Genomic DNA, 70,709 nt, shown 5'->3' on the forward strand with positions numbered 1-70,709 from the left:
GCTTTGGCTTTGGCTTTGGCTTTGGCTTTGGCTTGGAGATCGGGGTTTGATTGTAACTTAGCAACCACCTACTTCACTGCTTCTAGAAGATCCGGATCCAATGCAAATCTCTAGTTGTACTGATACCTAGGGTTTAAATAGTATACTGAAATGTGACAAAACATATTATTGTCAATATGAACATTAATGCATTTTTATATCACATAAAAGAATGTCTTCAGCTTTGCTTACCAGCCTTATGCAAAGGATGAGAAAGCTGGCGCTCCCAACGGTCTTCTATTATTTCCACAAATTTTCTACTTCCACATGGGTTGGTAGCATAGACATTTTCCTTCATCATTGTAATAGCAGCCCACAGGCTTGGCAAGGTGGGTTTGAAAGCAGAATCCCCCAACTTCAACACGCCAACAATTGGTGTCAAGATTTTAACCACTTTACCCAATTGTCTCCAAAACTCCTTTGATGAAATGGTTGCCTGTGCCTCCCTACCACCAGCTGATCCTGCTTCCCTCCAACCAAACCACTCCTTAGATGCGAACATGGATCGAAGACAAACTTTCTTAGATTCAAAACTTTGGAGTGCAATATAGTTGGTAGCAAATCTTGTGAGACCGGGCCTAACCAAGTCACCCCTGCACTTCTCCCTCAATAGGTTCAATGAAAACTCATGATCATAGACAAATGTGCTCACTTGCCTAGCCCTTTCAACCACCGTATGCACAATTTTAAGTTTCCCCATATCCTTCAACATTAGATCAATGCAATGTGCTGCACAAGGATTCCAAAAGAGTTGGAATCTAGGGTTGTTCATCATTTTAATTCTGGCTTTCTTGTAGTTACTTCCATTGTCAGTCACAATCTGAACAACATTTTGTATTCCAACTTCTTCCACAACATCCTTCAAAAGCTTGTAAATATATTTTACATCATTTCTTTCCTTGGATGCATCACTAGACGTCAAGAAAATGGTTCTACCATCACAATAAACCATAAAATTGATGATGGACTTTCTCGTGGGCCCTGTCCAACCATCACACATTATGGTTACCCTATAGCTCTTCCACGTAACTTTTAACTCATCAATATATGCTTTCAAGTCAGCCTTCTCCTTAGGCAAATATACATTCATCACCTCATATGTAGTCGGCCCCTTTATCCCTGGACCGGCCTCAGCCATAGCATCAAGCATCGGCTGGTGATAGGGACCTGTGGTGGCGTTTGTTGGGATGCTATGAAATAACATCCACTTAGACACTGCCTCCCCAACATAAGCCTTCATGTCTTCCCACATCTCTTTTATCTTGAGTTGCTTACTACCCTTTTTCCTGTACGCATGGGGATCCTGTTGTAGCACGGGGTTCACACGAGGTGGAACCACTGGAGGTGAAGGTGGAGTTGGGGCTGCCCTTGTACTATGTGATCTCCTAAAGGGCAAAGGGTTCTGTGAAGATCCACTACCTCCAGCTTTAGATGGACCAGCTCCTCCATGTCTACGCCTTTCCGTCTCCTTATGAAGACTCTGTTGGCTCAATGCTTGCACCTGCCGCCATTGCCTAGCCTCTTGCTCAGTTTCTATGTCATCAGGCACATACACCGGGTCATCACTGTCATCATCACTATCATCATTATATCGATGCACGGGAGCATGTAGTGCCTCCTCAAACTCTATCCTCATCTTCTCTTTTGCCGCTTTTCTCTTATTCCCCCCTTCATGTCTTCAACTATGGCCTTGGCAATATGATTAGGCACTTCTCTGCATCTAGCCACATCTAAGGAATTTCCAACAAGATGTTGCTTAAGTCTTGTGGTCCCACCACCCATAAACCTCTTATGACAGTAGTTGCATTTTGTATGCCTCTTATCGCCATCAATCGACTCTCTATGTTTCCTTGCAATCTCTCCACTATCACGACTACTATCATGTCTCCCACCTCTCCCTCTTCTTCTGCCTTCTTTATTGCCTCCTCTAGCCATTTTATGTCACCCTGATGCTAATGCATAGAAAAAAGAATGTCATTATTAACTTATATTTTATTTTTACATAAAATCATTTTTTAATCAATTTAGAAAATATTTTAATGGCATAATACAACAAAATCAAAGATGTTATAACCATGGTTTAAAGTATCTCCGATACCGATATAATACCCTCCGATACGTATCTTAAATTTAGCCGACCGATACGATACACACCGATACGATATATTAAAATTTTAAAATCCTTTCGTATCGATATATATCCTACAATATATACAGATATGCATCAATACAGCACCGATACACATCGATATGATACGATATGCATCGATACGACTCTTTGGAAAATATAAAATCGAGGTGAAATGTACGTTTCGGTAACGATACAGTGCACTACGGTCATATAATGGCCAAGATGGGTAATTTTTCAGAACACGATATTTTGAGGAGTTTTTGTTCCAAAATTGCTGCCAGTCATATTTCTCTCTAACTAAAGTGGAAATCAAGGTTGAGAACAAGGATTTTACATTTATGAGACAACTACAAACCTTGAATTCTTAGTGTGATACCCTCAATTTAATGTTTATGCATAATACATGTTATCAATAGCTTTCTTTAACAAATTCTTTATGCAAAAGTGTTTAAAAAAATGTTTTCTATCCATTTATGTGTGTATCTTTAGCGTATCTTAGCGTATCTCTGATATGATACGATACCCTCTGATATTTATCTTAATTTTGGCCGATCGATACGGCTACCGATACCGATACTTTAATCCTTGGTTATAACATAACAAGAATATAGTACGCTCTAAATCACTCCAATATTAATCTCCAAATTTTTTTTTTTTAAATCAAAATAGAAAATTTTCCCTATTTTTAAAATTAATTTTCAATTATTAATCTATTTTTCATATTTTTCAAAAATTAAAATAAATAAATAACAACTGGAAAAAATTTTCACTCCGATGGAGTCGTAGAACAGCCATTGGTGACTAACATATATATAGTTGACAACCATCAAAGTAATATTTAGCATAAAAAGTAACAATTTATGTTAATGGAAAATGAATTTTTAAACCAGAAAAATAAAAAAATATTTATGTACCAAAATTTTTTTTTGATTCTGTGAGGTCATAGATCGGCCTCTAATGTCTAACATATAAAAAATCTACAAGCATCCAACAAGAATTTATGTACTATTTAAAAAAAAAAAAAAGGTTTCAGAGAAAACTTTATCTTCCTTAAGCTTTGAATGTATAGATCTTCTTGTAGGAATTCAATGGAAGTCAAAGAGTGTGATGATGTGACTAATTAGAGGATGGAAGGAGTATTTTCCCTTCAAAATAGGCTCCTTGAACCGAAATCACCGAGATAGTCGAGACAGATGGAGTATTTATAACATGTGGGTTGTACCATTTCGGCTAGATACCGAAATTTTGACCAAAATGTTGTACAACCCTTAATTTTTAGGTAATTTCATGTCGGTAAAAAAAAATCCATTGAAATTCCAAAATTTTGGCGACATTTGGAACCATGCTCGTGGCCAAGGTTTAAGGTTTCGACCCTTGGGGAGACCGAAATTTCGGTCGAAACTTGGGAAATTTCGAGGAAACTAGGGAATTTTTCCCGATTGAGTGGAAACTTTGGTTTCGATCCCCAAAATGTGTTTTTTTTGCCTGATTTTTTATGTACGACTTATTTTAGACATTTCTATCACATTCACATAATTAGTTTCATGGAAAAAACACTTAAAAGTCATACTTGTGGGGTGAACCACGTTTGGTAATGTACGTAGAGTCGTTACCTGAAAGTCTGAAACTATACTACATAAGTACATAGTCTACATTATATGTAGTCTACAATCTACATAAGTACATAATACATAGTGCAAAGGATCCAAAACAAATAATAATATTACATAATTGTGAGTTATCTCTTAACACTCAACACTTAAAAGTCAATTCCAAGTAGAGTGTCTTGGCAGTTCCAGTCCACGAGCTGCATATCATTGCAGATGTTGTAGCCACTCCTCTGAATGTACCACATATGAGTCCTATGACATGTTTTGGGCCGAATTGTTTTGGTAGTCCGTCACTGCCCATCTATAAGATGCATCATTAACATCAACTAGGTATCTCAGCCTAGGGAAGGGCTTAGTCACAGTGATAGGATGTGGATGTGGCACACAAGGTTGGTTGGATACACAAAGATACTGTCAACAAAAGATGATCCATTGCCTGAACTACCCTCCTGTCCAAATGAAGTAGAAGATCCACCATTCTGTCCATATCCACCACCATATCCAAATGAACCGGTGCTCTTGAAGGATGGCACACAAGATTTGGAGAAGATGGGATTTACCTTTTTTGTCCCAGCTCCCTTTCTTAGGTAGATTTGCCATGAATGTGTAAGATCTAAGCTTAAAATGAAGATTAGATGGCACAGGCAAAATTTGTAGTGTTTTCCCAAGTTTTTCACTTCATAGAGAAGACATAGGGGGAGAGGGTCGAAATTTTGAAATAAGAAAGCTTGGTTTCCCATTTAAGAAGGTTTCATAAAGGCTGACCCATTGGTCCACTCGAAATGTGGGAATTTTGGTCGATACTGGTCGAAACCAGTGACTTTTAAAAGTCACATGGTATTTGTTATCGGAGTCCTGGGATACTGTCGAAATGTGGGAAATTTCAACTGTATCGGTTGAAACCTTGAACCATGCTCTTGACTTGATTTGTCTCATCCTAGACGAATTCAAGTGGATGAATAGGTCCTTTGATTAACATGGTTGGATGTCTACCCCTAGGTCCATGGAATTGAATATAGAATCTTATTCTTGTTTTTGTTCATTTTGTAAGATGTCTTTTCACATCCTCTCTCTGTTTATTTTCAGAATATATTAATGGGATTCTTTTGTTCTCAGCTAGAGGAAAGACAAGAAAAGCATATGATCCCTCCGCCCCGCTCTTGCTTTCTCTCCTTTTATTTTTTTGTTGTCTGTGTGTGTGCAAGTGAATTTTGGTAATGTTAGACTAGAAGTCACCATAACTCCAATCTAGAAGTCATAGTCTCCAATTTCACATTTTCCATGAGACCATAGTTGTCACGGCGCCAAGGCGAACCAAGGCTGTGGAGGGTTGTCTAAGCGCTTAGGCGAGAAGGCGTCCGCCTTAAGGCGAACAAGTGTTATTTTTTATTTTTCCTATTTTCTAACATTATTTAGTAAGTTATATATACCTTGTATCATAAAAAATCAAGATTAAGCCACATCAAGTCATTAAAAATCAACATTTAACCACATCAAATCATAAAAAATTAACATTAAGTCATATTAAGTTATAAAAAATCAACATTTAGAGAAATGCTCTTATTCTATAATAAGTTTGACTGGTCAAATGATTTTATTTTTACATGAGACTTTTTGTATTAGTTATAATATAAAACCAGCTTTCTAACAAGTCTAAGATTACTTAAATCTGAGTTGCAATGACAAAGTTATGCTTCAGTCAAACTTATTTTTAAGTGCGCGAATACTGTTAAAATCGCCTGAATGAAAATAATTTTATGAATATCAAAACAAAATATTTTTTTACTGGACTTTTGGTTTTTAACAATGTTTTAACATGATAGAATTTATAAACTTTTCATAATTGAGAAAAACCCTACCATTTAAAAGTTGAAAATCGTCCTTATAACCAAAATCCAGTTTTTGTTCTTGGACTGGGGGGTTGACTTTTTATCCTTTTGAAATTTGATTTTTAAACTATTTTTATTAGATTCAAATAGGGGGTATTTGCTTATTTATGAATAATATCTTAAGTAAATGAAATAAAAAATATTAAAAACATTTACTTGAATGATGTTTGGCATAAATAAGTGCCGAAACACAAGGTGACATGCAGTCCAACAAGGCGGATGTCGCCTAGGCCCCAGGCAAACCGCCTGGATGCCTAGTCATCGCCTTGGCGACGCCTTGACAACAATGCATGAGACATTGGCTCTTAAAAAGCATTAAATGTATGTTTTGTTTGAGTAAATGTGATGTTACTTTTCAATTCAGAACAGCTTCTGTAGTGTCTCATGCATCCTTAACAATAGGTGAGAAGGTTTCGACAAAAAACTGCTTCTATTCACAATGATGTCTTATACACGCATTGAACAGTTAACTTTCTAAAGCATCAAGAAAGTAATTTCTATGATGTGTTCAAATTTAGCTAATTCTCTTTTCACTTTTACTTTCTATACTTCTGGTTACACCTATTTAAAATAATTATTTATTCTAAGAGTGAGCTGTTATCCTCCATGGTTTACCATCCCACTTTGAACCCACATTTTTTTTTTCTAAAATTTTTTAGATGTATAAGATTTGAAATTGTAATTTCTTAAAGTAAGAAAAATCTACGCATATAACGTTTAATTTTTTTAGAAACCTGAATGAAAACTCTCTTATAGCTTATCCTCTTACCTCTTGTCCTCTCGCACATCATTCCTTACTATACTCTCCCAGATCATTCTCATTAGTGAACCCCATCCTCTCTCTCTCTCTCTCTCTCTCTCTCTCATATTTCTGCCTCCCTTGTGTGTGTTGTGTTTGTGAACTCGTTTCTATTTGTTGTGCATCTGTGTTGCACACTTGCACATTCTTGCATCACACTGGTGCTAAATTACATCTTATTGGAATCACAGTTATTTGCTACTTTAACTTTATGGGAAAATGGTTTCTTCCGGGAGTGTAGCTCCTGTGGCAGCCCCATGTTTATGTCTCTCGCCTCCTTCCTGTAAAATTACCGCCCTGCCCTTCTATGGATTAAACCGAATGGAAGACGTTGATTGGGCCTCGCACAGGTGTGGGAGCTAAGCTCCTGGACAGAAAACTTCTTCCCTTAATTTTAATATGAGGATTATTATTTTTAGTAATAAGTTATTAAGATGTAACCTCGTATTTATCTTGATTACCTTGGTTGTATTTGCATGTCAAATAAGTGGCAAAGTTAACTTCTGCTTTAGTGCTTAACAGCTTACATTCTGTGACTACATTATCTTTTAGGTGGCTGCTGGAGGTACTCACTCTGTAGTGCTTACACGTGAAGGACATGTATGGACATGGGGTCAACCATGGCCTCCTGGAGATATGTATGCCCCTTAAGTTGCTGATTGTCTGAATAACTAAATCTATATTCGTTCACCGCCACATTGCTGATATGTGGAGTGCATTTTACATAACATGCATAGTGCATACTTATAGTGAGATTTTTTGTGATAGCAAACAGATATCAACTCCTGTACGAGTGCAAGGTCTTGAAAAGGTGAGGCTTATTGCAGTTGGTGCTTTCCACAATTTGGCACTAGTAGAGGAAGGGGTATTATGGGCGTGGGGTAATAATGAATATGGACAACTTGGAACCGGAGATACTCAGCCAAGATCTCAACCTATTCATGTTCAAGGGCTATATGGTCTCACTTTGGTATGTATATCATAGACTCTGATCCCTCATATTTATATATTTTTTTTTTAAGTTCTCTCATTTCTTTGTTCATTTTCAATGTCAGTTACTTTTGGAACTAATTTGTATCTGTTATGAGCTGTGAATTTCATTTAAGTACATGATTGTGAAAGACAGAATCCATAGAGATTATTTCGCAGAGGTTTCATTGTTTAATGCCTTCATTGAAGTACTGGATATGGATGGTATGAGAACCTCCCCTAATGGGAAAAAAACATCACCGGTCTTGTTAGAGGTAACTAGTATGGTAAGATGGACAGTTGCAAGAATAGTTCAAATGCTACTGAGCTTTCTTATCCAACGTAACACAACTCTCCTTAGGTTGACAATTTAGTATGATGGAAACCTTCACTGATTAATTAAGGGATAGGTGTAAAATGCTGACAAATAAATCTTTGTAATGTGCATCCATCAGGGGATAAAATCATTGCTATGAAAGTGAAAGAAAACGTTTTGACCAGAGTCAACTACTACTTTTATGACAATGGTTCTCTGTTTGGCTTTTCCATAATTTCTGTAAACCAAATTGATGTGCTTCTCCTTGTCGTCAAAGCACATTTGTTAAAATAATTTATCAGGGAAGGTTGAAAGAAATCTTGGGATCTGCCAAATCTAAGTTGCTGAGTGAGTTTTAGTGGTCGATGAATCTCTCTAAAAATTGTTTCGCAGAGGTTTCATTGTTTAATGCCTTCATTGAAGTACTGGATATGGATGGTATGACAACCTTCCCTAGTGGGAAAAAAACGTCACTGGTCTTGTTAGAGCTAACTAGTATGGTAAGATGGACAGTTGCTAGAATAGTTCAAATGCTACTGAGCTTTCTTATCCAACGTAACTCAACTCTCCTTAGGTTGACAATTTAGTATGATGGAAACCTTCACTGATTAGTTAAGGGATATGTGTAAGATGCTGACAAATAAATCTAATGAGATAAAAGACTTGTACCCATACATAGCTTGCTTGCCCGATATTTTGGTGAATTCACTGACCAACTGATCCTTAGATTTGATGGACCCTTTTCTTAAGATGTTACGTCATCCTTAACAAACTGAAAACAATGCTTGTTTCTTTCATGAATATTGTGTCAAAGAATATGATTTTCTACTTGATTGTTGGAATGTGCATCCACTAGGGGATAAAATCATTGCAATGAAAGTGACAGAAAATGTTTTGACCAGAGTCAACTCTTACATTTTATGGACAATGGTTCTCTGTTTGGATTTTCTATAATTTCTGTAAACCAAATTGATTTGCTTCTCCATGTCTTCAAAGCACATTTGTTAAAATAATTTGTCAGGAAAGTTGAAAGAAATCTTGGGATCTGCCAAAACTAAGTTGCTGAGTGAGTTTTAGTGGTCAATGAATCTCTCTGTGTCAAAGAGAGCTACCGTAGGAGGATTTCATGAAGAATGCAAAACTCTAACAATGACAAGTCCAAGGGCCTTAAGACTTACAGCTGCTGGCTTAAGACCTCCCATGATCTATTTCAGAGATCACTTAGTTTCCTAGTCCTTATAGCTTCTTGTGTCTAACATTATCATCATGAAAGCGTTAAGACGATTTGAAGATCTCAGAGCCAACCGGTTCAGGGCCACAAAATATTTTAGGGGCAGACTTAAGAAGGCCCACAAAAGCATTTAGGTCCATAGTACCCATTTCCTATAATATATCCACAGCCTCGACAGATTGTTCTAGTTTTTTCTTTTTCCCCCTATTTTCTCTTTGTACACAACACTGCAGGTGACAATGAGGAGTGACGTGTAAGCATTATATAGCCATTTTGCAGTTCATTAGGTGAGACACTCGTGGTCTTCTACAAATAGCATAGTTGTCATGGCGTCTAGGCGTTGGAAGGGGCCTGGACGCTAGGCTCGAGGTCCCTTAGGTGCCACCTTGACAACTATGACAGATAGAGGAGAAAACGTCAACTTTGAGAGGGATCAAAAAGTTGTTTGCTTTGCAAATTCTAGAGGTTACTCTTTCAGATTTATGCTGCTCTTAATGCATTAATTGAGTCCAGATTAGGTACTATTCATTAATGAAGTTACTTGGTGCTGCTGACTCATCAAACTTCTGTCTTCAAAGTAATGCTACTATGTATTCTCTCCTACTCATTTCTCTACCACCAAACACATAATAATTCGATGTACATAGAAATTGTTATAGAATATAGATTCTTCTATGTTGGTTTGGTTCATCTTGAAGTTGTCAACCTGCTGTAGTTCCACATCAGATACTTGTGTTTCAAGTATAAACAGTAACCGTGCCTATGTAAAACCCAAATGTGTATATTGTTTAGGTCTATTCTTTTTGCATGATTGATGGTGATGTAGTAAGGTTCAGGGTGTCCTGTGGTATGGGACTTGAAGGTTAAGGATTGGAAATCTGGAGTTACTGGGTCCAAGTTAAAGGATTGAATGCACCACTAAGGAGGAGTGGTATGATTCAGATTGGAGGAGCAGAGCAAGTGGTTTTCTAAAATGAGAGAAGTGGTGAGAAAAGACATGCATGGCTCTGGATAAAGTTTAATTGCATATGAACAATCACATTTGGTTAGGATAAAGTTGACTTTAACTGTGGTGAGTTCTTGGGTTTGGGTTAAGGATCAGTTAGTGTCCTCAATTTGTCCTAGAGTACAGGGAAATTTTAAGTTCTAAAGAAGAGCTCATCTGTTGAAACACATGAAGGAAACAAAATGAGATTTTTTTCTTTTACTTTCTATTATATTTTTTTGGGGAAGAGGGGGACTTTGATTTTCCAATTTGTGACATTTTAACGCTTACAGCTGAAAATTTCCACACAAAAATACAATTAGCATTAGTGAGACATTAATAGTGTCTTCAAAAGAACTTCCTTAAGATTTCTCATTGAAGATTTGATAACCTTGAAGTACACTCTTTCATTGTTGACAGCATGGAGGGAAAAAGTTTTGGTTTGCACCCAATTACGGTCTGAAATTTGCGTTGGTAGAATTCTGCTTAGTGCCCAACTCTATTTTAACGAATGATGGAAACCTAGACCTTTCAGAGTGTGGAAAGGTGTTTTTCCATACTTGGTCCAGTTAGAGGAGGCTAACGTTGTTCCATCCCTTATTATTCTCAGATTGAGGTGGAGGATTGTTGTTCTATGATTATCAATGTCTCTAGAAAGGTTCTTTGTGTCCTCCGATGGTTTATCATGCTTAGAGAAGCTAGATCTATTTCCTCTTCATCAAACATCTCATTCCTTTGGGCCTTTGGGGACACTGGTCAGTCTTTCTTGCAGATGATGTTAGATAAAATGAATGAGGTCAGACTTTTAGGTATTTGCATCTCTCCGTTGTAGTTATTTCCTGTTTAGGGGTGTGATCAATGTTCATATTCAAGGTTTCGACGAAGTTTCACGAAATATATATATATATATATATATTTTTTTTTTGCAAGATGTAAAAAACAATGCAATATATAAAAAAGTGCTAGGTTTTGGTCATTATTTCACTGTTTCAGAAAGATTTCGACGATATGTGTGGTTTTGATATCGTTTCGTTACAAACCTTTAAAATATGTAGTTTGAAATGAAAATGGGTCGAAATTTTGACCCATTTTGTTGGTTTCACTGGTTTCGACTCTATGGTTTGTGGAAACTTGGTTTCTTTGTGATTTTTGACCAAATCACTTCCACACAAGCATGAGACAAGTTGTTTAGCAGTAGTGGAATGCATCGAAATCGATGATTTGCTGCATTTGTGCAAATTTTGTGCAAGATTCAAAGTTGGAGGTATATCACTTCTCCCAACAATGTTTTTTTGTTCAAAAAAAAAAAAATAAGGAACACTTGGTGACTAGCCTTTATTTTTTTGTCACCATAGGCCAATCTACGACTTCACAGAGAATTACTTTTTTGCTTTAAAATATATATTTTATAAGTTACATTGTTAGCCATATTAGACAATGTATACAGTAGCTTACAGCATGTTGCAACCTGGTGGTCAAGCGGTTGAAACAACCTTTTGACATTCTCGGGGTAAGGCTGCATAGTTCTCATCCTCCCAGACCTCGCACATGTGAGAGCCTCGTGCACCGGGTTCGTCTTTTTTTTTTTTTTAATACAGTAGCTTACAACACATACTACCAACCTAGGGTCTAAAGTCACATTACCATTTTGGATGTGTTTTTTTGACAATCTAAGGGTTCCACTATATTTAGAGGGCCTAAAATAAGGTTTTCTAGAAGTTATTGGAACCTGATTTGGCCATTTGGGCCTCGAAACAATCCATTGAAACCATCCAATGAAACCTTCTAGGATTCAACCGAAATTTCATGGTTTTGTGAAATATTTCGCTTTTGAGCGGATCTGGGGCTTTCACAATAAAGCGATAGATGGAACTGCCATGAAACGACTTATTAGCAGATTAATAGATCACTTTGGAATGGCATATCGTCACACATCCGCGATCAAGTAAACTACATCCATTTCATTAGGAATTGATGATCTTTTAACAATATCTTCTAAGGGATGGCTAGTCCAAGATGCTGAACAACAAAGTTTGATTTTGGACAAACACCATCAATTATAGGTAATGTACACACGGTAAACAATTACGTCAATCCATTGAGATATGGTATGCTACAAATGAATATTTGCGACAAGAAAAGAATCCTAATTTTAGGATGACGGACTCGAAACCAGGCTCAAAACCGAAACTTGGAACCTTGGTGTGAATCAGTCTTTTTTTCCTTTTTTTGGGGTCATGGATCGCTATCTCTATTATCATTTTCTCTGGTGGATGTTTGTGGATCACATGAAATTTACATTCCAAAAATTTGGGGCAAATAGGGATTGAGTTCAGATTTTAGGTTTGAAAATTAGAAGAGGTTGAAGGCATCACTTGAAGAGAAATTAGGATTGGACCTGGGTGATTGATTTGGGTGATATGGGTTTACTAAGATGAAATTGTTAGGGAAGCTAGTGTGTCTGATGTTTCTGAAGAAGGGAACCAATTTAGTCAAGTAACTTTGCAGGCCGGAGTTGGAATATAGACATCTTTGGATGGAAGGTGATTTAAGTGGTAATAGACAGTATCTTGGTTAGAGTGTATGGAGCATGCAAAGAGTAGCAATGAAAGTATAAGACATTTGGTAATGTGGATTCTAAAGGTGAGGGCTAAGAAAGCAACTGAAAATTCCAGAATGACAAGATAAAAGGAACATACCAGAATTATGAGAAGTTAAATATGAGATGGTTAGCAAGTCTGATCTAGTCAAATTTCAGGTCAAGTGGTCTATTCGTCAGAGTGAATAACTTAACCAAATTGGAATGAGATCCAGTGGTCAGATTTCAAGTTATGGAGGTTTCCTATGAGAATTAGGAAACAGAAATCCCAGAATGAGAACAGAAATAGATAGGCAGAAGTTGGAGCTTCAAACCAGAATTTAATTATTGATCTAAAGTAAAGAATAAGCAGTGTGAACAGTACACAGATTCATTCTTACAAACTCAGGTTTACAGAAGTGAATGGCACAAGGACTTTTAAAATTCAATCTGTGTTTTAAAATCAAAACAAATTTGAATCTTAAGAGCTAAAACAGCAGATTGATGACAGTAACAACAGGAATTAAAGATGAATCAATGTGATTGCTGAATAACCAGAATTACTGAAGAATCGCGAGAGAAATAGATATGTGCAGGATTCAGAAAGATAATTATTTTTGACCTGAGTAATTAGAGGAGTGTTACAATACCAGAAAAAGATAACCAGCAATAACAACAGAGAACAAGAGAGGATGAGAAGTGGACATGAAAAAGAAGAGAAGAGACTGCTGCTAGAAGAGAGAAGAGACTACCACTAGTTGTCCACAAGACTACTCAGTAGTCACCCCCCCCCCCATTCTATATTATATATATATGTAAATATAGCATAATAGCAATCAATTACAATACCACAAGGATGGAAGTCCTTGCAGTGGTAAAGAACTAATAGGAAACAACTGTACTAACTAGAAACATAATGGAACTAAACTAATGACTACAGCAGGACTGACAATCATTACCCCTGCGGTATTACAAACATATAACTTAGCACTCCCTCTCACGCTGGAGCATATAAATCGCCCATGCCCAGTGTGGAACAGCTGATGCAGATCGATGGAGAATGAATAAGCTGCCCAAGCCTGTCCAAGTTTTCCCCATTGAGCCAGCACACTTGGGTCCATATATGGGTTTTCTGACCCATAGGTCCAGCCAGGATTCTGTCCCAGATAGCCATTGATTAGAAGTTTTTAAAGAATATATTTTACTGCCTAGCATGGGAGAGAGTTCTAGGAGATTAAGGAGATATTCTCTGGGCCCCATTGAGTCCTTGCGTAATTAGGGGAGATTTTTATACCTTGCGTGGAGTATCCTTTTGAGTATTACTTTCCAGAATTGAGTGGATATTGATTGGGAGGATATTTTGTGATCAAGTGGGCCCCACTGCCAGCTAGTGAATACCAATTGAAGACTCAATTGCCAATACGTGGAACACTCCTACAGCTGTTATAATTAGATAGGTTTCTATTGGGATTTGTTTAGAGGGTGGACCATGGTGCAATGATAAGTTTGCTCCATTGTGATTAAGTGGTCATGGGTTCAAGTGAGTAAACAGCCTCTCCGCGAAGCTGGGGTAAGGCTGTGTACATTATGACTCTTCCCAAACCCTACAGTGGTGAAAGCCTCATGCACTGAGTACGCCCTTTTTTCTATTGGGATTTGTTTCTGTTTTGGTTTGATTAGTTCACTTATATCTAATTTTGAAATTAGAGTAAAAAAGAAAAGGGAAAATTACTTGGACACCCCCAATACTATAGCCCAATTGCTTGACACCCCAAAAGTTTGAAAAGTTTACTTGGAACCACCCTTGCATTTTAAGATTTATTACAACTAGCCCCTGTCCATTAATCAGTCACCATTTAGTGATGACGTCATGGGTTGGGAAAATCCTAAATGCCCAAAATACTCTTTAAGGGTAGTGAATAGACTTGTAGACCCTTATACCCTTTCATTAAAACAATGGAAGATGCCTTCCCTTTCATTGTTGAACAACCCTCCACTCTATCTCTCTGCTACTGTTGTGATTTGTAGACACTGGAGAAGAACGAAGCCCCAACCCAAGATGTGATCTAACATCCTACCACCAGCCATAATAAAAGCCCCAACCAGCTCGCACCCCAGTGCCTTGCTCACCAGCATCTCTCGACGATCCTTGTAGCCTGCTGTCATTGCTTGCCGAACCAAGCAGCCTTTGGGGCCATGCATCTCATGCCCATCCGGCCAGCCACATGCCATATTCTCCCTCCGTGCCCCCCCTTGCCCTTCCTCTTGCCGCAGTCTGCTAGCTTTGGGGGCAGCCCGCAGCAGCAGGTTGTGGCTTATGGAAGCATGCCTTTTGGTGTTTTCCGGTGGTTTAACAAAGGGGGTTTTGATCGTCGAGAGGCTGCCATACTTCATCGGAAGGTTTGGAGCCGGCAGATTTTTCATTTAGCCGAGATTTAGAGAGTTTGAATCCGCTTTCAGAACCCCAGAGATCGCTTTTTTTGGATTTTTGTTCCCCTTTTTGGGTTCATTGGAGCCTCACCGTTGTTCATCGGAGGGCTGGCAGCCTTTGCTGGTTGCTGCGCTGATCGGTGATAGCCTGTGTCTACCTATACAATCGAGGCGGCAGTGAGCTGCTAGAACCCTTCTTCGATTAACATAGGAAGGGAATGGGGGACATAATGGGTATTTCCTTTTTTTTTTTCTTAAATCCGATTTTAGGAAGTTGAATAACTCATAAGGGCAAATTGGTATTTTCATTCAACCATTAACAATAAACTAACACCCTCAAGTTTTATGGGCTTCAAGTAATAGTTTCAAACTTTTGGCGTATCAAGCAATTTGGCCGTAGTACAAGGGGTGTCCAAGTAATTTTCCCAAAAGAAGAAGAAAGCTCAAGTTGGTTTCTGTGAGATGTAGTGGCTGTGAGAGACAGCTTGGGTGAGATGCCCTTGTGGCGATAGGTGGGATGCCTTCTCTACAGTAGGTGACATACCTACATATACCCTTCTTCCCTTGCTTCTATATTTCCTTGTTTTATTCTAAGTTTCTCTTTATCAAAACAGTCTCGACATTCTCGGGGTAAGNTCAAAACCAGGCTCAAAACCGAAACTTGGAACCTTGGTGTGAATCAGTCTTTTTTTGGGGTCATGGATCGCTTTCTCTATTATCCTTTTCTCTGGTGGATGTTTGTGGATCACACAAAATTTACATTCCAAAAATTTGGGGCAAATAGGGATTGAGTTCAGATTTTAGGTTTGAAAATTAGAAGAGGTTGAAGGCATCACTTGAAGAGAAATTAGGATTGGACCTGGGTGATTGATTTGGGTGATATGGGTTTACTAAGATGAAATTGTTAGGGAAGCTAGTGTGTCTGATGTTTCTGAAGAAGGGAACCAATTTAGTCAAGTCACTTTGCAAGCCGGAGTTGGAATATAGACATCTTTGGATAGAAGGTGATTTAAGTGGTAATAGACAGTATCTTGGTTAGAGTGTATGGAGCATGCAAAGAGTACCAAGGGAAGTATAGGACATTTGGTAATGTGGATTCTAAAGGTGAGGGCTAAGAAAGCAACTGAAAATTCCAGAATGACAAGATAAAAGGAACATACCAGAATTATGAGAAGTTAAATATGAGATGGTTAGCAAGTCTGATCTAGTTAAATTTCAGGTCAAGTGGTCTATTCGTCAGAGTGAATAACTTAACCAAATTGGAATGAGATCCAGTGGTCAGATTTCAAGTTATGGAGGTTTCCTATGAGAATTAGGAAACAGAAATCCCAGAATGAGAACAGAAATAGATAGGCAGAAGTTGGAGCTTCAAACCAGAATTTAATTATTGATCTATAGTAAAGAATAAGCAGTGTGAACAGTACACAGATTCATTCTTACAAACTCAGGTTTACAGAAGTGAATGGCACAAGGACTTTTAAAATTCAATTTGTGTTTTAAAATCAAAACAAATTTGAATCTTAAGAGCTAAAACAGCAGATTGATGACAGTAACAACAGGAATTAAAGATGAATCAATGTGATTGCTGAATAACCAGAATTACTGAAGAATCGCGAGAGAAATAGATATGTGCAGGATTCAGAAAGATAATTATTTTTGACCTGAGTAATTAGAGGAGTGTTACAATACCAGAAAAAGATAACCAGCAATAACAACAGAGAACAAGAGAGGATGAGAAGTGGACATGAAAAAGAAGAGAGAAGAGACTGCCACTAGTTGTCCATAAGACTACTCAGTAGTCCCCCCCCCCCCCCCCCAATTCTATATATATATATATATATATGTAAATATAGCATAATAGCAATCAATTACAATACCACAAGGATGGAAGTCCTTGCAGTGGTAAAGAACTAATAGGAAACAACTGTACTAACTAGAAACATAATGGAACTAAACTAATGACTTCAGCAGGACTGACAATCATTACCCCTACGGTATTACAAACATATAACTTAGCACTCCCCCTCACGCTGGAGCATATAAATCGCCCATGCCCAGTGTGGAACAGCTGATGTAGATCGATGGAGAATGAATAAGCTGCCCAAGCCTGTCCAAGTTTTCCCCATTGAGCCAGCACACTTAGGTCCATATATGGGTTTAGGGGTGTCAATTCGTGGCCCGAACCGACTAAACCGACCAGGACCGACCGTTTATAGACCGGCCCGGCCCGGCCCGGACCGTTTATTAAACGTGTCGGGCTTCAGCCCGGCCCGTTTATAAACGGTTGGTCTTGGTTTTGCTACTTGGACCGTCGGGCGCCCGACTGAGACTGACCATTTAACACCCGACCGAGACCGGCCTATTGTGCACCGGCCTATCCCGACCCTTTAATGATTGTAGAATACCTATTTTACCCCCCAAATTAAAAAGTAAAAACATGTTCACATTTTCAATAATGGTTATATTTGGTATCATTTATTGATTAATTGTCATTTTTTTTGGCTTGCATGAGTGGGCAGGAATATAAGAGCACATTTTAAAGAGGGCCCTTTTAAAAACCGGTTAAAGCCCGTTTAACATTAAACATGTCCGTAGCCCGATTAAGGCCCGACTAAAGCCCGATTAAGGTGGTCCGATTATAGCCCGAGGCCGACCGACCGAATATAAAGCGTACCATGCCCTCAATAACTAAGCCCGATTAGTTAAATGGGTGGACACGGTGTAGCCTTTGAAAGTCTTCAAGCCCGATTAAGCCCGATCGAAACCAAACCGGCCCGACCGGTTGACACCCCTATATGGGTTTTCTGACCCATAGGTCCAGCCAGGATTCTGTCCCAGATAGCCATTGATTAGAAGTTTTTAAAGAATATATTTTACTGCCTAGCATGGGAGAGAGTTCTAGGAGATTGAGGAGATATTCTCTGGGCCCCATTGAGTCCTTGCGTAATTAGGGGAGATTTTTATACCTTGCGTGGAGTATCCTTTTGAGTAGTACTTTCCAGAATTGAGTGGATATTGATTGGGAGGATATTTTGTGATCAAGTGGGCCCCACTGCCAGCTAGTGAATACCAATTGAAGACTCAATTGCCAATACGTGGAACACTCCTACAGCTGTTATAATTAGATAGGTTTCTATTGGGATTTGTTTAGAGGGTGGACCATGGTGCAATGATAAGTTTGCTCCATTGTGACTAAGTGGTCATGGGTTCAAGTGAGTAAACAGCCTCTCCGCGAAGCTGGGGTAAGGCTGTGTACATTATGACTCTTCCCAAACCCTACAGTGGTGGGAGCCTCATGCACTGAGTACGACCTTTTTTCTATTGGGATTTGTTTATGTTTTGGTTTGATTAGTTCACTTATATCTAATTTTGAAATTAGAGTAAAAAAGAAAAGGCAAAATTACTTGGACACCCCCAATACTATAGCCCAATTGCTTGACACCCCAAAAGTTTGAAAAGTTTACTTGGAACCACCCTTGCATTTTAAGATTTATTACAACTAGCCCCTGTCCATTTATCAGTCACCATTTAGTGATGACGTCATGGGTTGGGAAAATCCTAAATGCCCAAAATACTCTTTAAGGGTAGTGAATAGACTTGTAGACCCTTATACCCTTTCATTAAAACAATGGAAGATGCCTTCCCTTTCATTGTTGAACAACCCTCCACTCTATCTCTCTGCTGCTGTTGTGATTTGTAGACGCTGGAGAAGAACGAAGCCCCAACCCAAGATGTGATCTAACATCCTACCACCAGCCATAATAAAAGCCCCAACCAGCTCGCACCCCAGTGCCTCGCTCACCAGCATCTCTCGACGATCCTTGTAGCCTGCTGTCATTGCTTGCCGAACCAAGCAGCCTTTGGGGCCATGCATCTCATGCCCATCCGGCCAGCCACATGCCATCTTCTCCCTCCGTGCGCCCCCTTTCCCTTCCTCTTGCCGCAGTCTGCTAGCTTTGGGGGGCAGCCCACAGCAGAAGGCTGTGGCTTATGGAAGCATGGCCTTTTGGTGTTTTCCGGTGGTTTAACAAGGGGGGGTTTTGATCGTCGGGAGGCTGCCATACTTCATCGGAAGGTTTGGAGCTGGCAGATTTTTCATTTAGCCGAGATTTAGAGAGTTTGAATCCGCTTTCAAAACCCCAGAGATCGGTTTTTTTGGCTTTTTGTCCCCCTTTTTGGGTTTCATTGGAGCCTCACCGTTGTTTGTCGGAGGGTTGGCAGCCTTTGTTGGTTGCTGCGCTGATCGGTGACAGCCTGTGTCTACCTATACAATTGAGGCGGCAGTGAGCTGCTAGAACCCTTCTTCAATTAACATAGGAAGGGAATGGGGGATATAATGGGTGTTTCCTTTTTTTTTTCTTAAATCCGATTTTAGGAAGTTGAATAACTCATAAGGGCAAATTGGTATTTTCATTCAACCATTAACAACAAACTAACACCCTCAAGTTTTATGGGCTTCAAGTAATAGCTTCAAACTTTTGGCGTATCAAGCAATTTGGCCATAGTACAAGGGGTGTCCATGTAATTTTCCCAAAAGAAAAAGAAAGCTCATGTTGGTTTCTGTGAGATGTAGTGGCTGTGAGAGACAGCTTGGGTGAGATGCCCTTGTGGCGATAGGTGGGATGCCTTCTCTACAGTAGGTGACATACCTACATATACCCTTCTTCCCTTGCTTCTATATTTCCTTGTTTATTCTAAGTTTCTCTTTATCAAAACAATCTCGACATTCTCGGGGTAAGGCTACGTAGTTCTCACCCCTCAAACCTCGCACATGCAGGAGCCTCGTGCACCGGGTATGCCTTTTTTTTTCTTAGTTTCTCTTTATTATTTGTGTAATATCTATTATTTGAGAGACCTCTTTTGCTACTATTGTCTTCTTTGGCAATCAGATTCTATCCTTAGTGATCCTATTGTGGAATTAGTTTCTAGTTGGGGACTGGTTCTACATTAACAGCCCTTCCGAAAAGCAGGAATAAACATAGGCTTGGTAAACATTTCACTCAATTGATTTGCAAAAGAAACAAATGTAGTAAAAATCAAACTTCCTTATAATTGCATTCCTCACGCAATGATAGTTAACTTCAATGTATTTGGTCCTTTCATAAAATATCGTGTTATTGGCAATGTAGATAGCAACTTGATTGTCACAGAACATCTTCATAGGTTTAGTAATCAGAAATCTCAACCTTTGAAGCAGTGACTTCAACCTCATTAACTCAGCTGCAGTATGAGCCATAAGCCTATACTCTGCCTTAGCACTGGATCTAGCCACATTTGTTTGTTTCTTGCTTTTCCATGTGACAAGATTGCCATCAATAAACGTACAGTAATTTGTGGTAGCTCTCCTATTACCATTAGCACCAGCCTAGTCTACATCAGAATATCCGACCAACTAGATCAATATGCTAATTAGATCGATACATGAATTCCTTGCCTAGAGCTTCCTTCAAATACCTTAAGATTCGATATGTTGCTTACCAATATGTCATTTTTAGGTGACTCCATAAATTGACTAATAACTCCAACAGCAAAAGATATGCTAGGTCTAGTAACAACAAAGTAAATGAGTTTCCCTACAAATCTCCTATAATGGTGCTTGTCACCAAAATCATAGCCATCACTTGTCCCAAACTTCTGGTGTGGATCCATAAGAGTATCAACTGGTTTAGAAGCAAATGTACTAGTCTTAGACAAGAGGTCTAACACATTTTCTTTGTGATAGACTAGTCTCTTTTTTTACGAATAAAATACCTGAGGGCACCTAAGTTTTTCTTATGAAAATGCTGATTTAGATAAGATTTAAACTCTATAATCCCAGATGTATTATTCCTAGATATGATAATGTTAGAATAAGGATTAGTGTGCCGCAAGGGCACATTGGGGCATCCCCCCCCCCTCCACCAACCCTAATTAGATTGGGGTGGCTGGATGGGGGGCTATACTTGTAAATACTTTATATTTTCTGTTTTATACTCCTAAGATGACTCTATCATGACTCCTATTATGACTCTGCCATGATTTTATATTATAAATAGGGGACTTGTGTGATCAGTTAAAGACACACAAGCATTCTCCCATTCATCCTGTTAACATGGTATCAAAGCCTAATATCTGATCTAGGTTTTCAGTTTCCAGCACCTTCTCCTTAAAGAACCGCAAACCTTCATCTTCCCTTCCATTACCTTTGTTAGCCTCCATCTTATCCTACCTTTGTCCCATTAACCTACCATAGGGCAGCACTAATGAGGTGATTCCTATGAATCTAGTGGTTGTTCTATACCTTGCCTCATGAACTAAAACACTAAAAACCCTTGCAAGAAAATTTGGGTTCTTCACTCTCTGCAATTTTTTATTCTTCTATTTTATGGAATGTGGTTTCTTCCTCGTTAAGGAACACACCTCTACCCCTTGAAGATCAAATACAACTACTTGGAAGGACTCGTCATTATCCGCGAGATCAAGATCTACACAAATCGATTTTGTGCAAAAAAAAAAAAAAGGGTTTTCCTCCTAAAACCTGACAAAATCGATCAAGCCTAATATTATTTGGAGTACCTCACTACCCTTACTGGGCAATTCGATCCAACTATTGACTGTTGATTTTGAAAATCTGGTATTTCTCTCTCTCATTGTCGATTTTTTACTAGTTCAATCATGTTTGAAATAACTACTGTGACCTCTGGGTTTGATGGACAAAGTTGCAATGACTACATGCCTCTCCGACTATCTCCGTTAAATTAGAGGGAGCTAATTACTTCGTCTGGCCCAGATCTGCATATCTTACCATTGCTAGTAGTGGTCTCACTGGACACATTATAGGGAAATTGAAGAAACACTCTGATGAGGGTACCCTTCAGGATAAATGGGTCACTAATGACTGCTTGGTAATGTCTTACTTGATTAGTTCTATTCATCAATCTATTTCCTGGGGATTTTTGCTATTAGATACTGCTTCTTGGATTTGGGCTACTGCCAAGGAAACTTATGGGCAACTAGGGAATGATGCTCATGTATTTGATATTTGCAAGAAGGTTCGTACCACTACCCAGCAAGAACTCTCTGTGTCCAAATATTATGCAGAACTTCGGACTTTATGGTATGAACTGGACCACTTGGCAGATTATTATCCCAAAAAAGTTGAAGACAGTACTGCTTACACCAAACATGTGGACAAAATTGTAGTGTATGATTTCTTGGCAGGTTTGAATGTCGAGTATGATCAGATTCGTGTTCAGATACTTCGCAAATCTCCCTTCCTACTCTGATCCCCATAACTCTATGCTACATACTGCTACTACTGAAAAATCAGCCCTACAAACTGGATCCACTACTACCTCTGAGGGAGCAAATCGAATTGGTGATACTACCATAGTTGTCAAGGCGTCGCCTAGGCGGCGATTTGGCATCTCGGCTGTAAATCTACTGTAAGCCGGTACTACGATTAGTGTGGGTCACAAATGGCGGCCTCCATAATAGGATAAGCATCACCATGGCGGCGCCTTAGACACCATATCACGCCTAATACACAAGGCGGTCGATTTTGCAATGATTCCTTTTCTTAGATTTTCATTGGCAGGTGTATTGCTACAAGTAAAAGATAAGAATGAACAAAAGCCCTCGACCTCTCAAAGTCTCAACTGGTAAACCTAAAAACTGAAAACCCTCGACTGAATCCTCGATCCTTCTTCGTTGTTGGCTCTGACAGGTTGCATGATTGCATCTCCTTCTCTGGCAGCAAGGTAAGTTCTCCTGCTTCTGCTTCTGCTTCTCCTTCTCCTTCTCCTTCTCCTTCTCCTTCATCTTATTCTTCTTCTTCTTCTTCTCTGCATCTGCGACGACGACTCCTTCTCGTCCTTCTTCTTCTTCTTCTTCTTCTTCTTCTTCTATTTTTCTAATTATGCTTCTGTTTCTGCTTCTCTTTCTCCTTCTTCTCTGCATCTGCTTCTGCTGCACACCTGCACTTCTGTTTCTGTTTCCCTTTCTCCTCCTTTTCTGAATCTGCTTCAGCTGCTTCTGTTTCATAACAGCATAAATAGAGGAATTAATTATTTATTTTCAATTAATAGTTAACATACTCTGTTTTCTAGCTTGTTGTAGACTTGTAGGAGTTTATATTTCTCTGCAATGCTTGTGATTAGTTGCTGGTTAGAGAAACTATACAGTTGCTGGTTGGTTGTCCTTGGACACCCAATCAAGCACCTCATGAAGTCTCTAATAAACACTATCAAGCCGTAAAAATATTTCTCAGTTAATACTTGTGGTTAGTAACTTAGTTGCTGGTTAGAGAAGCTTTACAATGAAGTTAATCTGATAATATTTCTTTGCAATGCTGGTTCCTGGTTAAGTGGTTATGGCCTTATAGTTATGGAGTTATGTTGCTTAATGTTGGTTTTATATGTTATAGGGTATATATTTGTAGGCTTGTAGCATACTAAATAACTTTAGAAAATAATGGAAATAAAAAGTAGCATACTGAATAACTTTGGAAAGTAGGAAAATAAAAAATAACACATGGGCGATTTGACCGCCATGGCAACTCCATAACGGGCGATTCATCGCCGTATCGATTAGACACCCCTCCACCGCCTTGGATCGCCATGACACCTTGACAACTATGGATACTACCAAGGAAATTGTTAAATGTGAATACTGCCACAAACCATACAATACCAAGGCCAACTGTTGGAAGCTCCATGGAAAACCTGCTGATTTTGAGGCAAAGCGTGCTCAGGGTCGATCCAAAACTAAAGCCTATCAGGTTGAGACTGTAGACACTCCACCTGCAACTAATATAGCTTTAGGTGTTTCTTTTACTTGCTATTGCTGGAAACCGGTAAAACTTGTATTGTTGTTAGTGTTGGGAGGTCCTAATTTAGGTTAGGAGTTAGGACGTCATTGACCTAGCCCTACACCACTTTGTAGCTCCCTTTTCATCTATATGCTTTTAACAGAAAAAAGGGGTGCAAAAAATGATCAAGAAAAAGATTTAGAATTTTATTTCTAAGAGGAAATATCACTCCCTTCCCCTGAACTATGGCAAAATATCAACTTAACCCTACACTTCTAAAAAAATATCACTCACCTACCCTTAAACAAAAAGATTCTATCTAACGTCCCCAACTGTTTGAAATGGCTGTTAAGTCAGCCAACTTTTTTCAATAATCCCTAAACTACCCCTTACCAGTTAAAACCCCAAAATACCCTTAATGAACTAAAGCCCTCTTTCTCTTTCCCCTTCCTTCGATCAAAACACCTGCAACTCTCTCTTTGCATCTCCTTCAAATATTCTTGGGAAACCTATGCAGGTAAGGTGTTCAAATAAATACCCATGAAGATCCCTAGCTGCCAATTCCTGGGTTGGTGTTGGGTGGTTCATGTCCTTCAAGAAAGGAAACCACGGCAAAGAAAGAAGCTCACACAGAGAATAGAAAGACAGATACAAAGAGAGAAGCAAAGTAAATAGAATGAGAAGTACCAACGGAGGGAGGCATTCGTTAGCATGTTTCTGAAGAACAGAGAACCCGCCATGTGTGCTTATATCAGAAGCAGTTAATATCTTGCAAAAAGAATGAACGATCGGTCGCAGAGGTTCAGAAGTGCTTGGATCAGGACTTCGAGGCTCACTTTGCTGTAGAAATTATATCAAAAGGACTGAGTCTAAATTTTCTTCCTTCGCAACTAGACAATTTAATGGGTTGAAATTCAAAAAGTAAGTCTTACATCTGCCTCAGGTTGTAAGGTGATTTGCGTGTAAACTTCATTTGTTTCTTGTTCAGCCTGGAAATAATAGAAATCAATAAATATACAAAACATAATAAAAAAGGGGATAAATAGAGAAAGGCTAAGTTTTCGAAGAAGAACAACACCAACAACTGAATGTGTATAACACGACAAAGGATTTTGGAAAGAAGATTAAACGAAGGAATCCGTTGATTCAATTCTTGGTTTGTCGATGCTTCTAATTGTAAAATCCCAAGGAATAGGTAGAGAAACACAATTACTTCATGTAAGATAGAACGAAAGAGAGTAGACGAGCAAAACTTGATTGTTGAAATTTTAAGACATAACGGAGAACCGCTTACTTGCTCCATGTGACCTTGCGGGAAGTAGAAAAACCTCTCACCCTCCCCAGGAACATCGACGAGAGGACCTGCACAAGCTCTCCAAAGATATTTGAAGGAGATGCAAAGAGATTTAACCGAGGAGGAATTTAGATGAACACCTTATCTGCATAGGTTTCCTAAGGATATTTTAAGGAGATGCAAAGAGGAGGAGTTGCAGATGTTTTGATTGAAGGAAGGGGAAAGGGAAAGAGGGCATTAGTTCATTAAGGGTATTTTGAGATTTTAATTGGGAAGGGGTAGTTTAGGGATTATTGATAATAGTTGACTGACTTAACAGCCATTTCAAACTGTTGGGGATGTTAGATAGAATCTTTATGTTTAAGGGGAGGTGAGTGATATTTTTTGAAAAGTGTGGGGTCAAGTTGATATTTCGCCATAGTTTAGGGGAGGGGAGTGATATTTCCTCTATTTCTAATACTAAAGCAGAAGGGCCTTAGCGCAATGTTAAGGTTGCTCCATTGTGACCTAGTGGTTGTGGCTTTAAGTCCGGTAACAGCCTCTCTGAGAAGCGGGGGTAAGGTTGCATACATTATGACCTTCCCCAGACCTCGCAGTTGTAGGAGCCTCGTGCATTGGGTACGCCCACTTCTTTTTTTTTTTTTTTTTTTTTATTTAAACTGAAGTGGAAGGGCCTATGTGGTCAACTGTGGTGGGGAACCCTTTATATTGAAGAAAGAAAAGTACCATTTACAACAGTCTATTCTTTTTCCAATATATACAGGATTAAATGGAGTCCTGACATTCTAAATTAAGGTAAACTGCTTCTGCAGAACCTTGCTACCATTCAAAAACAAGCCAAAGTAGTTATTCTTGAAATATTGGTACCATTGGCAGATATCAATGAACACTTATCTTGATCTAAAGATCATCCACATGAAATCAGTTTGATTACTGTAATAACTTGTGTTAAAGAATATGGTATTGTTGGATGTGGCCATGGAGTGCCATTCTATGGCCTATCAGTTAGCCCAAAAAATGCAGACCTGATGTTCAGCCTCCTTCTATGCTCTGGACCTTTTTCGTAGATCAATGTCTTACTTTAACTATTTTACAGCGCTTGTTAACGATGTTGCTGACTTTCCCACGTGCATGCTCATTTAGTATTTGGAGTAAAGAACCTTGTCCGTCTCACTCCCAGACACAGCTGGGTGTGAAAAAGACCCAGCTGCCCCCACGCGCGCTGGGTATTTTCACGCCCAACTGTGTCTGAGCATGGGAACACTAGACGAACAGGGTTCCATTACCCTTAGTATTTAGTTTTATTTCATATCTTTACTTCAAAAGGCCTGAAAGTTATTCATATATTTATGCTTCTCCAGGTTGATATTGCTGCAGGAGGATGGCATTCCACTGCGTTGACAAATGAAGGAGAGGTATTTATAAAATTATATATATGTAATTAGGTATCACTTTTATTGTTGTTATTAGTCATCAGTTCAATGGATACAGTTTCCTGTGTTGTAAAACATAATTTTATTTAGTGCTATTACTAACTTCTTTTTTCTTTTTTCTTTTTTTTTGGGTGGGGATGGGTGGTGGGGGAGCTGGGAAGGAAGGCAAAAGACTTAGTATTTGTAACTTGGTCTCACTAAACATCCAAAATTTTGACGGAATATTGAAATTTTGCCCCCTTCCATTTCCTCTTTTCCCTTCTCAGAACCGACTGAGTAAAGGAGATTAGATAACTATGATTAAATTTAATGTCAGAATATCCCGCTCTTCTACTGGTGTTTAGATTTAGCTTCTCATTCTTTTTCAGTCAACATCCTAAACAAATAGCACCGACTTATCCAAACAGATGGGAAAATTTTACCATCCAAATGGGTTTATTTTTATTGATTATTGTTAAGATCGAAGTGAGGATTGGAATTTATTTTTAAGTATTAATAATAATTATGAAATTGACATTTTTCCGTTTGTTGCTTCTTGTGTTGATTGAATAAAAAGATGAATAACAATCAGTGAAGGTTTTAACTGTGAATATGCAGATGCAGGGCCATGGGTAGTATGCTCATACATAAATTAGAATGTCCTTAAAGATAATGATAAGTTAACTGTTATCTATTTCAAAAACTGAGCATGGGCTTAAGGGAATCAAGTTGTTATTATTTGTTGACCACTATACATGTTAATGTAGGGAAAGTATCTTTATGTTACAAAAAACCCTTTGTTCAAAATCACATTAAGTCTACGACCTCATGAGAAAATGTCTCAAAGTGAAGATTAAGTTCCATCATGATGCTCAAGGAGATGGAGACATTTTTCGACCAAGCATTTAACTCGATCAACTCAAATAAATGAATTATTATCCCAAATACTAAGGGGTAATTTTTTGTAACAAGAATCTGGTTCTGCCATTTCATGTCATGTTGGTCCATATCTTCTGCTAAATCATAAGGCATTTCTTTGGTTACTACTATATAGAATTGGTAGTGTTTAGAGGTAATCTGCACCATGTCTACTGCCTGGATCTTTGCATTGCAGGTGTATGCTTGGGGAAGAGGAGAGCATGGTAGGCTTGGATTTGGAGATGACAAAAGCAGTAAAATGGTGCCACAGAAGGTTCAACTCCTTGTAGGGGAAGGCATTGTTCAGGTACATTTTGTGAACTAAATATTCCGTACCAACCGTCTGATTTGATGTTCTTTATAGTTCTTAGAGTGGTGTTGGTGTGGATCCGGGTTCCAAAACCAGAATCATATTGCGTAGGTCCCACTTAATTAACAAATGGCACAAGTATCATAACTAGTGGCAGTCTTGTAATATAACAGAACTCTCAAGGGGCTATTAACAACTAAAGAAGCAACGGGATTTGGAAGGGATTACTATTTATAGGTTAGGGGAAAACTAGGAATAGAAATCGATTTGATGTCACGGTGTAAATAAGAGGGTAAAGGAAGGGTATTAATATGGGAATAAAAGAGTAAAAGGAGGGGACGTCATCTTCAACCTTACGACACCAGGATCCAACGGAAAATGCTGCTGGTTTTGAAGGGCATAACTCCCTCATGATTGATCTGTTCAGTTTGAGATTTCAGGCATGGGTTTGTAGCACGAAGGGCTCGTAGAAGTACTCATCGACAGCTCCGAGACTTGGGTATTATGCTAATAATCAGGGATTGCAACAAATCTCGGTGGTTTCTTGAACCAACCTGATTTGCAGCTTCGATTCCTCACAGCAAGGATGGTTTATGGCAAAGAAGCTAAAGGGTTTGGTTGCCCAGGGAGGGCTACCTTTCGTCAAAATCTTAGGTCAAATGGATTAGTGTTCACCTAGATCAGGGTGCTGAGAGAGAGAAGAAGAGAGGGAGAGGGAGAGAAATTGCGAGGGGGGGGGGGAGAAGGTCACACAACCAATCAAAACTACCAAGGTTTCAACTAGAAAATCTAATTCATCATTCAAGTCTGAAATCTCCATCGGTTACATTGGAATAAATAATAAAAGAAAACCCAACATCAAAGAAAACCTACTCTAATTTGGAAACTTAAATTAATTGAAACTAATTGGAAACTAAATCCTATTAGTTATCTCCTACTTGAGCAAGCAAAATAAAAGATTGCATGTTAATCCCAAAATAGAAGTAAATAAATCTTAAAAGATCCTAATAGCTTTGGTTCCAAATTGGTAGCTTTGATTCCAAATTGGATCCAGTTCATCTCTATCTGGATACCCATACGGGTTTGGATCGGTCCACGGTTGTGCACCTGCATCAAGTGTCCTAACCAAACATTGCCTTGTTAGGCTTGTCTTAATATGTTACCAAAACATGGCCTTGTTAGGCATGTCTTTTCCTGCTTTCGTACTAAACCTTTTCATTTAATTTATTCTTGACTATGTTGTATTCAGGTTTCCTGTGGTGGTACACATTCAGTGGCTTTAACACGGGATGGGAGAATGTTCTCGGTGAGTACCCTCAAGCTTACAAATGAATTCTTTAGTGCTGACCTTGAGAAGATACCTAAAATTCATTTTGAGCACACAATGTTCTCGTTTACATTGCTCGTGCAGCTGGGTCATGTAAATGCTGCTGGAAAATCAGATTCAACCTACTTTTTTGGTTATAAATTATCTTTATCCATTCCTAGATGGCCTCTTCTATTTGTGACATTTGTAGGGATGATATGCAAATTCCTAAATGTCCATTTCAATATTTTGTTAGGAAAGGCTCGGAAAAGAATGCATGTTTTTTCATATGATACGGCTCCATTAGGCTGAAACAAACCATAGGAGATGTAGCAAACCCATGAAGTCCTGTCAGGTTATTGGACTGAAACTGTCCAAATAGGTGGTACAAGGCATGGCAAATCGAGTTGGGAACTGGCAATATTAGCACCTTTTATCTCAGTTTGTCGCTTAAAAAAAAGAACAGTGATCTGGCCTGCTAAGTCAGAAAACCTTTTGGCCTTTTTCTTTGAAGGGTAAGAGTGAACTGAAGGCTTGCAAGATAACTGACTGGTTTCTCTTTGGCAGTTCGGACGAGGAGACCATGGACGCCTGGGATATGGAAGGAAAGTTACAACTGGACACCCAAATGAAGTGCCAATAAACCTCCCACCTCCCAGGAATCTCAGGGGCAGTGGCAACAATGGACGTTGGTGCGCTAACCTCGTTGCTTGTGGTGGACGACATACTCTAGCAACAGCCACGTGGCAGACTGATGAATCAGAACAGCCGTTGTGAAATTAATTAGATCAAAATGCTTACTCAAGACTATAAAGATCTATAAACTTGTATAATGCAGCATTGGATTTTCTTTTAACATGGAAAGGGGGAGGGGGAGGACAAATTGAATACATTTTGAACAAAACTGTTTACATTGTGATTGCACTCAAAACAGGAAATGATTCACGGATTTGGCCACTGAGCTGGTAGTGCTTTGCGTTAACAGTTCTCGGGGTCGTGCACTTCTGTGCTGTAAACGTTGGTGTAGGACCTCAAGACATCTGGTTTAAGAGTTCAGCATCCCATCGGTTAATTAGCAAACGAGTCTTCAGCACAGCAGACTCACATCGCCAGCCCCACCTGAAAAATGAACATTACATGATGGGAAAAAGAATGCTCCCTGGTCATGTCCTCTATGCCCCGATGCAGCCGGGAGTGAAAAGATCTCCCTTTCCCCTGAACCACCCTGCCTCTTGCGCTACCATTGCTCCTTGCGTTGGTGCAGAAGTCATGCAACCAAGGGCTGTTCCATCGCCCTTTCATTAGTGTTGTAATCTCTGTTTTACCAAAAAGATGAATTAGAAATCACCTATTTTCATGACCAGCATAAATGTGAAGACTGCAAAAAGAAGGGAATCAAGAGAAGAAGCAGCATATCTTCATTAATAGCATACTATGAAGATTGATTGAAAACTCAACCTTAAGCAAAGGCAACAGATCTGGAAGTAAAGTTTATTTGGATCTAGAAGTCTAATCCAAGGAAGTCTTCTAAATTCTTGCTGACGCCTTATGTTATTTTCTTGGGGAAAATTATTTTTCTGCTTCCATCAGAATCCAAGCTGTGAATTCATTGGTTTCAACATCACATTCATGGGAAAAATCAAGGAGAAACTTTCTGTTATATAAATAAGGGGAGCAGTTCTCTGTCTGAGAGCCTTCTCCTTGTGTCTCTCTTCCCACACAAATGGGGGCAGAGATGTTTTTTTACATGGGGATATCTCTCTGCCCCTTGTGTGGGAGGGGAGATAGACGTAGGGAGTGCTGGTGCAAGCTATGCTTGTTTGCCATGGAAGTTTTGAAGATGGTCAGGGTCAAGCTGATTGGGCTGCAGTTATAATTTTTTTTCTAATAATAAAAAAAGGATTTTTTTTTTTCTGAAAAAGTTAAACTAAAAGAAGTTCTACAATAGTTGAGCTTCAGATTGTCATTTTGTCATACCTCATTCTATTTGCAACGGAGTGAGCTATATTTATTACAGATTGATAGTTTATTTGTATTAAGTGTATTTGAAATTATTAATGAAATGTCAAGTTCTTCTATTTACTTTGTTGACTCTTATGATTTAGGGCATAGTAGATTAAGACATTTCAATGCTTTTTATATTTTTAAGATATGTAAATTAGGATTGCTTAAAAAAAATATTAAGTCTTCTCTAGACAAGTGTTCCACTTGTATATAGGTTAAGTCTACTAAAAACCCCCATAAATTTGTTGTTAGGCAAAGTAATTTATTAGACTTGATACATGGTGATTTAAGTGATTTTAAGTCATATGAATCAAGGGGTGGTAAAAATTATATTGTGAATTTTATTGATGATTACTCAAGATTCATGATATTGTAGTTACTTAATTCAAAAGATAAAAATGGAAATGCATTCATATCATACAAAACTGAAGTTGAAAATCAATTGAGAAAGAAAGTTAAAAGACTTAGGACTGATTGATGTTCAAAATATTATAGCACAAATGAATTTTGTGAAAATCATGGTATAATTCATGAAATTACAAACCTTATCAATCATAATCAAATGGTATAGCCGGAAGGAAGAACCGAACATTAAAAGAGATGATGAATCCAATGTTAATTAGTTTGAGCTTACTGCTTGATATGTAAGATGAAGAAACTCTATCTGCTTACTATATTTTAAATATGATACCCCACAAGAAGATCGGTATGCATCCATTTAAATTGTGGTATGATAGAAAACCTAGCATAAATCATTTAAAATAATGGGGTTGCTTATCTAAAATGATAATTACTAAAATAAAGAAAAGAAAATTAGGGTCAAAGACTTTTGATTGTGTGTCATTGGATATGCAAAGCATAGTTCTGCATATCATTATATAGTTCTTACAACTATAGGTAATGTGTGAAGAAAATAATATAGTGGAATCCAGGGATATTGATTTTTTTTTTTTTTTAATATTTTTCCTTTTAAGTCAAGCTTACAAGTAAGTAAGGAAAATGTTAATGACTTAAGTTAAGGAAAAGAGATGTCAAAAGAACATGATCCTACTTCTAGTCAAAATGAAGTAAGTCGACTATAGAGAAGTAAGAGACAAAAAAAATCTACTTACTCAGAAAATGATTGGTTTGTCTTTCTTATAGACAAAGATTCTCTTATATATAAAGTAGCAATAACATCTCAAGATGTAGTATTCTGGAAGGAAGCTATAAAAACTGAAATAGATTCCACAGTATCCAATCATACTTGAGAACTAGTTGACTTATTACTAGGGTCTAAGTGTTAGACACCAAGTGGATGTTTCAAAAGAAATTGAAACCGAATGGATCACTTGATAAGTTTAAAGTTAGAGTTGTTGTCACAGTTTTAGACAATTCGCTTCGATTGCTAGAATTACTATAATACGAGTAATAATAGCGATGACTTCTATCTATAATTTGATAATACATCAAATGGATATGAAGACATCAATTTTAAATTGTAACATAGAAGAAAAAATATATATCAAACAACCTGAAGGGTATATAGTAGGGGTGTAAGTTTAGCCCTGACGGGCTGAACCTGCCCTGAGCCTCAATTCTTTCTAACCCAGTTATGAGGGTCAATTCGGCCCAACTCAGCCCAACCCCACCCGATTTAACCCTGATTTATTGTTGTGTTTAGTAATAGTGTTTCCCTTCCCTTAGGCCCACATCATGAGTTACACAAGCATTACACAAGCTGTCTGTATGACTTCAACCCACATCATTTGTTACACAAGCCACATACTCTTACCTATTGAGCTAAGACGACCAAATGGCTAAACTATTTCCGCCCTTTTTCTTTACATAATTTGTCTTTATGTCTCCTGTCAGATACTAATATGAACTATAGATACAACTGCAATCATAAAGATTTGGGGTAAATTTTGGTCTGTCCAGTTCTGGGAGATGTAGTGATACAAGGTGAATAAAATATCTATCTAATAACCAAATTGAAAACCTTATTTGTTGCAAACTTATAGATTGGGTTGACCATAGTCTTAACATCTCCCACCCCCATTTGGTAACATAGGCTTAACATTTGTGAATTTTTGTAGAAAAAAATAACAAAAAAAAAAAAATCTAGGACTATCTAGGTTAACCTGGCCCAACCCTGAGCCCTATAGGATTGGGCCTAACCGTGAACCCGACAGGGTTAGGTCAGGCTTCGGTTGAGTTTTGGGGACCTAGCATTGGGTTGGGTTTTAAGAAACCTTGCCCAACTTGGCCCTATTTCACCTTTATTATATAGTATTTGAAAAATAACAAAAAGTTTGTAAACTTGTAAAATCACTATATGAACTAAAACCAATACCAAAATAATGGCATGATAAACTTGATATGATATCAATATCCAATGAATTTATTATAAATGATGCTGAAAGATGTTTATATAGTAAATTTCATCATGATAAAGGTGTATTTATACTTCTTTATGTGGATGACATGTTAATTATGGTATAAATTTGGACATAGTTATGCAAACTATAATACTATTGATGTCCAATTTTGATATAAAAGACATGGGTGAGACTGATGTTATTCTTGGTATCAAGATTGTTAATTAATATGGGTCGGACTGGGTCCTGACCTAATTCTTTCGTGGGTCGCCTACTTGGAGTAATCATTGACCCACTAGTATTAGGAACCCTACCTGACCAATTCTCTATAAAAAAAAAAAGGGTTTTGGCCATAAACCAAAATAAAGATTTTGACATAATCTCTAAAGCTTTCTCTCCCTATTCTCATATCTCTCCTAATTACGAGTGTGTGTCTCCATAGATCTCCATTGCAATCCCTGGATTCGAAGGGTAGACTATTGCCTAGTGAGATCATCGAAACCTTTCGTTCGTCACTATTCGTGCGACGATACGTGGTCCAACCCGATCCATTCTGCTGTGAGAAAAGCCATACTTAGGTAATCCCCGATACCCGTTTTCTTTCCATTTTACATTGGTATCAGAGCCAGGTTAATGGTTGTACTGTGCTTCCCCGTCCATTGTCGTCGCACCTCGCTTTGTTGGGCAGTGACTATGCTTTATAGAAATACAGTGGCTGAAAGCTAAACTCAACCACTGTGCCAGTATTGGCAGCGAGTATAGTGGTCAAGAGCTCTATATGGTTTTGTTTTTAGTATAATTATAAGAAAGTAATGATTATTACTTTATAGTTTATTATTAAAAAAAAAAAAGTTCTGATAACTGTTTAAAAACAGTACCAAAAGCACTTTTTTTTTCCCTTATTAGTGCATGATTGCATCATCATTGCACTTTTGTTGTTTATATAATGATTATGATTCCATTTTTTGTTTTAAATTGCTCTTAACAATCACCTTTGTACTTTCCCGCGGTATAAGTACATTGCTGTCGTGGTCTCAGCCGATGGCATGGTTGGCTTTTATATCATTTTCACATGTCATATTAAATTCTTAATGTATGAAAAAAAATAACCAAGTGATCAGTGCTTGGGTGGTTGTTTCTCACTGGGAAGTTAATACATTGTATTTTTTTTTTTTTTTTTTTTTTTGCATTGCTATTGGGATCACTTTAGATCCACAAGTATTAAAAAATTTAAACCCTGATTGTGATCAAGGGTTTATTTGTTGAACCCTACTCAAGGGTTTATTTTTTTATAATGTAATTGAGGGTTTGTGTTTGTGTAACCCTACCTAAAAATTAAGTTTTTGCCCTTAATGACTTAGGTCAAATGGGAGGGTACGTTATATGATTTTATTTGAAGTTGTTGATACGATGATGTATATTTATGTTGTTTGCATTACATTATTGGGATTATTGACATGACTCGAACCTACGACCTTCCCGTTATTAGGCCAGATATATTATTGCTTTGAAATGTCTTTTAACATATATATGCGTATGTATTGGTAAATCATCATCCCCTCCTATAACAGTTATGACTAGAGACTTGCTCCACTTATTGGAATGCATGGTTGATCTCCACCCAGTGACCCATGGATTTTTTTTAGGTTAGGAGATTATAATTGGCATTTAATTTAAGTGGACATGTTCATATATGTACGTTAGAGGTAGTCTTTGTGCATGACATAAAGTGCGGCGCTCTCTACTCAGTGGATTGATGTAGTAGGACTTTTAAAGGATGTAATTATTTTTTGGAGAATGTAATTAATTTTTTGAGAAGCCTTGTGTAGGGAAAAAATGTATCGCACTGCATATCATACACTTACACTACCTCACATGCCACTTTAAGTACCAATCGGGTTCCTATGTGGGACCCATGCACACCTGTTTGTATGAAGCAATTTTATGGATATGAGATACCTATTTTCATTATATTTGTTCAAAATTGATTAAAATTATATGTCCCTGATCCACACATGTGAGATTTGATTATGAGCTTAGCGAAATTTTTGGTCTCACCGTGTGTAGTAAGGAACTATTAATTTTAATTAGGGTTTCTTGAACAAATTTTTAATGTGTACCTAATGTTTACCTCGCACATTCTTATGTGTAGTGATATGGTCACTAATCATGTTGTTGTGGACATCACCAAGTGTGACAAATTGATTGGACCCAACTATGACATGTGGCATCGAAAGATTCAATATTTGCTCAATGAACAAAACTATCTTGAGTATTTGACTACTATTATTGACAAACCCACTGAGGGCACTACCGCACAACACCATCATAATATGGAAGCCTATAATCAGTGGGTAAATAAAGATCGTAGTACGCGATTTATTATGTTAAGCACTATGCATGATGAGTTGATTGGTGATTATGAGAAATACACCACAGCTTAGTCCATGTGGGATCAACTGAAAATTGACTTCGAAGGTACATCTACTACAAGGTTAAGGGGTATGACCTTGAAGTTTGAGATGTAAAAGATAGACCCTAAGCATACTATGAACAATAGGTTCAAGCTGTCATTAGGACACTACTGATCTTTGGAGCCCTATAAAACTCATTCTCACATATAATGATAGCATTAAAAATTTTGTTAATGTTGCATAACATGTGGAACTTAAGGCAAAACGTCAAGAGGCGAACTGTGCAACTGCTCTAGTTTCCCAGGGAAGTAAGCGCAAGTTTAAATGCAAAAGACAGGGCAACCCAAGAAATCAGGTTATGATTCAAAACCAAGCACCAAAGGAAGGCAAGCCAACCAAGCGCAAAAGAGGCAAGCGTGACAGAAAGAAAGATTTATTTAAGGTCAAATGCTACAACTGTTAGAAGATGGGGCACTTCGCTCGTGATTGCACTGAGCCGAAGAATGTACTATTCCTATCCCACTCTCCCTGTACATATGTTTGTACCTATGTTTTGGTTGCCCATATATAGTTTGATTGAATTGTGAATATAAGAGCAATAAAACATATAGTGCGAGATCGAAGGGTTTTGTAAATTATCGCAGAATTCTGACTGGATCCCAGAACGTGTTCATGGGGAATGGTACCAGTGAAGCAGTTTAAGGAGTTGGTGCTTATTAGCTCAAGATGCCTACTGAATGCACCTTGCTTCTTCACGATATGCTTTATACATCAAATATTCAGCATAATCTATTTTCAATTTCTGCATTATTACCTTTAGGATATTCTTTCCATATTGGCAGTTGCACTTTAGAGCTTTATTTGAGTGGTACTATTGTTGGACGTGGATCATTGATTGATGGATTTTTTAAATTAGATTTAATTGATTCTGCTTCATCTGTTTTTTATGTAGTTAATAAATGTGATAGTTCCAAATCTATTATATGGCATGCTAGATTGGGACACATAGGGCGAGACAAGATGGCTAGGTTAGCTAGGGAAGGCCTTTTAGGCGCACTGTCTAGTAGCTAAGGCTCATCAGAAGCCTTTTGGAAAGGCAGTCTGAGCTACCTAGGCTCTAGAACCTGTCTACTCAGATATTTACGGACCTATGAATGTAAAGGTATGCCATGATGCCTCTTATTTTCTCACATTCATTGATAATTACTCGTGATACGGTTATGTGTGTTTGATCACTCACCGCTGCGAGGCATTAGATTGCTTTAAATGCTTTATAGCAGAGGTTGAGAATCATTCAAGCAAGAGCTTAAAAACTTTGTACACTAACCGGGGACTTGAGTATCTATTTGACCAGTTTAAAGAACTGTGTGAGGAGAAGGGAATTCATAGGTAGTTGACCATTTCTTATACTCCACAGCAAAATGGCATAGCAGAGAGGATGAATAGGACACTCTTGGATATGATTAGTTCGATGATGGCGTAATCCAACCTCCCAATATCTTTCTCAGGGGATGCTCTTTTGACTGTTACCTACATCCTTAATCGAGTGCCTTCACAATCAAATCCTTCGACCCCCTATAAGTTATGGAAGGGCAGAAAACCAAATTTAGGGCATATGCGACCATGAGGATCAGCTAGTTATATTCATAGCACCTCTCATAAGTTTGAGAAGCTTAACCCTAAAGCTAGGAAATACATCTTTATAAGATATTCCGACAACTCAAAGGGTTACGTTATGTACGGTGAACACCTTGATGGAGGAATGAACGAGATAGAATCACACGATGTCGAATTTATTGGGACAGATTTTCCTAGCATTGGTGACGCTAGTAGAGACCTTGAGCTCTTTGAAATAGAGGATGAGAAAAGCATTTCACCTACTCTTGGCGAGGATGGAGAATTAACTCATCCTACAATCACCAGAAAAAGTGAGACTGATCATCATCCTAGTGTGGGTGTACCACTAGACGATCATCAGGATTCCCTCATGCATAGGAGCTCTCATAGGTATATTCTCCATCGTCATTTTAGGATTGAAGGGAAAGCTTTTATTTGTGTTCCAAAGGATGAGGATGAGCCCACTTCTTTGTAAGAGGCACTCTACTCACTTGTTAAGGATAAGTGGTAAGCTGCTATAAAGGATGAACTGAGTTCTATGAGTAAGAACTAAGTATTGGAGTTAGTTGACCTACCTCTTGGGTGTAAGACCATTGGAAACAATTAGGTTTTAAAGGTCAAACGTAAGACAGATAGTTCAATTGACAAGTATAAGGCACGCCTTGTGGCGAAGTGCTATACCCAAAGGGAGGGTGTAGACTATGATGAGACTTTCTCCCTAGCAGTGAAAATTACCTCGATTCGCCTCATTCTAGCCATTATCAAAAAATTGAATTTGAAACTCTTTCAGATGGATGTTAGAAATGCATTTCTCAATGGAGAACTAGACGAGGAGATTGTTATAGATCAACCAGCGGGTTTTGAGGTCAATGGACAAGAGCGCAAAGTCTGTCATCTCAAATGTTCTATATATGAGCTTAAACAATCATCTAGGCAGTGGTACTTTATGATTTCATACCATTACCTTTATTTGTTTTGAAATGATTGAAAATGGCCACTGTGTGTTTGTGAAATGGTTCAAAGAAAGTTTCCTTATTTTACCCTTATATGTTGACGACATTCTATTAGTTGGGAATGACATGGAAATGATTGTTACCACTAAAGAGTAGTTGTCCTCTAATTTTGAGATGAAGGACATCGGCGAAGCCAACTTTGTGTTAGGCATCATGATCATTAGGAACTGCTATAGGAATATTCTTAGTTTGTCTCAAGAGACTTACATAAAGAAGATCCGTGAACAATTTTGCATTGATAAGTCTAAACAAATTGACATTCTTATGGAAAAGGCCTATGTTTTAAGCCTTGAACAGTACCCTAAGACTTATGAGGCAAAGAATCAAATGTCCAAAGTACCCTATGTTGCAACGATATGTAGCCTGACGTACATGATGATGTGCACACATCCAGATATTTGCTTCGTAATTGGCATTGTTAGTCATTACCAGAGTAATCCAAGATCACTCCATTGGCAAGTAGTGAAAAGAATCTTTCGATATCTTCATGAGACCACTTATCTCACCCTCACCTAAAGTGGTTTAGATTTGAGATTGAAAGGCTACAATGATGCTGACTGGGCTAGTGACTTTGGAATATGTATTTATCCTAGGAGGTGGGGCTGTATCTTGGAGTAGCAAGAAACAAACTTACATCGCCCTATCCACTATGGAGTCCGAGTACATCGTGTGCTCAACAGCCGTTCAAGAGGTCATTTGGCTAAGGAGGTTCCTACAGTGCCTTGGCATTACCACTCATTCAGGAGATAAGGTGCTTGTACACTGTGATAGTACAACAGCTTTGGCATTTGCTAAGGACCCTAAGTTCCATGTGAAAACCAAATACATAGATATAAAATATCACTACATTCGAGAAATGGTTGTGTAAAAGGAAGTTGTCTTTAAGCATATCTCCACAAATAGTATGATGGTTGATCCATTGACTAAGTCTATTGCTCAGGACATTTTTCTTGCTCATGTTAGGAATCTGGGACTTAGACATAGATGATATGTATTTTGAGTTTTGACATTTTCTTTAAACATTATTGTTATTACAATTTGATTTATATATGAGACATATATTTCTTTAGGGTGATTTACATGTATACACACTTCATTTTGTAAATATGTCATCAGGTTTGAATCGATCTAATCACATGGGTGATTCACCTTGACGCTTGGAAACAACAAGCAAGATGAGCCAAATTCACCTTGGCCCTTAAAGATAACTAGCGAGATGAACAAATAAATTTTTAGCTATATGGCAACTTAGTTAGAGCTAAGATGAGACCTTTCTATGGTCGAACATAGAGATCACAAGTCTCAGTGTAGCCTACTTTTAGTCGAGTGTGAGAATTTAGGTAAATGCCACGAGGGCGACTGAGCTGATTGACTCAGGTTAGGCACTTGAAAGGGCAATTGAACACAGACTCGTATGATAAATATTTTATTTTATTTTATAAGTGGCATGCCCACCTTAGTGAGAGTTACACCATAGCATACATTTCATACCATATGTGTTTTGTTACGACCGTTTGTGAAAGTGACTGAATGGATCCCTTCTTCATCACTGTGTGAGTCACTTGGATCAAACTAAGTTGATCCTATGGATACTCTCTACTAGAGACCATGTCATGAAGAAGATGCCCAATGACGCTACTTTGACGTGCACCTTAGGATCATGGATGATGCAGTCTAGCGAGACACGATTGGGAAGTGGTTGGGAATGGTCGAAACAATATGTGGACTTAGTGAAAACTATTCGAAATTACACCCTTGTTTTGTGGCTCATTGCCCAAGTGACTAGTCGTATTTGTGTTTCGAAGTAGTCATAAGCACATGGCATATTTTAAGGTTAACACTGCTCATCATGAGGGATTGAGAGTGCCAGAATTGGTGTAATTTGATTATTTAGGGTACCCCGGATTATTTGTGAGTGATGTGCTATGTTAGTTAGATGGAAGCTTGATATAGCACTCCTACATTCGTACTATCTCATTAGGTCGCACGTTCCATTTCCTGTATGATGAGACACCTATAGTAGGAAGACTTCAAGAATGGATAATTGAATATGTCCACCCTGCATTGGCGAGTGGGAGATATTAATTAATATGGGTTGGACTGGGTCTTGACCCGGTTCCTTCGTGGGTCGCTCATTTAGAGTAATTATAGACCCACTAGTATTAGGAACCCTAGCTGGTCAAATCCCTATAAATAAGAGGGTTTTGGCCACAAATCAAAAAAAATGTTTTGACATAATCTCTAAAGCTCTCTCTCTCTCTCTCTCCCTATTCTCTTTTGTCTCTTTCAATTGAGAGTGTGTGTCTCCAATAATCTCTATTGCAATCCTTGAATTTGGACAGTGAAATTTTACCTATGGAGATCATCGCAACCTTTCGTTTGTCAATGTTCGTGTGGATCGAAGTGTGGTACAACCCGATCCATTCCGCTGCGAGGAAAGCTATACATAGGTAATCCCCGATATCGGTTTCCTTTATGTTTTACAAAGATCATCAGGAAATAAAGGAAGATATTTTTGTCTCAAGCACATAATGTCAAAAATATGCTAAAAACATATAACTACTGACTCACCAAAGATCAAAATACCTTTAGAGGTGGATGCCATTTACAGAAGTACTTGGGTGAACTAGTAAATCAAAAGAAATACTCATAAGTTATTAGTTCTGTTTCATATTTGATGAATTATACCAGATCTGATATAGCATTAGCAATTAGAAAGTTGAGTCAACACACTCACAATCCAAGTAAAGAACATTGGCATATCCTAGACAAAATAATGAGATATCTAAAGGGTACTATAAATTATGGTCTTCATTATAGTGGCGATTCTACTATTTTGGAAAGCTATTGTGATATTAATTGGATATCAGATATAAATGAATCTTTATTAACTACTAGATACGTGTTTACACTAGGTGGTGGAGCGATTTCATGGAAACTTGTAAAACAATCTTGTGGTACATGATCCACTATGAAAGCAGAGTTTAACGTTTTAGAAAAGGTTGGAACTGAAAGCCGAGTGACTCATAAATCTAGTGGCAGATATCCCATTGTAGTTAAAATCGATGCTTCTTATATCACTTCATTGTGATATCTAGGCAGTTATAGCTAAAGCTAAAAGTAGGGTATACAATTGTTAAATGAGATACATTCGTATTAGACATAATCTAGTAAGGAAATACATAAGGAAGGGATAATAGATATAGATTTTGTAAAATCAGAAAGCAATTTAGCCAATATGTTCACAAAACCAATGCCTACTAAGGCTATACATGATTCATCAGAGGAATGAGTTTAAGGCATATGTCATAGGTCATGTGATGGACACCCAACCTATTCGAAGAGGTAAATTCCTGAACTAATGAAGTCACTGGATGACCTGTCTAGTATTATTAAAATATTTGTTCATTCTGGTTAGATGGAAAAGTAGTACCACCATAATGAAAAGGAGATAAGTTATAGACTCTTAATCAAGTCAAATCTTATGAAATGTGGGAAGTGTTAATTGTGGTGCACACTATGAGCCGACTTAAGTGGATGTGGGAGGTGAGGCTGCTTACCGATGAGAATTTTAAAGGCGAATTCTCTAAACATCCAGGAGACTAAGATAGGGGACAAGACTGATTAATAATGTCCAATTTTATCATGAACAGGAGGATGTCACGAACATCAACTGGTAGGATATGGATGATGAACTAGTGGGCTACGTAAATGAAGAAAAGTTCAAGAAGTTAGACTTCACTTGTACTCTATAGGGTAATTCATCAGACCTAGTGTAGGTTTAAGTCCTAAAGACACTTGCAACGATGTGCCCTACTATGTTTAATATACTCATTATCTTTGTTCTATTTTTTCAATATTTTGAAACTTGTGTGAGATTGTTGGATTTATTTGTATTTAGTGTCAAAGTTTCTAAATATTTCTGGTGCCGAGGATGAATGTGTGTGTGGATCTAGCATGTTAAGCCTATGCAAAAGACAATAGTGCTCGACAAGATAAATTATACCTAGAAGGAACCAGAATTATCATTCTATGGTTGCATTAGACTTATAGTTTTAATGAACCGAAATATGTGCCAAAATTAAAAAATCATGTCAATGGAGATTTGAAACCTAAATGCTATTCTTCTCATAAATTCTCACTTCTGTTAATTAGTTGTTATTTAATCTTAATTTTACAATTTTATTTTCAAATAACATTCACATAAATTTTATTAAAGTCAGACTTTCAATTCTCTATCGATTCGACCCCTTTCTTACCACTATCTCATAGTTTAGTTGAAATTTTATTTTGATTTGTTTACGATATTGATCAATAAGTTTCAAAAATCTAGATTCCCTTCTAAAAATCAACTATATGCAATTTCCTATCATCAAGGGAGTTGATGGTTGATTATAAATAACCACCTATGCTAATTGCTGAATCAGCATAAAATTTTACAGGCGAACATTTCAAGCCGTCCGATCCCACTGTTATTATTATTATTATTATATATTTTTGGGCAAAAATCCCACTGTTATTTCAAACACAAATAGGGTAGTAGACTTTTTTTTTGGTAGAAAAAAGTGTAGTAGACTAGTGATGGACAGAAGTAGGTGGTTGAACTTTGAAGTATGGTTTAAGATATCGGAAACGGTTTTAGGATAGGCCGATTACCAATCCGATTCCTCAAACCATAGGGAAACCAGAGAGGACTGGAGGCAGAAGAGATCTGTAAGCTTGTAACTATGTTGAATGTTGTGATATTAAAGGTTGCCCTATAATCTATTACACGTTTAACCATGATTGTTCCTTCAATTTCGTTATCATCTGTGAACCCTCTTCGTATATCTTCTTGTCGCTGCCGCTGCAACAGTTTTACTTATCCCGAGATGATGCCTCAGTTCTCAACTCTCGCTTGTGCAAGCCCTGATGCAACCACTTCTCCAATCCAACCAACGATGGAGTTGAAGCCCAAGCCGTGGCTGCTTGTCGGGCTTGGCAATCCTGGCAAGAAGTACCAAGGAACGAGACACAATGTATTTCCTCTCTCTATCTCTATCCTTCGATGTTTCTCAGTTAATTCAACTAAGCAGACATGTAATGTGTTGGTTGATTGCTTGTATATGATTTTCCCCTTATGTTCTAGAAATATAGGAAATTTTTCTGGGTTTTGGACGTTCTTGTTGATGTAGATATTGATATTATTGTGGTTGCACTGTTAGCTCTTTATAGAATGGAAGAATTTCATTCCTGGAAAATTTTGATTGCAGCCCATAAGTTCAAAATTGCTTGTTAGGGAAAAGGGCTTGAATTTTCATGCGGCTCAAACAAGAAGATAGGTTTTGTACTAGAGTTGTATATGCATGATAGCTTTATGCATATTGCTGCTCGTGTAATGGGCAGTAGGGTTGGCAATTGGCATGCAGAGATTCTAGCAGCTGGGCTCTTTATCGTGTTAATTTTAATTTAATTTAATTTTTAAAAATTTTTGGATTGGTACTTTACATGCTATTATAACCCATGACACCCTGATGCAGGGAATGGATGTGGACTTATTTTTATTTATTTATTGGTACAGTTTATTTATTATTTTTTGGAGTATTCAAATTCGTTTACCATATGCTAGGGAACCAGTGGATACTACGTTAATAATGTACCTCATGGTTTGTATGCTCCTTAGGAAAATGCTCTTGTTTCGTGCGGGTGTTTAATTGTTTTGACTAATTTGCTTTTGTATAGCCACTAGAGAATTCACTCATTCACTCATTTTTCTCTTAGATAAAGTATTTGTTGCTGGCTTTTCTAATTTTCTTGCTTTATTGGTTTGATCTTATTGAAGCAAAGACAATATTAACATGCAAAGTTCAGATGATTTCACTTATTTTTCAATTCTCTGTGTCTTTTCCTTTTTTTTTTGGGTCTCTGCTCATGTATTCCCATGGCTCTCTTTCTCTTCATATGGATAAATTGGTTACTGAATGCTCATTTTTCTTTTTGTTGTTAATTTCTAGTTCTTATAGTCCTGCAAATTGGAGTTGTTTCCAGGTAGGTTTTGAGATGATAGACACCATAGCGGAAGCTGAAGGGATATCCATAAGCAGTGTTAAGTTTAAAGCTCTTTTTGGAAAAGGTTAGCATGCTTTCCAAACTATTCGGATGTACAAGCTATTTGTTGTTGCTAAACTGGTATGCAGGGAAAAATGTATCAAAATTAGCAATGGGAATAGTCATCTTTACATATTTTTAGTGGTCAGAATATGGAAGAATTTAATCTACATGTTGGTTCACTGCGTCTCATCTTCTTCACAATGTTCTGGTTTCCATTGATTACTTGCATCTGATTATTAGTTATGTAGCTTTTAACTCTTAATATTATAGGTTGTTGATAGAGGGAGTGTACCAGATAAATCTATGATGGACTTTGACAAACATTCTCAGATGGGGATTCATTCCTCTTTTATTTGATGTACTAAGGTTTTTCCTCACTAGTTTTCTGCGCACAAATTATGCTGTTATGGATGCAACTTCAAATTCCTGATGGATCTTTCTCCTCCTCTTAATATTAGCAGGATTTATAGGACATGTCCCAGTAATGCTCGCTAAACCACAGACTTTCATGAATGCGAGTGGTGAGTCTGTAAGTAACCCATGTTGAGGACTTGATGTTTTTGTATACCAACAATTTGCTTTATGGTAACTAAACCTCTGGACCTTTGGTGAAGATTGGATCCATCGTTTCATATTACAAGATTCCACTGAAGCAAGTGCTTGTTGTAAGTGTTATTAGTTTCCTTTCTTTTTTTTTTTTTGTTCATAAAAATATATTTTTCTCTTCTCTGACTTTCTTTGTTGCAGGTATTTGATGACATGGATTTGCCCTTAGCAAAATTACGTTTACTGCCAAAAGGTGGACATGGGGGCCATAATGGGTATCTTCTATTTTCTGTATTCTCTGTACAGTGTTATATCTTTTTTTTATATTGCAGTATTGCGGCATTATGAATATTTAGTTTTTGAACCTCTGATGCCAAATTAATGACTCCATATGGTTGACTTATTGTTTTGAGAGTTTGATTATAGGCCATAATTGAGGTATATTACCACTGCCACCCCCATGCCAATTGTGGTGGAAAATTCTTTGCATCCGTACCTATCCACACCTTTAGGTTGTAACCTCCCTATCTTTTCTCTCATTCTGGAGCAGAGAAGAAGGGCCAAAATCTGTGTACCATATACTTGCCTGTTTTATTTTCTGAACTGTCCGCCCAGATTCTCCTATTAATTCTGACAATTCTTAGGCTCCCCCCCCCCCCAGAGCATAGTTACCATTCAACAGTTCATAAGGTGGAATTCCTCGGTGGAGAATCTCTTAGTAGTGGTCCTGGACAAAGTAAAAGCAATATGCAGACAGGGGGCTTTGCACCTGTCCGGGTGTAGGCATCACCAGACTGGCAGGGTTCTTTTTCCCTTATAATTTTAAACTTTTCTTCATTGCAGTCTAGAATGTCACTGTTGATTACCTTATATGTACAGTTTGACGCGTGGATCTTCTTTACATTATTTAGGGAAAATATCCTCAATATTCAGATTGGAAGATGAATATCTAATTTCGCAACATACTTAAGAGAAAGCCAAATAATGTAGGATTAGGTTTCACAAGCCAAACTAGACCCAAAACTGCAGAAAGGTTAAACCAAAGAACAACCAATAACCACCCAATAGTAGACAGCAACAACTGTCCAACTTAAACCAGTCAATAGTCCTTGAAAAACCAGAATTATCAGATCTAGAATCTGGAATTTCAGGAAGCAGAGTTTGCACCAACAAATAGAATTTCCAGCAACAGAAGTAGAGTATTTGAATAAGGTCCAATTAGAATAAAAACATCACAGGAATAGATAACCAAATCAGAACTTGATTCTGACAGCAGGTTCTGAGATCTGGCAGTAATTTCTGGAACTTCAGTAGAGTATTATTAAGGAACTAATAACAAATCTAATTACTGATTAGAAGGTCCAGTTCAGTGGAGAATAAAAGCAGCAGTCAACTTCAACACAGATAAAAAAAAAACAGAAATCAATTCTGGGCAGAGAACACTATCGGCCAGAATTGAAGAAAACTCAGAACCAGACAAACCCCAGGTCTGATCAGCACCAAACTTGGATCGAGTCCTCCTCGGGTTGATCCTAACAATTGACCAGAATCGCAAGGCCATTGGGTGGCCAGAACTCCAACAGAATAGGTGACAGCACAAGGAAAAACAGAGATTCAGAACCCAGAAAAATTCTGCAGAATGGTTCAGTTACTTACCTGTTCTGCTGGAGAAGATAATCCAATAAAGAAAACCAATAATAGCAACCCACTCAAACTTATCGCCGCAGAGTGTCAATTGGATGAAACACCAATTCCTAGGCCTTGATCAAACACAAGGAACAGCCATTGAAGCCAGCGGCAGCAACAAGAGTTTTTTTTTTTTTTAAAACATAAATCGTGGGCTATATTGCTACCCTTCTCTTTATTTATAATAATGATGGGGTGGGATGATAACGATTTAATAACTTCATAGTTACCAAAAAACTGAAATAAAGATACTAACATCTAGTTACTAAATTTGGAAAAGTAAACTAGGAAATCAAACAACTGGAATTAGAAACTAACTTATGACTGAAAATCAGAAACTAACTAGGTACTGAAATTAGAAACTAAATAACCCCATCAAAGCCCAACTAAAAGGGAAACTAACTAGTAATCCCGTACTCAATCTTAGAGCCTCTATTTTAGACCCATAAAAGTGGCCCAATACACTCCAAACCACATGGACTGAAGGCCCAACACATATACAATCTAACCCTAGGCTTATTCTAAATAGAAGTATAGAACAAGCCTATTGTGGTTATTTATCTACATCACCAAATTACCGTGGTTGTTGGAACAGATATATAAAGGGTACAAAAGTTGATGGCAGATTGGGGATACATTAATGTAAAAATTTAGTTCTTTTTTTACCCTTTTCCCTGGAGTGATAAGCTCTGAATCTGTTCTAGAACCACATGTCCTTGGTAATGGAATAATGTACAGTACAAACTTTAAAATTCATTCTCTTACTTTTTTTTGTAGCTTCACCCTTTCGTGTTTCTTCTCTAACACCGAAAACCTGTCAGATGGACCTTAGTGTTCTGATCTCTCTCTCTCTCTCTCTCTCAGTTCTTAGGCCTGTTAATTGGCATTGGTGATGACTTGGTCTTAACCCAATAAACTCTTTCTCTCTCTGAGGTCAAGATTCCTCAATTCTTAAGTTGTTAATTGGTGCTTTAAATGGAGGGTGTAAAAAATCTCGATAATGATACCGTTTAGGACTTGTAAATGATAATAATATCGTTTAGGATTGAGAAGAAGAAAAAGAGAAGAGGGAAGAGAAGAGAGATGGCTGTAACTTTGGGAGTTCATTCAATATATATAATAGTGACATGTGGCATAACCCTACCAAGGGCATAAAAATAAATAAATGACATAAGAGGAAAATAGTATAAAGATATTGTTCATGTGAACGGTAACTTGTGAACACTGTTCACGACACTGTTCAGGTGAATAGTTCTATGAACCCCTTAATTGATAACATCTAGCACTCTCCCTCAAGATAGAACATAGATCTTAATCATGCCCAACTTTTTATAAACATAATCAACTCTACCACCCCCAAGTGACTTAGTAAAAACATTTGCAAGTTGTTCTCTTGTGCGAACATGACTTGTAGAAATAACCCCTTGCTATAGCTTTTCTCGAATAAAATGGCAATCGACCTCAATATGTTTCATTCTCTCATGAAACATTGGATTTGATGCAATATGAATAGCAGCCTGGTTATCACACCACGACTTCATAGGATATGTATTTTCAAACCCAAGCTCAGTCAACAATTGCTTCACCCGCATCAACTCATAGATGAAAGGTACCTTGGCTCGATACTCAGACTCTGCGCTTGACCCAGCCACAATAGTTTGCTTCTTACTCTTCCAAGACACAAGGTTTCCTCCAATAAGATGTAGTACCTAGTAGTTGATCGCCTATCAACGGGAGATGCGGCCCAATCAGCATCAGAAAAGCCTTCAATACGTCCATGTCCATGATCATAGTATAACAGCCCACAACCTGAAGCTTTCTTGAGAAACCTTAGAATACGAACAACAGCATCCCAACCATCAGTTAGCTGTGCTACTTCAAGGTTCTCATCTTAAATTTGATTTCAGTTCGAGGATATTCTACCCTATGATTTGGGAGTTATTATTCATCACTTCTGTAAGACTGTAATAGCAAGTTGCTATTTGCTTTCATCTGCTGTAACTATTCATCTTACCATTGGATTGCTTCCATCTATGGGGTGTAAATTACTGTTGCTGTGACCTTACTGTTGATCTAATCTTAGGTCTAATCCAAGCCCTATTACTGTGGTTATGAAAACCTTATTGCTGTACAACAGTAACCGACAGTCCTCCTTGTGGGTTGGGTTTGTTTCTTGTTTTGTGAGACATACTAGGAAACCTAGGTGAAGGCAGGATTCAATCCAAGAATCAGCTACAACCAACCAAGGACCTTACCAGCTGCACTAGCTGGCAGCTTTGAGAATCCTAGCCATTTGCTAATGGTATTTGAGTACTTATCCAAGTGTGGGGTACATTAGACCAGGCCTTGGCTGGTATCTTGCATGGCAGTGACTTATTGTAGCTTTGGCTTGAAGGGGCCCAGAACTAATAAAATTACTTTGATACATTACACAATCTTCTTCTTTTGGCAACACTCAAGATTGTTTATGTTTTACTTGTTTCATTGCAGGATGAGAAGTGTCATTGATCACTTCAAAGGGAGTCGTGATTTTCCTCGTTTGAGGATAGGTAAAGATCCTCTTTATTGCTTTATGTTGTCCGTTTGTCTATAGTTATGGAATTTGATTTGTCAATGGAATTTCTTCAAGGCATAGGACGACCTCCTGGGAAAGTGGATTCTGTCAATTTTGTTCTTCAATCATTCAATAGACAAGAACGGGAAGAGGTAGACCACATCGTTTCCCTCCTTCCCCTTGCCTTCTCCTTTTCCTAAATAGTGCACACACACACACACACATGCACGTGACCTCCTGGGAAAAATTTTGTTTTTCGACCATTCAATAGACAAGAACATGAAGAGGTAGACCACATTTTTTCCTTTCTCCCCTTGCCTTCTCCTTTTCCTAAAACACACTTTCTCGCACATTCATGCATGCATGCATGCTTGGATCTTGCACTTACTCATTTGCCTATCTTTTATCCCTATTCCTTGGAATCGGTTACTTGAATCTGTTTCTATCCTTGCACTCTTTCTAAGGCCATACATTTCTTACAAGCATTTTGTGTTAGTGCATTTCTTCACCATTTCTGTATGCCATGCACAAATGGCCACTGCACTCCCATCTACCCAACCAACTCTAGGGGAAAGATTCTCTTCGTCTTGTCCTTACTGATGATTGAAACAAGACAAGAAGTATGGTGGCTTTGTTCATTAATCGTAGCCCTCTTTTCTATTTTTATGTTTCCTAAAGTCGTGTCCCTTAACAAGATTTTTCAATTCCAGCATCTTAAAAACTGAGTCTAAAGCATAATTCTGTAACTCTAAATTAACTTTGCCCTGTATATCATCAGCAAATAGCGTACACCATGGGATTTTGTCTTGTATATTTAGTAAATGCATTAGTAACTACTATGAAGGCTATGATCTCATGTTGATCAGTGGTGCATCTACCCTTGATTGGGAACTCATCCCTTCACTCAGTTGTGTATGAAACAGCCTCACTTTGGCAATCTTCTTAGCATATTTAATATTCTGTTTTCTTGTTCACCTATTCTCAAATCTCAATCTCTCTCCCAACTTATGAGCAAGATGCGGTATAGTTGTTGCAACTTTGATCATCTCCTTTTTCCTTGTAGCTAGGTACTGGTGCTTTTCCTCTACCCTTCTGATCTTTTGTCTGAGTGTTTATTAATTCTATTGTTGAACAACTGATTTAACAGTCCTTTATGCATTTCTCAACCTTAATTGCATTATCATTAACAATTAATATATTCCCTACCTTTTTCTTCCTCAAAGCTTCTTTTAACTTCAGATATTTGTTCCCTTTGGTGGTGTTGATTCTTCCATCGTAATATAGTTATCACTTAATAAATAATTTTTGGTTAAAGTAATCGTCATCTTCCCTTTAATCTCTCATCCTTAAATCTAATCCTTTTATCTTTTGGGAGATACTCCTTGACTAAAATTATTGATTCATTCTTGGTGCATTTAATGTGATTTTACCTGTTTACCTTGCTCTCCCTTATCCTATGAAGTTTTATGGACATGTCTCACTGTTTTTGTACCTTTTTTTTTTTTGGGCGTGGGTGGGTTTGCATTAATAATTTTCTGACCTCTGTTTCCAGTTGGACTTCACATTTCAAAAAGGGTTGGAAGCTGTGAGGATTCTTTTGCTTGAGGGCTTTGATAGAAGTGCTACATTCGTTAACAGTGCTAAGCCAATGGAGAAATTTCGCTAGAATTTGAGGTGCTTCAATTCACAGAAAGGAAGATTGTGGATTAGTGAGGGATCTATGCTTCACCTACCCATGGCTGCAAGACTGGTTTAGAGTCGTTAGGTCATTCTTTGCTGGAAATTGGAGAAAAAACAATGGAAGATCAGGAGTGGATAAGGTTTTATGAATCAACCTTTGGGTGGTTCTGCCCTGTTTTATTGTGTTTGGGGATTTACAACGCATTTGGTTGTAAGGCAAATGTAAATATTTTTTGGGGAAGTAAAATATATTTTACAAGAACAAAGTTTTCCTTCGCAAACACGGTTAGGATGTGCACCCTATAAAAATCTCCACACACCCGCCCCCATTGTACACTTCCAACGGGTCATAGTGAACTGATGCTTATTCACCGTGATGCTTATTCCTTATTTGCAAGGAAAATGTAGAAATTTATAGGTTATGTTTTGCTGCAAGAGATATTTAAGGGGAAGGGAAGTGAAATTTTTGTACTTTAAAAAAAAAAAAAATTATGATCATTATACCATGTGATCCCATGTGATTGCATAAACTACTTAATTTTTTTTTAATCATATTTAGCAATGATATATTTTGTATGTAATTTTTATTTTACATTTCATAACAGAGGGTTTTGAATGCAGAGTAAATTTAAGATTAATAATCAAATATAGAATGGTTTGAAGTTAATGATATAGTCACATGGGGTAATGATTACAAATCATTATTTTTCGAGGAAATTTCACTTTCCTCCCCTGAATGTTTCATCTATTACACTCAGATCTTTACGAAGTTTGTAATTACAAACGTACCCTATGCTGTTAACATTGTTGGAATTAAATGTTAAATGTCCTTTTTATCCCTATCCCTTTGTATAAATATTAGGGACCAACCTATTGTCTAATTCTGTCGATGGTATCGCCACCACTGATGTTCTATTACAATTGGGTCTTCGTCGGTCGGTAATGCCGCCGTCTCAAGGGTTGTCTCTGAGCCTCTCAGAGCAGCAACCCATTTACATTGTCTCACTATCTGAAATTCTGGCGGAGTCTGGAAACCCAAGCCCTTCACTTTTATAACCAGTTGTGATGTTCATACCTTAATAGTCGTTGCCTGTTCTTCTGAGATTCTAATTTCGTTCGTTAGAAATCCAAGTTCCCAACTCCGAAAAAGGGTAGAAAAAAAGATAACTTATTATGTCTTCGTCGTCATCTTTCTCAAACCTCAGGGTCACCACTGGAACTCAGTCCCTTATTGGATGGCAGCAGGAGAAGGAAGACACAAGCTTGATACCCTACAAAGAGCAAGAAAGCACAACACAACATCAACAGCCAAAGAGGAGAGTCGCCCCTGTAGCGCCCATTGGTAAGTAATATTATAGTTGAGAAAATTTAAAAGCGAACGATGAGAATGATCAAATTAAATTAAATAAATCAAATTTATTATTCGGATGTGTTTTGAAATTGATTGTTGGACAGGGCTATGCAACGAATTTTCGTCATCGAGTACAGCGCAACAGATGATAAAAAGGATTATTGAGGAGGAAAAGTGGTCTGGAAAGAGGTCTGGGAGCTTCATATGGTCCTGATTCCGAAATTCTGACAGCAACTTAAGCGTTGGCGAGATTTCCAATATCAGGCGGTGGCTCCTCTTCGCCGGCGAGATGCCTCTCTCCGATTTCAAAACGATAAATCCCAAGTTCAAGAACCCTAAATCTCAACCGATTAATGGTTTCCTCATGGAAGAAAATGACATTTAGCGTTGAGGGAATGAGGTCATCTCCATTGGACTAAGGGTATTTTGAGATTTAAAGCAATTTTGTACAACATGATTCTTAGAATCTACAACTTTGGAGGGAAAATTTTGTAATTATAACTTTTGCAGGAGAAGATAGTGTAATAGATGAAACATTCAGGGCATGGGAGTGAAATTTCCTCTTCTTTTTAAGCATGATGATTTTCACTTCATTTCTTTTAATTTTCCTTGCAACCAAATGGAAACTTAGGAATTGAAATATATTTTAAAAAAAAAATTAAAATATTTGTCTTCCATTCCTTCACTTTGATTTGACTCGTCTCCAATTTTTCATCTTCTAAGTCTCTACCAATTCTCTACTCACACGAGACCATATCCCATTCTAATCATATGGCTTTCGATCAAATCACATTCCCCCCACCCCACCCTCCAAAAAAAAAAAAATAATAAACCATTCTGCCAACAAAAAATCTGGATTTGACCCGATTGTCCTTCTCGAAAACTTGAACGAAGAAGAAAGGAATGAAATAGAGGAGAAAATCTTGAAAAGAAGAAGAAATCGATTCCTTTCATGGTATTAGAGTCAATTCTTCGCTCCATTTTTTTTTTTCCCGGTCCTCATTTCTTTTTTTTGTCTCTGCAATTTTCAATTCATGTTCTGATATTGGTGTTGGGGATACCCGTTCACTTTCGGATTTGACTCCAAGATTGGTTTTGATGATAGCAAACAAATGAGATATTTAACAATTATATATTAAGTATTATGTATGAAGGCAATCCAACATGTCAAGATATCAAGAAGTATCAAGATTCCAAGCATTGAAGATTTGAAGACTTGTGAATGCAAGAAAGAAAAAGAAGATGGTTGATGATAATTTACAAAATGAAAATGAAGACTTGAAGGGTTAGAAGTCAAGTTGAAGATCCAAGTTGATGTCGTCTATAATTAGTACACATTTCACAAGAACTACACGACATATGCATTGGTATAAGCATTTTGTCATTGACCTAGAAAGACCATAGGCGATACCTAATAACCATTCACTTAGACCTAAATGAAGATGGAACCCTATCAACTAAGTAAAGCCATGACCTTTTTTATCCTAACAGCCAAGCTTGTAGTCAAGGAAATTTGGACATTCTTAATGATTGACTCATAAGATACTTCATTCTACAAAAATGTATATCATTGAGTTGTGAAGACGACACAATTTGAATCATGTCATCTCGAGCCCAAATGAAAAAGCTATGATTGTTTGTAGGTCAAAAACCAAAAGCCTACCGGTAACTTCTGGTGTGTACCCGATACTTAGTGGTTTTTCATCAGGCTTTTAGGAATAGTGACTTACCAGTAACTACTAGAGCCAATTGGTAACTATCGAAACTCATCCAATAAGTTATCTAGCTAGCCAAAAATCAACGGGATGATTTATATCAGTCTTCAATGACTAGTTTGACTTCTCCAATGGCTATATTTTCCCAACGATAACCTTTACCAATAACTACCGATATAGCTAAAATGTATCCATTGGACACATGATTGACTCAATCCTAATTAGTCTCTTACCCAATTTAAGACTCTTAATCACTTATATAAATGCCCCACTTTAGGCTCATTAAATATGAACCAATTTGCTTTCTTAGGCATCATTATCAAAAGCCTAAAGTGAGACCATTACTTGAGCTCATCTTCGTGAATTCAGTTTAAAGAAGAACTGAAGAGTTTCAACTCAAGTCTTTCATATTGATCAACATTCTATTTGGAAGACATAGGGTACACTCTTATTTACTGTGGCTTCATTGCATGTTTACATATCACGCACCGCACGAGGTAATACTCAAACTTATATTCCACTTTGATTAGTTGTTTACAAATTATCTAGATTGTACTTAGGCTTGTGTGTAAGATTCTCTAATCTTTAAAAGATTTGTAAGGTTCCTCTCAACCTGTAAAGAGATTCGAAGGTCCCTCTATGCTTGTGAAAGAGATTTGTAAAAGATCCTTTAATTCTGTAAAAAGAGTTGTAAATGTGTTTCCTCCCCACTTACTGTAGTGAAAGGGAAGAACTAGTGTAATACCTCTCAAGTGGAACTTGTGAGGAGTGAATTAGACTCGAGTTGATTCAAACCACCATAAATCCTGGTGTTGGATGTGATTGCTTCTATTTCTACATTATGCATTTTCAATTACGATCATATCTAATTCTCAGAAGGCGAGAAATTTTTAAATCAACTAGTATAACCTATTCACCCCCTTCTAGGTTATTTCAATTGGCTCATGGACTCATTTTGCCCCCACCACTTTTATTTCCTTATTATTGTCGTTCTTCAGATTAGCCCAACTCTTCTCTTCCTATCCAACCCAAGTCTTCTCCTCCTCATTGCCTACTTGCACCTCCTATATCTAACCCACAATCTAGGCCTTTGGTTTCACCTCAGCCCACTCCTAAGGGCCTTCTCCACTGGGCTCTTATCCATTAAGCTCCCCAACTCATAACACAGCCCCATTGTCTTCCTTACCCAACTCTGCTCTCATTTTACCTTCTTCACATGAACTAAACCAATGGCTACTAAGCATCCAATGGTTACAAGGTCTCGTGACTCTCTTCGACCTCTAGTTCGGTTGAATTTACCTGCTACTAAGCATCCACTACCTATGCCTGTTGAGCCGATTTGCTATACGCAAGCAATGAGGCCACTTTCATGGCATATTACGATGCAAGAGGACTTCAATGCTCTTCTAAACAATCAGACCAAAACGTTGGTACCTCCATCTCCATCCCAAAATGTTATTGGTTGTAAATAAGTTTCTAGTCAAAGAGGCATTCCGACGGCTCCATCGAGCGCTAGAAAGCGCCTTATGCCTAAGGTTTATCATCAACACCTTGGCCTTGATTTTACTCATACTTTTAGTCTGTCATCAAACCAACTACTATCTAGGTTGTTCTATCACTTGCTGCTGCTGCAACAAACAACACTTGCTGTAACAAACAACACTTGTTGTAACAAACAATTGACCTCTGAAGTAACTTGATGTACATAATGAGTACCTCCATGGAACAATTGCAGAGACTGTATACATTTTTGAACCACCTGGTTTCGTCGATTCCTCTTAGGTAGATCATATTTTTCATATGTAAGTCGTTGTATGGTTTAAAGCAAACCATGTAGGCTTGGTATACCTGCCTCAACACCTTTTCTTCTCTCTCATAGGTTTTAGCCTTCAAAGATGGATACCTTGCTATTCATTTATCAAAAAAATGAGGTTGTTCTCTATTTTCTCATCTACATTTATGATCTACTTGTCACTGGTATTTCTCCAAATGCTATTTCTACACTAGTCAAGGCTCTTTCCACAAGTTTTGTGCTCAAGGACTTAGGAGACCTGTATTTTTTTCTTCTTGGTATTGATGTCTCACTAATAGCACAAGGGTTATTTCTCAGTCAATGAAAATATGTTATTGATTGACAATAACTCACAAATATAGCTAGTGTGTGTTATGGATAAATAAGCTGCCACTAGGAGGCGTGCCACTAAAGCCGAGTGGGGTAGCGTGAATAAGCATAAGTGACCTTGACCAAGCCTAGTGAACGGTCTGGGCATAGTCAAACTACATTCTCGTACGATAGCTCCAACCCAAGACATATGTTGCTCGACCAATCGATATTACCAAAGTGGATCAATTACTGAACAGCTTATTAGCACCAATCAGTAGTACGTTTGAGAATTGCGCGACACCTGAACAACTAATAGCTCTAGACAACGCCAAAACCATGACCGCATGATAGATCCAAGGCCTCTCCTTTAACCATACCGCAAGCAAGACATGTAGCGGGTTGCTTGGAATAAATTGTTTTGGAAATTGAGCCACCTGATCACGTGTCCCTCTGCATGTTAGTCCTATGGTTTTCTTCTATCACAATGCACTTTAGTGGACCATCCAGATCCGACACATGATTTCCAAGCAAGAAGCAAACTCGTCCTTGTCCAGAAACGATTGTTGAAGGGATATCGAACCCTCCTAGAGAGAAGGATATCTAGCCATGCCCTGGGTTATGGTCAATACGTGGAGCTCCCATGACACCGGTCATCCTCTATATTCACTTTCCTACTATGACTCTTGCCATACGTGGACTTCTACTGGAAATAGGAAGCTACTAGATTGGGACTGTCTTTATTGCCACTATTTCACAACTATAAATACCCAGGTAAACCTCCCTTTCAAGGGATCGACATGTTTCCATTCTTATTGGAATTTCTGTTTGCAGAGAGATCTGGCTTAGGCATTGGAGAGTCCCTTGCTAGATCAGCCCAACACTCTCTTGTGTTTTCTTCTCTATGCAAGTTCTATGACTGCTTAGGATGATTTCTTGCCGCAACAAATTGACACCATCCATGGGGAAACGCTACTAATCAAGCCACCACTTGAACCATGAATCTACGTAGCAGGCATTCCTTATCTCCTCCTCCTCCCACCACTCAAGGAGGATAAGGACGTCAAAGAAATCAAGTAGGACAAGTGAACGCCGAGGATCCTCCTCCATTGATGCTCCACATTAGGAGTATTTTGGGAACACAAGACTAACTTCTATGCATGTTTTGGTAAAGTTAAACTATATTTACATGGTGAGAATACATGGATTGGTGGGAGTTGTTAATCTTCACTAATTCACAACTATTAGTTGAGTGAGTGTTTGATTTTTATTTGTGGAGTGTTTTCGCTTTAATTTTTTTCGTATATGCTCATATTGTGATGATATATTGTATATTTAATTATACTTTATCTTATCATGTGCTGTGAGATTATGAACATGTGTGTGTTGAGAGTGTGGAAAGTGAGTATGTGGATGAGGTGTGAGTATGGATGGTGAGGGGCACGATGAGGCCGAGGGTGTTCCGTATCGTGTGCCCTGGGTGCGTGTGTATTGTTGTTGGTGTGACTATATACACATAGAGCATGCATGACTAGGATCACAATCCTGGTGCTATAATCCCTCACCAATAGGGGAATAGGTATCAGCTAATCCTAGTGGGCAAGTCGAAAGTTCGTTCATTCCATAATACCATGTCCTTTGTACGGTGTGTGATTTGTCATACATGGGTGCTGGACGGCATAGCTGTAGGTGCATCTATGGTGACTAGTGCAGTTTGGGGGATTATTAACCTAGGGGTTGGCTGGGGAACAAAGGTTCATTCTAGGACTGACTAATTCCTATGTTGCATCTAGCTTGTATCACCAAAGTACCGATGTACTGGAGAAGGGGATACAAGCTACGCTGCGTAGCACTAATACCAATCTATCAGACTTAGTATGATTGACTAGGTGTAATATCTTGTAAAGATGCATGCCGCATAACGAGACTTTTTTTTGTCATATCATTACATCATTATTGTCTGTGTATGCCTGTATGCCCCCACCCCTCACTAGGCTTGTGAAGCTCATCCCACATTTATTACCTTTTTTTTTAGATGGTGATACAGGTGTTTAGGCATCTGAGTAGGGTGAGGCACCGGCTAGCGTAGTAGAGGAGTCTTGGACTCAAGAGGACGTGGAACATGACCTGGACTGTGGTTGCGATGGCTGTGCTTTTAGGCATTTGCGAGGATGATTGACATTATCTTCCATTCTTTTGATTCTTTTTGTGTAATTACAAGTTGTATTCTGATACTATACTTTTGCGTGGTGATCTCAATACAAGGTCTGTAACTAACAATGATAGCATCTAGTAGTTCGTCAGCCTGTAATTACAGTATGATCTTATTAAACTATATGATTTTTCAAGATTATCTTGTTAAGTTTTGTGTTGTTAAAGTACCACATCGAGATCCTGAAGGATTGGTTGGCCACTGAATGGTGTCCAGGTTACATAACCAAGGCTTTGAGAAGCGGGGTGTGACATTGATAGGATAGATCTCACTTTCTTTTGGAATCTTTCATCCCTTTAATACCATTTTTGCATTAGATAATTATTTTAGTGGAAGTATTCCAGATTCCCTTTGCCAAATGATAATTTGAGCACATTTGAATGATTAGATACATTGTTATTGATATCTTTCGAACTTAGATTTGCACTAAGTCTGACAAGCCACACTACAAGTATGAGTGAAGTCAGGCTTCTTGAACCTTTTCTTATTGGCTTCACTCATACTTCTTGAACCTTTTTCTTATTGGTGTAGTCAATTGACCTTCCAGTAATGTCTTACATTCGACCCTTCTGTATACCCTTTCTGTTAATTGACATATTGGTTATGTCCCCATCTTTGGGCATTAATGTTTAGAGAATTCATCCATAAAATTCTCATTGTAAATACCCTCACTCCTACATCCACTTCTAGCCCATAGTATGCACTATAGTTAACATACCCTCATAATTAACAATCGTTCTGCCCTAACAACTAACACCAGTTTGTTTCTAGGACCATGATCAAACCTTTTTACTAACCAGATAGATCATCCTTAGATTACTTTAGCTAGTTTTAGAATTAGTATGGGGCAAATACTACCACTCTCATACACTCACCCTATATTTACTCAAAGTCCCCTACCTTAAACTTCTTTTCTTATTCCCCAGGAAAGCATATTTCTACCATTCCTTCTCCCTAATAAATTAAAAATCCATGTTACCCCTCCATCTCTGTAACTCCTGCCCTACCCCCTCTCTCACAAGTGACGAGTGACACTAGCCATATATAGTAAATCCCCCTTCTTTTCTTCATAATTTGACAAGTGATGATTGCAATGCAAAATCGTTGTAGCCATCATCAATGTTGAACTCGCCGAATATGCTTTTTCAAAGTAGTTTCTAGAAAATTTGATTTCTACAACTAGAATCGATGATTCGATATCAAACCCAAAACAATCAACATTACTATAAGGTCCCTAACATGGGGTGAAGGAGATACAAGATGGAGGGAAAAATGGAGATATTTAAAGTATCATGAGAGAAGAAAGGGTAGAACTTTGCTTTACTAGGTGAATTTTAACTAAATATGTGGTGAGTATAGGGGAGTGATATTAAATGTGTCCCAATTACTATATATTGATTGCATTGAAAATGTACACTTGACTGTCCAAGAAAGATATTGAGAAAGAAGTGTGTGAAAACTTTGGAAAAAAGTAAAATAAAAAATCAAAGATGATTTAAGAGAGAACAAATCTATTATCAAATTAGAATAGAAAACAAATCTATTATCAAATTAAAAAAAATTAAAGAGCAATGAAATAATAACAAAAATTGTATAGGAATTTTTACTTACGTGGATGAGAATCAATCATTTCTTTTGAAATATCATTAAATAGCTTTTCATCTTTCTCGTAATACTTCTTCAATTCCGTCACAAATTACTTCTTATCATGTGGAAAAATCATTGTTCTTACAATATGAACCATTGCTTCCCCAACGTCATCATTGTAGTATGAAATTTTTCCCTCACACATTAACAAAGGATTGAGAAAAGTAGCAGCTACATGCACATGGTTTAATATGTTTTCATTTTTTTCTACTATCAAACAACTGCAATATCATCTTATACTTTGATGAGTCTTTGTTACAACGATCTATGATAGTGTTTCTTGCCATTTGCATAGCCTCATATAATAATGGATTAGTAGCTCCATCACCATCAACCAAACGAAGAACTATAACAAGAGGTTCTAAAATAGAGTACACATCCATTCCATTCAGTCAAAATCCTGTATTTTGAATTATTTGAGTAACCATTGCACCCATTTCAGAATTGCAATGCCTGTTGGCCCTCCATTCTGCTGATGCCACCATCACTCTTAACAAATCCTCAACCTTAAGAATAGATTTAAGCACCAAAAAGTTAGAAGCAAATCTAGTCTTGCAAGGTTTTTTCAACTCTCTGTAATTTGTGGTTTCCCTCATTAAAGCTAAAACTGTTCCATGCTTGTACATAAATGTCACAATCAACTTTGCTTTTTCAAATACTTCCTTTACCCATGGGATTTCTGCATCAATGTCCTTCAATGGTAACTGCACTGCAGCATATTTTATCCTATGAATATGGGGATACTTCTCCATTATCAAAGAAATTGACACTCTATAATTGGAAGTATTATCTGAAATCAGTTGAACAACTTTCTCGGACCCAACCCTTTCTATTACAGGCTCAAGTACATCTCTGAGAAATAATCCAGTCTAAGAAACATCAGAACACTCAAAAGAATTGAGAAAAATAGCCCCTTTAGGTGAGTATCCAATAATATTAATAAATATACGTTCCTTAATATCAGTCCACATGTCAGACATAATGGTGCATCCTGTAATAGACCATGACTCCATAACTGAAGTAACATACTCTTCAACATTTTTTTTTTTTTTTTTTTTTTTTTTTTTTTTTTTTTTGCAGTAGTTTGGTCCTTAATGTAGAATAGGAAGTTACTGAATAACTTGGACCATAGCAACAAATAGAATGTACCATTTGAATCCAATTTGAGGTTTGAATAATATTAAATGTAATATTATTTAAAATAAAACACTGAGCCATATCATTATCAACTTCATCTTTACTTTTTTATTTAAACATTCCATCCACTGACAGTTGTTGGAGGCTTGAAGATTGACCCACATGTCTTTCACTACTTACATTACATGCAGTAGAACTTTCCCCAGTTTTAGTCTTCTTGTTTTCCTTACTTAATGCCCGAAGTGCCTCAGCTTGCACATCATTAGACACATTGCTACATATTCCAACATCATTACCCTTCTTACAAGCTAAATGGTATTTCACTCTTGAAATACCACTGGGAAACTCTTTATTACAAAACTTACATTTGAAACGTCCCTTTAAATCATCCACATATTTCCACAGTTCATCTTTTTGTCTAACCATTTTTTTCAGTTTCCTAATTAACAAAATAAAAAAAATAATAATAAATTTTCTATAATACCAAGCAATCAACAATAAACCAAATCTTGTAGATGTTAACAAATAAACAAGCCAAGGTAGAAAAAGATGGAATTAGAAGTCAATTAACATGTAAAAGAAAAAAAAAAGATTTATGTCTAATTAAGAATTTACAATAATCACATGCTAAAGAACCACACTTTCAGGTCAGTTAAGTTTCATAATAATCAAATGGTCAGATTTGAGGAAGAATTCTTGTTAAAATTAAGAAACTGAAATTTTAATAGGAAACCAGAATTTGATATTAAGGTTTTCAAATATTTATACAGAATTCAATATGGAACTGATGTAATAAAACAATAGCAATTTGATGGTTTAACAATTTTCTAAAATGTGAATAAAGAAAATTGATTCAGTCTACAGGGGTTCATAGAAGCACAGTACTTCATAATTCTTGATTTCAATGGTTAAAACTTGCTGGATTAGAGCAAGGTTAACAATAACAATTAAATAAAAAATCCCAAACAACATTCCAAACCCATATTTAAGAAATCAGATTAGAAAACAGAGCACCAACAGGGCATCTACTGAATCACCATAGAAGAAAGGTACTGAATCACCAAAGAACCAAAGGTAAAATCCAACCTTTCCCTTTGCCTCAAATCGTGGGGGCTGGAAGCCTGGAATAACCTTGCATATATTTATAAGGTAAATTTACCACGCCACCTCCTGAAGAATGCCACAATTATAAGGCCATCCTCTGTGTTTCACCAAATTATACTCAGACCCCCTACCGTCAATCACTGTTATGTGTCAAATTAAAATGACCGTTATACCCTCCCTATAATCTCTTCGATAATGCCATCAAAACCTCCGATATTCAGTATGAGCTCCTCAGCGACGGCGGTGACGGCAACAACAGAGATCCCTTCACCTCAACCTCTGCACCCGGAAATGACCAAGGCTCGCCTTCATATACGAGCTGTTCAACGAGAACCAGAGGGCACCGTCGACGATAGAGGCGAAGAACAATTTCATATTTTGGAAGAGACTTCGAGACGAGGGTCAAGATTGAGGAGAGGAGTTGGGTTAATCAGCTCTCCAGAACTGCTTGCGAGACCTCTCTCTTCCCTCCATTTTTCCTCCACGCAAGGGCCCATCAACAGAGCCAAACACTAGAGACCCACTCGGAACACAAAAGAAAGATCAAAAGGGAACCTATGGAAACCCAGCTGAAAAACCCACCATTCAGGTGCACATTAGCCACCACCACCACGAACCCTTTTCCCTTACCTTCTCCTCTTCCACCAGAACACCAGACGAAGAGGAAGAAGAAGAAGAAGAAAAAGAAGAGGACCTTTTCATACTAAAACCAACGTCTTTGCTCACAAAATTCATGGTTTTCTAAGTAGATTTCATCTCCAAGCAGATTTCTTTCCTTTCAATTACCTCATCAGAATCACTACACAGAGCAGACGAGGCCAGAGGCACCGTCGAAGAAGCCGTCCATGCAGCCACCCGAGTCCCCTCCCATGTTTGTAAGCAGAGAGAGAGAGAGAAAAAGAGAGAAAGCGAGGAAGATGAAGTTTCCTTGAAATAACGAAGAGGTTTAGTCCACAGCTCACAAGCGTTCGAAGCTTGAGAGAGAGAGAGAGAGAGAGAGAATGGAGAAGATTGCGTATGGTTGAGGTAAAGAGAACAATCATCGAAGCTATTTTTTTGGGTTCTTCTGTTTCTATGGAGGTTCAACAATTGTTGGATTAGATTTTTTTTTTTTTTTGGGGGGAAAATTAAGGGCATTTTAATATTTAAAATAAAATATAATTGATGACATCCGCATATAAGATATATTCCTTAACAGTAACTTACAGTAGGGGGTTGAATATAATTTAGTAAAACATATGGGGTGGTCCTATAATTGTGGCATTCTCCAGAGGGTGACACAGTAAATTTTCCTATTTATAATTCTGTTATGAACTCAAAGATGCTCAATTCAAGAATGGCTCGGGCCAATCAAAATCAAACCTTATCTAATAGGGATATAAAATTAAGGAAAAGACAATCTAGGAATCTCCTGTGTTTTGGGGGAATCCTCATATAGCTAGTCATGAACTTTTCATAATTTGTTTATACAAGTAAGCATTAAGTAAAACCACCCCATTGATTTGGTGTGAATAACTACTAAACCACTAGGGTTGTTGGTGGTTTTACTTAACCAATGGGGTGATTTCGAAACCCATCATCTTCATCATGAACTTACTGGTTTGAAACTTTGAATAACTACTCAAAAATCAAAATCACCCCACTGACTTTCATTAATGCATACCAGTAAGCATTACGTAAAGAAAGAAAATAAAGTTCTACACCCCATGATTCTGATTTTCTTAATGGTTTGGATAACTACTCAAAAATCAACATCACATCACTAACTTTCATCAATGTATACAAGTAAGCATTAAGTAAAAGAAAGAAAATAAAGTTCTACACCCCACGATTCTGGTTTTGAGAAAACCAGAAACTCTAAATCGCCCTATTGATTTGGTCATGATGAAGATGGGTTTCGAAATCGCAGTGATCAGATTTTAAAAATTGGTGATAAATAGACCTGAGATTTGAATTAATAAATTCATTGGATCACAGATTGCATCCATAGAGAGAGAGAGAGAGAGGATTTCATTCACAGATAGGGAAGGGAGATTGTCGTTGTCGCCATTGCACTCGTCGTCCGACCAATGACCAAAGTCACCAAACCGCTGCAAGATAGGAGAGGCCAGGAGGGACGACTGGACGAGGGATTTTTTTTTTCTAACCTAAATGCATTAATGAAGTTTAAGGTCACGATTTGTACACGTATTATCCATGTATAATACGAAGATGTATAAAAACCACGTATAATATGAGATTTTACATTAGTTCAGAAAATTACGGATTTTTTGAATAAAACATTCAAATACACATATAATACGGGAACTTACTAACTAGGAGAGAGATTCAATAATTCGAATAGAATGAGATTAGATGTTTGCGCTTTTTGAGCATCATTAGGATGGGAAGGGCCGTATGACGTAACTGAGTGCTCCGTGGCCAGACTGCCTAACAATCAATGAAGTGAAACATAAGCACAACTGCAATATAGAATGTTGGACTAGCAGGTTAATTCGTTGCACAAGATGATTTAGTTATTGATTTTGATATTGTATCGGTTGTTGGCAAAAGGGATTGAATTAAGATCTAACATCAGTTGTATCTAAGGGTGTTAATCGATTCGGTTTTAATTTAAATGGTGCAGATCGATTCAGTTCATATTTATTTGACTAAAACCATAATCACACCATTTACTAAACGGTTCCACTTTATGAAACCATGACCGTTTAGTAAACGGTTTTGGTTTTCACGGTTTCTAAACGGTATCGGTTTCTCGGTTTTAAAAGGTTTCGATTTCGGTTTATTCCATACAGTTTGTAAAACAGTTCACAATCGATTTGATATAACTTGCAATCATCTCTAAACTGAAAATCATAAGCTTATCAAAAAATAATTGGCAACCACAAATAAGAGACTCTATATTAACGATGGTATGTCTTAATTTGATAATCTAGTGCTATTTCTTTGCATGGTCATTCTCAAACATTTAGAACTAATATCATACAACATCAAAATCCAGCATTTTACAGCATAAAATATTAAAATGACAGGTGGTTCAGCCAAAATACACCATCTATGATAACATAATAACATAGTAATATATATAGATTACAAGTTCATGATCTAAAGCCTAAACTTGAATTGAATTACAATAAATCATAGCAAAGCAGGATGGCCACTTAATTTAATTGTTAATTGTTATATGGATTACTACCCCTTCCTTATTTAATTGTTATACGGATTAATTGGATCAGTTTAAACGGTTTAAACGGTTCGGTTTAAACAGTTTCAATTTCGTTTGAAACCAACGGGTTCCGCAGTTATAACCGATCAGACCCGTTTAGCTAATCGGCCTGAAACTTGAAACCATAACCGCACCATTTACTAAACTATTTTACGATTTCGGTGTAAATGAATCAGTTCAATTTCGATAAACGGTTTTGATTCCAAATTCACATTCTTAGTTGTATCAGCTACTTTGTATCAACATTGACTGTGATCAATATGATATGAATGATCATTTTTATTGAAACAACCATGTTTTGATCTGATATGATTGATACATATCGGTATTATCAATGGAGCAATATAATAGTACGTATATCATATACTAAATCTTGATTTTTCTGAATTGAATGCCAGAGCCAAAGAGCATGGATCATGTTCTCGTACACCACTCTCATCGTTGTCACACATGGAGTCCACTTATTTAAAAGACCTATGCTATTAAGAGGGAGATTGAGTGGAATCATATAAGAATGGGAGAGGTGTACCAGAATGTAAAGAGTTAGACCAGACGGTCAATGCACTTCTTATAAATTATAAATAAATAAATAAAAACTCACAGCACATTCCAATTTTTCTGTTGTAAGTGTTTCAACCTCAGAATCAACAACCAGTCCACAGATCTTCATCGTATTTATTATTTTTTTTAATTTACTAAATAACACCGGGCGAGTCAGAACTTTTGTGTTCGCACAAATTATCCATTTTTAATTGATCAGATAACGCCGGGCGAGTCACAAGTATTGCTTTCAGAGATCAAATAGAATGTGACCTTCCCAAGTTTCTGCTCTTCCAGTCCCCTTTGCTCTATCTCTCTCTCTGTGCAACTGATCAAACATGACTTTTTCAATTCTAGAGGTATTGAAGTGATCAAGTTTAAGGAAGCTAACTGGGTAGAAAAGAGTGGTCATTAATGATTCCTTCTTCCTTTCTTGTGATTGCAGGGTTTAACAAAGTCCCTCGCAATGACTGTGCTTTCTGAGATTGGGGACTACACGTTCTGCGTTGCTGCGGTGAGTGGATGATTGTTGTATTTCTACTCTTTCTTGTGTTTATGATTTTTTTGCTAAGATGGTTTCTTTCATTTTAATGGGTAAGAGATTGCGTTTCTGAATTCTTTTCACTTGTTCCCTGTGTGTGTTCTCTCTTCCCCAAAGTAAAGGGAGAGATGCATTTTCACATAGGAAGAGAGAGAGAGGCTAGGAGCCAGGGTAGGCTATGCTCATTAGGCCTACCCTGGTGTAGGGGCCACACAACTTACATTGTTTTTTAAGAAACTCTGTCCCTAAAAAATCATAGGAAAAAACAATGTTACATGATCGCTTGTATCTACATCTACACAACAGCGAGTATGAAAAGACCGTGATTACCCACGTTGAAGATGCTCCCGTGTGCCCCTTCCTGTTGGTCGCGGGCATTAGCTTGACCTGTGTGATCAGGTAGGGCTCTTTTGTCCAAAATGAATAGACAAGTTTATCCACTATTACATATGTGGCTCACTTGTTTGGTCTTTTACTGTTGGATGTTAAGAAAAGAAAAGAAAAAATTTTGAATTTAATAAGAGAAATGAAACACACCGCAAAAAAAAAAAAAAAAAAAAAAAAAAAACCCATCGTGTAATTGTGAGTTTTGTAATACCTTTTGTCTTGGCATCCAAACATAACCTTAGTGAATAGCGAGCGGGTACAAATCTAGGGTAGTATTTGGTAACTCTTCTGTTTTGAAGGAATGTTTCTGAGATGGAAGTGTTTTATTGATTCTTGAGAAGTATTTCTGCAAATTAAAAATGTGTTTAGTAATGTGGAAACGCCTCTCTCTCTCTCTCTCTCTTCCATACTGTCCTCTGCAACTCCCACACCATGCATAGGTCTGTTGTAATACCACACTCCCACTCTATATTTTTAATTAAAGAAGAGCTAAACTTGTCACAGTCAGAATCCATTTCTTTTCTGCTGCAAAGTTCCATTTGGTCTGTTCTTTGTTTTTCGTCTCTGTTTATCTTGCCGGTTCTCCTCTACAATAGCAGATGATCCCAAATTCAAACCACTACCACCTACTGCATTTAACCTCCTTTTACTCTTCTTGTTTTCCTGTTCAACCTTCCCATTCCTTTTCCGCTTCCCTTGCCCCAAACCTGACTTCTTGTTCTCTGAGAGAGGCTTCCTTTTCCTCTTCCTCTTTAGGGCTCCATCTTCAGCCTCTCCCTTGTGAAATCAAATCTCTGGACTATTCAACATAGAGGCTTTGAAGATCCAAAGATCTCGGATTCTTTGAAATTCGAGAGGGATCAGGTTTTGTAAGCTATTTTTATCTACATACACTCAGATACCCCCAATTTTCATCTTGCATCATACATGGTTCTTTGTTTCTCCATGAATATAATGTTTCTTTGCTATTGCAAAATTTCTGAGGAAGCAAGTTTCTTTTCCCATCCATATAGTTGAAAATCTTGATGGAATTTGATGACTTTATGTTTTCCTTTCTGTAGAGTTAAGTTCTCATTGATAGCTGTGAGTCTAGATGGTCCACATGGTAATCACACCTCTATGTTTGTGGCTTTGTGCCTGCTTGAGATGGTGCCCATTTTTTTTTTTTTTTCATTTCTTTTATAAAGTATTTAAGGTACTTTGAAAATTAGCTACTCCAATTGCTGGGGGAGGCATCCAAATGTTCCTAGGTTCAGAAGGAGTACAAAAAGTTCCTACAGCCACCATTTCAAGCATTCCCAAAATAAGTCCCTTGAAGAAAACAAGTAACAGATTCCTCATCAATTCATACCCCCTTTTTCGGTTAAATGTAAGTAACAGCTCCTTCACTGAAGTCATCATTCATTAGCTTAGAATCTAAAGAAATAGAAATTCTTGCTCAATGCTGCTGCATAAAAGAGCAACCCAGTGCACGAGCCTCCCACTACTGTAGGGTCTAGGAGGGGCAAGTGTACGCAGCCTTACTCCCTGCTTCACTGAAGAGGCTGTTTCCAAGTTTTGAACTTGTGACCAACATGTCGCAATAGTGCAACGTTGTGCCACAGGCTCGCCCACTGCTCAATGCTGCTGCATATGATCACAATTTCTTTAATTATTTTGTTTCCCTGATTCTGCTGACAGTCACTTGAATTTGTTTCTTTATGGTCCAGTTTATAGAAGTCAGGACAGGAAATTAGAAACATTAATTTTAAAAATAGAATATTCTGATTTTTTCTGACATAATGTTACATGTCTTAAGATCTTGGCTATGCGCAACCCAAGGAGTCCTGTTTTTGCAGGCTGCCTGGCATCTTCAGTTGTAAGCCTGCTTCCTACCCTTCATTATTTATTTATTTTAAGTTTTTCATTCTGGTTTCCTATTTCTTCAGTGTTTTTTGATTATACAAACTGTTACTAATTGCAGCTGATGACTATTCTTTCTGTTCTTGTTGGTTGGGCAGCTCCAAGCCTGGTAAAATCAGTTTGCCAATGATATAAACAATTTATTCCTCAATAGAGAATAGATCTTTATGTTTTGCTCAATTATTGTATATTGTTCTACATTTACTGCTCGTAAGGCTGTCAAATGGTCATTTCAATCAAATTGATTAGGACCTCCCCTAGGAATCGTCATATCGTTAGCTCCCAAGCGTAGCTCCACCATAATGTTGCCCCTTTTCTCTGAGCTTGGGCTTGTCCTCTTGGTAATGTATTTTTTATTCACCCAAAAAAAAGTTTTATAATAATAAATCGTATATATAATAGGAATCTAAGAAAACTATTAATAATTAGGAAATACAAATATAAAGATCTAAAGAAGAATGAATGAGAGACTCGACCCACCAAAAGCTCATACTAATTTATATACCTTACAAGTTTTACTTAAACACCAGGATATTTCAATAGCATGAACACAAGCCAGTATGCAAGTACTTTTTCACAGCTTCCCTACCCGACCAAAAGAAAAAGTCCTCTACCTAGCTCAATTGGTTAGAGTGTTTCAGTCTACTGAACGAACAGAAAGAGTTGTAGTTCCAAGCTGAGCCTGGGTGACATTTATATTCCAACTTGAGGGGAAGTGTTAAGAAGTGCAGTACAGTATATATATATATATATATATATATATTTATATTCATGACTAGGGACTTGCTTGTAATTAGCCTTTAGTAAAGGGGGCTTGCTTATAATTAGTCTTTATACAAGGAGCTGCTTGTTATGATTTTAAAAAGTCTTATAAATACATTGTAGTCTATGGGTTTTATGAAGAACCCAATTGATTGGTTTCTGTTTACATATTATCTTTGATTTAGTAACACTATCCTTTTTGTCAGATTTCAATTGTGAACTATACTCAATGTTGTAATGTGATTATGGATGACAGATTTCGCGTAAATGGGCACATCACACAACCACCTTACTGTTTTTCATATTTGGGCTTTGGTCTTTATGGGAAGGATTCACTGAAGATGGGTAATGGCTTATTTCATCTTCAACCTTAAAGTTCTTGGCTTTTGCATGTTGTTTCATGATCATTACCATCTTTTTATATTTTATATTTTTTTATTTCTTCCAATTTTTCTTATCCCAACAGGGATGAAGATGAGTTAGAGGAGGTTGAAGAAAAATTAGTATGTGCTCTCACCCCCACCCCCAAACACCTTTCTGTGCTTAGTTATTCCAATCGAAGTTTATTGTGGAAATTTAGACTTTAATTGACGCATGTTGGGACATAGGAAATCTCCTGACAATATAATATTGCAAAATTATTGCTGCATTGCAGATATTCATTATCTGCATTTAACATCTCATAAATGTCAAAAGAAATATTTCTCGGTTCTATTTCATTTTATCACTATAAAGAATGAAAAATAAAGAGAGCCATGGTACAAGGATAAAAGTCCGTGTCCACTGTCCCCCTTCCAAAAAAAAAAATTCAATCATTAAACTGCATTACAAATGTTTCTTTCATAGTCAACATAGGTAAGATGAGTGGATATATTGTATCATATGAGCAGCTTCCTGCATGAATAAAATTTATGGTGTCATATGTCTACAAGGACTTTTGAGGCTACAGGAAGAAGCAGGAAAGCCCAAGGAGGTGTCAGATCCTGGTGGCATTCCTTTGCCTACCTGCTTCCTCTTACATTACTGACCAGGTTATCTCTGTTGATGATGGAATGACAATGAATGGTTTCTAAACTTTTTTTTTTTTGGATGAATAAAATATATATAAACCCAAG

The 70,709-nt window shown here is 37.6% G+C and overlaps 4 protein-coding genes across 15 annotated transcripts in view; 3 read left to right on the forward strand and 1 right to left on the reverse strand.

The window, feature by feature from the left end:
- Positions 1-217: 217 nt before the first annotated feature.
- Positions 218-1,675, reverse strand: LOC122070102. Its single transcript, XM_042634211.1, has one exon. It carries the CDS (start codon positions 1,673-1,675, stop codon positions 218-220), a length of 1,458 nt encoding a protein of 485 aa, XP_042490145.1.
- Positions 1,676-6,687: 5,012 nt separating this feature from the next.
- Positions 6,688-29,963, forward strand: LOC122070104 (ultraviolet-B receptor UVR8-like). Its single transcript, XM_042634212.1, has 7 exons — positions 6,688-6,705; positions 7,021-7,106; positions 7,237-7,438; positions 26,421-26,474; positions 27,586-27,696; positions 28,949-29,005; positions 29,573-29,963. Exons 1-7 carry the CDS (start codon positions 6,688-6,690, stop codon positions 29,780-29,782), a joined length of 738 nt encoding a protein of 245 aa, XP_042490146.1. The 3' UTR covers positions 29,783-29,963.
- Positions 29,964-43,003: 13,040 nt separating this feature from the next.
- On the forward strand, positions 43,004-51,250 carry LOC122070097 (peptidyl-tRNA hydrolase, chloroplastic). Of its 3 annotated transcripts, XM_042634202.1 has the most exons (9): positions 43,025-43,126; positions 43,269-43,431; positions 44,441-44,525; positions 44,965-45,032; positions 45,118-45,168; positions 45,251-45,324; positions 49,226-49,284; positions 49,365-49,441; positions 50,842-51,250. In XM_042634202.1, exons 2-9 carry the CDS (start codon positions 43,285-43,287, stop codon positions 50,953-50,955), a joined length of 675 nt encoding a protein of 224 aa, XP_042490136.1. In that variant the 5' UTR covers positions 43,025-43,126; positions 43,269-43,284; the 3' UTR covers positions 50,956-51,250. The 3 variants fall into 3 exon arrangements, with proteins under 3 accessions (XP_042490135.1, XP_042490138.1, XP_042490136.1); XM_042634201.1 differs by having other exon boundaries at positions 43,004-43,431; XM_042634204.1 differs by lacking the exon at positions 49,365-49,441 and having other exon boundaries at positions 43,010-43,431.
- A 14,847-nt stretch (positions 51,251-66,097) lies between these two features.
- LOC122070094 (GDT1-like protein 5) overlaps positions 66,098-70,709 on the forward strand; it is an 8,288-nt gene continuing 3,676 nt past the window's right edge. For 3 of the 10 annotated variants that reach the window (XR_006137670.1, XR_006137669.1, XM_042634192.1), the window contains exons 1-6: positions 67,806-68,035; positions 68,142-68,299; positions 68,729-68,788; positions 68,894-68,941; positions 69,851-69,939; positions 70,061-70,097. Coding sequence is in view for 8 of the 10 variants with exons in the window: in XM_042634192.1 (XP_042490126.1) it covers positions 67,966-68,035; positions 68,142-68,299; positions 68,729-68,788; positions 68,894-68,941; positions 69,851-69,939; positions 70,061-70,097 (462 nt within the window). In the remaining 2 variants the exon portion in view is untranslated. The other 7 variants (XM_042634194.1, XM_042634196.1, XM_042634197.1 and 4 more) reach the window with 7 other exon arrangements.

This window comes from Macadamia integrifolia, unplaced genomic scaffold (assembly GCF_013358625.1).
Source record: "Macadamia integrifolia cultivar HAES 741 unplaced genomic scaffold, SCU_Mint_v3 scaffold823, whole genome shotgun sequence".
NCBI classification, from domain to species: domain Eukaryota; kingdom Viridiplantae; phylum Streptophyta; class Magnoliopsida; order Proteales; family Proteaceae; genus Macadamia; species Macadamia integrifolia.

Bases quoted from the DNA above. Each gene is read 5' to 3' on its own strand.
- LOC122070102 (XM_042634211.1), bottom strand. From the start codon at position 1,675: ATGAGGATAGAGTTTGAGGAGGCACTACATGCTCCCGTGCATCGATAT.
- LOC122070104 (XM_042634212.1), top strand. The intron at 7,439-26,420 runs GTATGTATATCA...ATGCTTCTCCAG, and splicing joins GGCTATATGGTCTCACTTTG to GTTGATATTGCTGCAGGAGG. The intron at 29,006-29,572 runs GTGAGTACCCTC...TCTCTTTGGCAG, and splicing joins GGGATGGGAGAATGTTCTCG to TTCGGACGAGGAGACCATGG.
- LOC122070097 (XM_042634201.1), top strand. From the start codon at position 43,195: ATGATTGTTCCTTCAATTTCGTTATCATCTGTGAACCCTCTTCGTATA. The intron at 45,169-45,250 runs GTAAGTGTTATT...TCTTTGTTGCAG, and splicing joins CACTGAAGCAAGTGCTTGTT to GTATTTGATGACATGGATTT. The intron at 49,442-50,841 runs GTAGACCACATC...CTCTGTTTCCAG, and splicing joins ATAGACAAGAACGGGAAGAG to TTGGACTTCACATTTCAAAA.